The sequence below is a fragment of the Sorex araneus genome, chromosome 1, assembly GCF_027595985.1.
Source record: "Sorex araneus isolate mSorAra2 chromosome 1, mSorAra2.pri, whole genome shotgun sequence".
NCBI lineage: Eukaryota > Metazoa > Chordata > Mammalia > Eulipotyphla > Soricidae > Sorex > Sorex araneus.
This window is the reverse complement of record NC_073302.1, coordinates 238,358,007-238,429,903: the sequence shown is the minus strand read 5'-3', so window position 1 is coordinate 238,429,903 and position 71,897 is coordinate 238,358,007. Positions and strand designations below refer to the sequence as shown.

At 44.4% G+C, this 71,897-nt stretch overlaps 1 protein-coding gene and 1 pseudogene across 1 annotated transcript; one reads left to right on the top strand and one right to left on the bottom strand.

Annotated features, from left to right (window-relative positions):
* Positions 1-13,305: 13,305 nt before the first annotated feature.
* On the bottom strand, positions 13,306-13,430 carry LOC129401496 (U8 small nucleolar RNA; annotated as a pseudogene).
* Positions 13,431-51,723: 38,293 nt separating this feature from the next.
* On the top strand, positions 51,724-70,087 carry MEDAG (mesenteric estrogen dependent adipogenesis). Its single transcript, XM_004604544.2, has 5 exons — positions 51,724-52,423; positions 62,000-62,109; positions 64,809-64,921; positions 65,786-66,071; positions 68,890-70,087. Exons 1-5 carry the CDS (start codon positions 52,146-52,148, stop codon positions 69,012-69,014), a joined length of 912 nt encoding a protein of 303 aa, XP_004604601.1. The 5' UTR covers positions 51,724-52,145; the 3' UTR covers positions 69,015-70,087.
* The last annotated feature ends 1,810 nt before the right edge of the window (positions 70,088-71,897 follow it).

Sequence of the window (71,897 nt, the reverse complement as noted above, 5' to 3'; positions counted from 1 at the left end):
TAGTTTAAAACATAGAAAGGAAAAGAATTTTTGTTAACATATATTTCTATGTCCATTGTTTCCACAGCATGGCTTAGTTTTGTATGTGTATATAGGGTATGTGTGTGTGTGTGTGTGTGTGTGTGTGTGTATGTGTTTATGTGATGAAAGGCTAGTCTACCTCCAAATACTATTGGAGGCGAATTCATAAGTAAAATTACTTTAATTGTATGCATCCCTGAGCTTTCCAGTTTTTATCTCTACCTACAATCAAAAGTTTTTCTAATACTAAAAAAAAAATCTACTGGGCAAGAAGAAATGAGATCAGGTGACTTTTGAAGGTTTTGAGGAACGATGCCCCATGTCCATGCTAATGAGGTCTGGGTTAGAAGTAAATGCACTGGACCGGAGAGATAGTACAGTGAGTAGGGCAGTTGCCTTGTGGAAGACTGACCTGGCTGCAGTTCCCAGCACCCATGGGACACATAGTTGGGAGTAAGCCCTGAACACTGCTGGGTGTGGCTCCAAAACAAAATAAGTAAATAAATAAAAGCACTCGTGTTATTTTTGATACATATGGAAAATATGGAAAATATGATCCTAGATTTGTCAACTGTCTGCAACTCTGGAGGAAAGAGAGAAAGAGATCCTGCGTTTCTGGCGGATGCATTTCGAATGACCCTAGGCTCCATCTCCATTTTCCACTTGTAAAATGTGAGTCTTGGAAGGGTTGAGGTGAGGGAATTTGCTCAAAGTCACACCAGCAGTGAAAGGCCGCGCTGGGTCTGTCTGTTTTCTCCAATTTGTGTTTTCCAGGCCACTGGGCCTGTGTTTTCAGGGAAGCAGAGAGGCAAGAGACCCAGGGGTCCGGCAGAAGTGCAGACTAGAGTGTGAGCGGGCTCCAGAGTCATTTGCTGAAGGGCTCCCAGGAGCTTAGTGCCAGACGTGACTCCGTTCTCTGAACAAGCATTGGCTTCTCTACCAGCTGACATGGCTAATGAGCCATTTCTGGTCACTGTGTGGGCATTTCCAGTCTTTCTCTCTCAACAAAGTTAACCTTGCATGTATTCTGGCCAACTGGATTTGTCAGCCGACGCCCTCCAGAACGACCTGGTTGCATGTGCCCTAACCTGCTTAATATTTTATTATAAGTAAAGTATTTCCTTGCTTGTATTGTCTGTCTGTATTTAATTACTTACTTGTCACACTACTTTCTTTCTTTCTTTCTTTCTTTCTTTCTTTCTTTCTTTCTTTCTTTCTTTCTTTCTTTCTTTCTTTCTTTCTTTCTTTCTTTCTTCCTTCCTTCCTTCCTTCCTTCCTTCCTTCCTTCCTTCCTTCCTTCCTTTCTTTCTTTCTTTCTTTCTTTCTTTCTTTCTTTCTTTCTTTCTTTCTTTCTTTCTTTCTTTCTTTCTTTCTTTCTTTCTTTCTTTCTTTCTTTCTTTCTTTCTTTCGTGTTTTGGGGCCACATACAGCAATCTTCCTGGCTATGTACTCAGGGATGGCTCCTAGCAAAAGGCCCTCTACAGTGCTGAGGATCAAAACCAGGTTGGCTGCAAGGCCATTGGCTTGTCTGTTGTACCATCTCTCTGACCCCTTTTCATGTTTCTGTGTTGACACAGATCATGGGTTTGCCTTGCGTTCCGGTCAGTCCCAGGCACGCAGCTCAGAGCTTAGCACGTACAGGGATATGATCAGCATGTTGGGAGGAAATTACAGAGGGCGGGGGGGGATGCATCCTCTTGTGGGGGCTTCAAACAGCTCTCCAGCCTTCCTTCTGGGGAGTCTGCTAGAAGGATCCAATAATCCCATGACCTGAAGTCCTTAGAGATCTATGTCTTAGCTCTTAGCTGTCGGCTTAGCTACTGATGAATGCGTAAACAACTGACTGCCCAGGGTGAGTGAAGGGCTTTGCCTGGGGCCTCCCAGCCCTGGCCAGAACATCAATTATTGCTCCTGGGTGGTCTTCAGACAGGAAACCTGGGCTCACTGTGTGTCCCTTAGCGCCTGCTGTCGGAATCAATAAGTGAGGGGTGGGCTTGCAAAGCCCCCACTTACTGGCTGCAGAACGAGAGCAAGCTGCAGAAATTGAGCATTCCTTTCCCTGCAGGTCACCTCAGCAGGACACATGAAAGCTGCCATCAGGGGCAGAGTGAGCTGGACCAGGGAGGGAGGGGAGTGGAGTTGGAGTATTTGTCACAGGAATGTCAGGCTGTTACCCTGCATCCACTGCGGAACTCTCACGCTGACCAGGCGTGACATGTCAAATTATGATAGAGTGAAAGGAGCCCCAGCTTGGGAGTTCGTGGGGCTGCTCGGGCCCTTCAGCCTGCAGGCCTTAATTTTGATACTGGGGTAATCAGGCTTTCCTGGACCTTAGGCTAGAATGACCTTGGGCCTCCTGAGTTAGGCTGAGTTGGCACCAAATGAACTAAGGTGCTGGTCCAGAAGTTAGCAGGAAGGGGAGGGGTCCACCTTCTCCTTACTCCTAGTGTTCTGTTCTTAAAGGAGCTGTGAAGGAAACACAGGAGCCTCCCCACATCCTTGGCGATCAGCAGACCTCCTCTGCACCCCTGACCCCTATCATTTGGTATAATGGAACAAAGAAGGGCAGCTGACCAAGACTCGCAGTCTCTCTTAACTCAGGCCAGCGAGGCTGCCCTCAGCCCCTGGGAACTGGGGCAGGAGAGTGAGGTAGAGGGCAGGCAGTGGGGACCAGACAGCATCTGCATGAGAGATAAAAAGGTTATCTGCTCCAGATGAGCGCCTTTCAGCCTCGGCAGCGGAGCGCGCTGAGTCAGCACCTGCAAGTGGGGCGCAGTTTGACTTTGCTCTGAGTTCCCCTAGAGCTGAATTCCCAGCCAAGCAGTCAAATGAGAAAAGGTGCAATTAAGCAAATAGAAACAAAGGGAGGAAGCAATGACAGGCTGGCAGTGAGTTGCTGAGGGCTGCCTGCCTTCCAGAACATTTCTCCAGCTGAGTACACTGGGCATTCATTCATTCATTCATTCACTAACTCCCCCCATCACTCACTCATTCAGTACATACTTGTTGAGATCCTTCTGTGTTATCACCCCAGAGCTGGTGGTGGGATACACTGAGAAACAAAGGCTGACTGTGATCTTGTCCTCAAGAAGTTTACAGTCTAGGAGAGGAAACAGAAACCAATGGCAGACATGGGAAACTTAGAGCTATGGCTTCTGCCCTGGAGCCCCTCTAGCCTGGTTCTTCTGCACCTTATCACCTAGGCCCCTACCTGGGTGCCCTCTCTGTCTCTGTTTCTACACGTGGTGCAATCTCAGCAAGAATCTTGCTAGTTAACTGGTTCACTCAGAGAATCCCTCCACTCTTGGTAGCTGAGCCTCTGACTGGCTTTCAGCAAGAGTCCTGCTCAGTTGGGTAAGCCAGAATCCCCTTGCTCTGGATGGCTCCTCTTAGTAGGTTTTCATCCTCTGACACTTGCACTCTTCTTGTTGACTTTAAATTCCCTCTGATCTTCATATTGGGAGTTGAATCCTCTCTCCCCAAACTATTGCAATAATCCTCCGTACAATCTTCCTTACAGTTTCAGCAAGTTTCAGTGTTTACTTCTTTAACCTAGCTGCCTGAGGAGCCATTATTTTTGTTCTGTTTTGTTTTTGTTCAGGGGCCATACCCAGGGTTAACAGTGCTCAGGTCTTACTCCTGGCTCTTTCTTCAGGGATTACTCCTGTCAGGCTCAGGGGACCACATGGGGTACCAGGAATCTTACTGGGGTCAGCCATGTACAAGGCAATCACTGTGCTTGCTGAACTATTCCTCCAGCCTTGAAGCAGCCATTCTTGATTCCAGGGAAGCAAATGAACTCAAAAAAAGCTCTACTGAAGAAATGGTGCCGGAGCTGGTTAAGGCAAAAGGGAAGGTGGGTGTTTAAAGTTATCTAAAAGCTGGAGGGATTGTACAGGGGTTAAGACTCTTGCCGTGTACGTGACCAAGTCCAGTTTGATCGCTGGTACCATATATGGTCTCTGAAGCCACTCCAGGAGTGATACCTGAGCACAGCTAGATGTGCCCCCTAATAAATGAATTTTATCCCAAAACTTAGAAATAAAACAAAAGTATGATTACATGACCTTTTACTGTCACATTGAAATATTGATTGAAAAGGTGGGATTCTTCCCGACCTTAAGAGAGAATTAATCTAGTATGGGTTTTCAATGAGGATGTTAGCTGTGTGAAGTTAGATGTTCACCTGTGGACAACTAGAAAGTAGAAAATGATTTTTTGGCATAGTAGAGGTCCAAACATTGCTGTTAGGTTGTAATAATAAGCTAAAAGGTCATAGTGGTGCTTCCCTGTAGGATATTAACTTGATTTGTATCTAACTTAACAAACATTTTTCAACATTCCTTTCTTGAGAAAACATCAATATCTTCCACAAATGCTCCCAGAATTAGCTCTATCACTTTACTGATCTCATTAGTGAGTGAAATAACTTTTTATTTTGTTCTGTTTGGGGGGATTTGCAGCTACACCTGATGTTTTCTTGAGGTTTACTCCTGGTTCTGTGCTCAGGGTCACTCCTAGCAGTACTGAAGGGGGATGGGATGCATATATAGTGCTAGGGAGCAATCTGGGATTGACCTTGGGCAAGACAAGAGCATTAACCCCTGTACTTTCTCTGCAGTCCCTGAAGTGATTCTATAGTGGGCACCAAGCATATATTTGATTCAAAATCATGCTCCCAATTATTTGAAAGCTTAGTTGGACTGGAGTGGGTGGAAGATATCCAAGAAGCGTGGCTAGAATGGGGCTGGAGCCATGGAGCAAGCAGGTAGAGCACTTGCCTTGCATGCAGCCTATCCAGACTGGACTCCCAGCATCCCATAGTCCCCCGAGCACCATGAGGAGTAGTTGCTGAGTGCAGAGTCAAGAGTAACCCCTGAGCATTACTGGGTGTGTGAACAAAAAGGAAAACAGGAGTGTGAATGGGACTCACTTACTGGGGATCCAGCACCTGATCTTTGAAGGGATAAGAAAAGCTGAGAAATTCCAGGTGTGGAATTGCAGTCTCTGTGTTTGGGGGTGTTAGGACTCATGAGTCAAAGGCATGTTACTGAGCAGTCAGCTCAGAAAGATACCTCAAAGCTCGAGTCACACTGTTCCCCAGTTAGTGAGGGCTCCTGGCCTGCAGTGACACCAGTTTCCAGGTGCCCCCAACTCTCCTGCCTAATCCCACAATGCTTTGCTCTTCTTGTCCCTGAGGCATTTTTTCTCCAACCTCCAGGTTCAGAGCCTCCATAACCTTGGGCGGTCCTCCTCCCCTTCCTTGACTACCAAATCACTGAGTTCTGTCAATGTTTCCTCCATCCTGTAGCCGGATCTGTCTCTCTGTCTCTGTCCACTGGGGCCACCACCCACTCCCAGCACTGGGGTCCATGGGGCCTGTTATGAGATCCTTAGGCCTTTTCCAGTGTCAAGTTCTTCCTTGCAATCCGCTCCCTCATGTTACTGCCAAGCCATGTCTTCCTCATCAGAAGGCTGCCTCTGCTTGGCGCGCCTGGGAGAGAGCCGTAAGGTACCTGCAGATGTCACTGAGATTCACTTCCAGCCTGTCGGAAGCATGATGTGGGAAAAGGCAAGCGAGGTGCTGGCTGGTTGCATTTTTCTCCTTCTGGGATTCTCCTCAGGGCAACCCTGTCCTCCCCCCACCCTCTGCCTCTGCCACCCCACAACTCCCCAACCAGAGGGAGTTTGCCAACCCATGAGCACCACCAGCAAATGGATGCAACTGTGAATAGCACTGGGCCACCAGCGAGGTGGCCTGAGAGGAAGATGGGCTCAAAGGAACAGAGGAGGTTGGACAGAGGCCACTGGACCTATCTCAGCCTCCAGACAAGCAGAGGGAGCCTCAGCAAGGGGCTGGGCAGGCGTCTCCCGAGATGCAGAGCTGGAGTGGCGGCTGCAGGGAGAAGGTGGCAGCAGTAACAGGGCCGCCTGCCTCTTGTGTGATGATCTCTTGGCGGATTCTTCATGTCTTTTATTTTTCAGGTTTGACATGTTGAACTACTCACCCCTGAGGGCCCTTTCTTCCCCACCAGCTGAGAGGGCCTGTGAGAGACTCGCCAGGGCCATCCTTCTTGAAAGCAAAGCAGCCCATTCTGGGTGTCCACTGTCCCCAGCCCTCCTGTGGGCTTTCCCGACCAGCCCCCCTCCCTCCCTATTCTCGTCACCTCAGGGCCACACATCAGACCACGATGAACAGACTTTATGCTTCAGAGCCTGTTGAATTTATCCAGACATATCTATCCTAGACATGTTCATGCTAAGTCTGCTCACCTGCTTTGCTCATTTCTTCCCTGACAACCCCCACCCCCAAATTCCTTGCCTCTCCTTGTTCCTTCCTCCCGCTCCCTTCTGACCAACTCTGGTGCTTCCTGTGTGGCTCATGTGGTGAACCTCCTCACTGTATGGTGAAATCCCTAACTGATAGTGAACTCTCGAACCCCGCAATCTGGAATCCTCTTACTGTGTAGTGATCTCCCTAACTGCATGGTATCACTTGTATCATTTATATTCCCGTTGATCTTCGATCTACTCGAGCAGGGGCCAGTAATGTCTCCATTTGTCCCTGTCTCGTGCTAGTGTAGCCCAATGATACCTGCTCGCTCCAGGAACAGGAAGAGCCTCAAACCATTCATTCAGGGTTTTGATGAAGAAGTCTGACCATCTCGTTGGTGGGCGGCCACATGGTCTTTTGACATCCCGTGGAATTCAGTCTGTAACAGCTCTAGTCCAGTGGTCGTCTCTGAATCACATTACATGTCCGGCCCATCTGATTTTTGATGTCTTGGCAAATGAACTGCATGGTAAACCCCTAATTGTTGAATGAGCCCCTTTATGGTATGGTATGGCTCACTCACAATGTGGGAACTCCCTGACTGTAGAGAACCTCCCTCATGGTGTGCTGAACCGCTCATGATGTGGTGAATCATTTTCCCCCTCTTGGGAACTACGAGTGACTTCCTGTCTTTTCTACCACTATCATCTTTTATCACTTGGCCTGACTCTCTGTCACCTTTCCTGTCAATGATCAGTGTTTTCAAGCATTTAATCTCCTCCTGCCCTCCTGTCTCTGTGGATCTTGGATGGGTCACTGTCCCTACTATTCTCAGCGGTGAGAAAGGCCTTGGATGCCCCTTTCCTTCCCACATATGGCTCAGATTCAGCCTCTGCACTTGAGGTAAATCATGCCACTCTGTCCCTGGTCCAGGGATTGAAGATGTGACTTTTCTGGTCTTCTCCACCATCCCTCTCTCTTCCTGGGAGCTTGAACCACACAGGGCAGTTTCTTATCCCAAGTGTTTCTGTTTTCCAAGTTTCCTTCCAGAACAATCTCCCTTTCTTCTTCTGATGGAAAGTACTCTTCCTTGGAGTCTCAGCCTTCCTCTGAGGTGCCCACACAGTGGGCAGCACTCTGTGCTCTCCCTGGGGCTTTGCCTCCTCTCTTTTCGGGACTCAGCATTGGGTTTTGTGAGCTGACAGGAAGCATCTGATACCAAGTCCCTCTTCGACACATTCCTTTTCTTTCTTTCTTTTTTTTTTTTTTTTTGCTTTTTTTGGGTCACACCTGGCAATGCACAGGGATTACTCCTGGCTCTGCACTCAGGAATTACTCCTGGCAGTGCTTGGGGGACCATATGGGATGCTGGGAATCAAACTCGGGTTGGCCGTGTGCAAGGCAAACGCCCTACCCGCTGTGCTATTGCTCCAGCCCCAGTTGACACCTTCCTTCTTGAGTGGGCACAAAATCCTCAGATGTGGCAACAGCAGCAGGGTCTGACCAGGAAGGCAGCCAGCCTTGAGTCTTTGGATTCTCGAGATGAACTCTTTAGTGCCATGTCAAAAGAGAGGTGAGAGGAGAGAGAGGAGGCACGAGATGATAGCTGCAGAGCAGCATGTCCTGTGAGGAGGCCTGAGAGGAGACTGGGAAGTCAAACATTGCTTCACAGTTTTGGGCCCTCCAACTGACTTGTTTACAATAAAAACATTTGGTTTGACCTCCACTGCCTGCAACCCATGATGCTGAGGCGTTTGGGGCCACATTCTTTGCCGTCCCCAGAGAAACTCTTCTCACAGAGCATGCAGGGTGGAAAGAAGCAACGCCTTGGAATCATCCCCAGCCTGAGGCGTTGCGCTTCACGACCATGCAAATATCTCAGATGCTGAAATTCACTGCCCTAAATGTGCCTTGCAAAAGACGTCTCTGTGTCCGAGGAGAAAGACAGTGTCTCTTTAAATGTGCTTTCCGTTCCTCACACACATTGTAATCAGCAGATGGCCCTACCTCCCCCCACCGCTCCCCCTTGAAACAGACCCTTCTAATAGCTAATATCCTGCAGTGACCAAAGCCATTAGGAGGATGAGGCCATTACTATACTCTCCTGTCCAGCAAACACATAATGCTCACAGGGGATTGCTTCCCCCACCACCCACCCCTTTGCTTGTTGTTTTTGCGGATGAATCAGGGGCCAATGGTTGGTTAAAAAAAACAAATGAGGAGGGCTGAGGGTTGTGATCATTCTTTTCAAGGACACCTCCCAAACAGCTTTAGGATTTAAGATTCCTTTTGTCAGAATGACGGCAGATGTTAGCTTGGGGGCCAGAGCAAGCTCTGCAAGCATACAGACATTACGCAGGCCTCTGTCCCTCATCACCGTCCTATTTAATACTCCACTTCTAAGCGCGACAGCCAGTCTGCTTTTGCCCTGCTGCTTTGCACAGCCCTGTTTGTGCTGTAAAAGACAGCCCAGCCCAAAGCCATGGCTCCCAACGCCTTCCGGAATGTTCTGAAACACTGCCACCTAGTGGTGCTTCAGAGGCATCACAGCACACGCTGCTGGGTCGGAGAAGCCAGCTTCGTAGGCGAAAGAACCAAGAGAGGCAAGGGGAAGCTTGCCTAGAATCCTCCCTCTGGACTGGCTAAATGAAATAGGTGGCAGAGCCACAGAGAAAGTGGCTGGGATACAGAGAAGCTTAAAAGTGATGGCAGGGGACAGATGTGCAGGCTTTTTCTCAAGGGAAGAAACGCATATTTTTCTCTAGGGAGAATGTGAGTCCATGAAATCCTTTGGAGTCGGCCTCAATGTGGATGACTCAGACTGTCACATGTCTGAGTTTCCAGGAGACTTGAAATCTATGGACATTTCCAGATGTCAGTGTCTTCCCCTGAAGGGACTAAAAGAACCCCTTAGTCTCCATTTAGCCTTAAGCATAGGATGTGATTTGATCAGCCAAGTCACAGCAGGGACCAGAAGCTGTATGAGCTGAGGGCAATCCTGATTTCACTAGTATTTAACCGCCATGCACTGCGGGCAGAGCCACAAAAACACACCATTTCCACCTTCATGAGTCTTGAGGGCTGGACTAGGGCAGGAGGAGAGCCATGCAGGATGTGGGGGATTCCCAGGAAGAACCTAGGAGTGGAACTTCTTCATCAGCAGAGGACATCCCATTCCCATAAGGAAAGCTTCCAGCCCTTTCTATATGTGTGTGTGAGTGTGTGTGCATGAGTATGTGTATATCTGTGCATGCATGTGTGTGAATGCATGTATGTGCATGATTTGTATGTGCATGTATTGTGTGAAGGTGCACGCATGCATTTGTGTATGTGCATGGTTTTGTGTCACCATTGGGGCTGGGAGAGGGACAAGGAGGGAGGAGGCAGGAGGCTGTTCAAAGTGAAGCTGACCCAGACACATGGCGGTTCATCATTGATTAGACCCCCCCTTCACAGTCACTATTTCCATTTTTTTTTTATAAAGAAAACTTCTGTTAAAGGGCAAGTCGTTCTGTAGTAGAGATTAACTTCTGCTGCTTGAAATGTAAGTATCTGGATGGTTACGAGAGGAATCCATTCCAGGCTGCTCCAGGCTTATCTGATGGCTCCCAGCCTGCCCCTGCCGATGTCAGTACTTCTCGGAGAAAAGCATATGTGATCATGGTGTTACAGGCTGTTACCATCACTCTCAGGTCAAGGTCTGAGAGAAGGTTTGGTTTTAGGCTCCTCTCCAAACAGCCTGGGTTGTCCTTCCCCTCCGCATTTGGGGGTCTGAAGCTTCAGCTTATCTGAAGTGCTCACATTGCAAACAGGAGCAGCGGAACTGGGGATTTCAATTCTGCCTTGATGGGAATTTGCACTGGAATACTCTGCCCACCACCACTTTATAAGCCGAGAATCATCAAGCTTGCTACAAATACCTCGAGGGGTCCTTGCCGTTGCTCCACATAAATCAGCAAAATGACAGGCAATTGACTTTGAAGACAGCTCTCACATGGCTGAGTGGCTGGAGCTGCTGGAAGCAGATGAGGGCATTTTCCTGTAAACATGATTGTGATTAGCACCAGAGTAAACAGCCCATCAGGCCTATCTGTCAGGCCCCAGCCTGTCCGGCTTCTCAACACAGCAGAAAGCCACACGTGACTCTGCTGGCAAATCCAAGAAAATAAGCTGATGTTTCAGTACGTGGCACATTCTTCTGATTTCCCCAGAAGGTAAGCAAAAAGAGAACTGGATTCGGCTGTGCTTTTATGACAAAATAAAGAGAAGGTGGGAACCAGAACCTTGGATTGCCCAAGCAATCCGGTTTCTCGTTTGCATTCTGCAACTGACGCACCACGCTGATTCTGGCAAGGTGGAAGGGGGCACAGAGGAAGGTGGGTCTTACTCATCCCATCCGAGGTCACTGACCACATGCCCAGAGCAGCGAGGCAGACTGGAGGGCCTGAGGCCAAGTGGAATGCACAGGATCTATCCCAGGGGACAGACTGACCCAGGGCCAGTGCTTGCTGGCACCAACGGGGACAGAGAGCCAAGGTTGTCATGCCAACTGACTTTTCAAAAGAAGTCAGAAGGCATAATTTTCATGAAATACTCTGTGTGCCAGATCAAACAGGCTGACAAGCCAAAAGCAATGCTGATAGGGTGTGGTGGGGCTACCTTTGCAATGGATTTCTCTAGTCCTGTTCCTGCCTTCCTGGTTCTCCTTAGAGCTATTTGAGAGAGAGAGAGAGAGAGAGAGAGAGAGAGAGAGAGAGAGAGAGAGAGAGAGAGAGAAAGAGAGAGAGAGAGAGAGAGAGAGCCCCTAGCAAAGAAGTGCCAAGTTTACCAGCACCCCAATTTTTGGAAAGTTCTTGATTTTTCAGAGCCAAGATCCTCTCGTGCTGGAGCTCAATTGCCTCCTATTTTGTTCTTGATCAATAGAAATACAGAATAACCAACACCATTGCTGTTTAATCTCAACTCACATAAAACTTGGAAAGCCACTGGCATCTATGAGAAGGAGCCCCCAGAATAAAGGCCTGGAGCCCAGCCCCCTGAGAAAAAGAGTGGCCAAGAGCTTAGAGCCAGTCACAAGTTGCCTTGAACCTCAGTTTCCCCCCATGCCCAAAGGCTGATTTCTTCTTGGGGCACTGTCCTCCTTGGGAAGGTTGACTTCAGGAAGAGGTGTGTGTGTTCTTCTCTCTGAGTGTGAGGTCAGAGATGCTGCTGGTGTCACGGGGACCACTCTCCATCTCCTTTATGTCATCTCTTCTAGTTAGAGACCATCCTGAGTGTAGTGAGAAGCAAGCGCAGAGCTCAGAGGCCTCAGCAGAGGGCCTGGCCAGAGTCAGACCTGGAAGGTGCAGCTCAGTGAACATCCAGGTACAGCCTGAGTCTAGAGAAGAAGGAGACCAGGTGATTTCCAGTTCTAAGGAGGCTGTGCAGAGCAGCTCAGCAGGACCCTGGTGCCAGGGGAAGCAGGGCTTTGGGAGTCAGGGAACCTGCTTTGACTCATGACAGAGAATCTCATCTGCCTGAAATAACTGGACTCCCTGGAAGCTGCTCTGAGATGTGAACTCTTGACTGAAGATATTTTCTGTTGGTGCTAAACCAGGACGCTAGGACGAGCCTCTGGACACCGACCTACAAGCAGAAAGCAGAACCAAGGCCCCACTTTTACATTAAGTGGACAAGCTAAAACTTGTGAGTCCGATGATTTGGAGAAGTACAGCATGCTATCACACACACCCCCTGGTCATACATTATCTTGGCAGAACCAGGCAGCAGTTTCCCCCTCTCTTATACATCCTTAATCTGGTTTGATCTTCAAGTATCAGTATGAGCCTTCTCTTTGCCCTAACCAACTACAAGAATGCAGGGGATGTAATCTATTGAGCCTACATGTCCAACTCCATATCTTCCTCTGACGTTTTAATCATTACAACATAGCTCTGACAAGACAATGCATACCCTGATGTTCTTTTGATGAATGCTCATCCTAAAACTGTTCTTACTCATGTTAGTGATTTTTTCTCTGTGATGAAGTTATTAGGATGCAACTGATAAAAAATAGAATAAAAGGTGGCCTCTAGCAGTCTCTCTTTGCCTTGAGCCAGATTGATGCCTTGGCCGTCAGTGCTCTCTACATTCCTCTCGCGTGTCATGTTTCTGCGCCTCCGAAAGAATATTCATGCAACAAGTTTCAACAGTGTGCACAAGGCTGTGCGGGTTTCAGAGGAGCAGGGCTGAGCTCCCTGAAGCAGAGCAGTGGGGGTCAGGTGGCTCCATGTCTGTAGAGATGGAGCGGGAAGGGCTTTCTTGTGGGGTGAAGAAGACGCTGTCGAGCGCTCCCATCTCTCTCTGTGGGATTGTGGAGGGGAAGCCCTTTGGGGACAGGGACAGAGAGACAGCAGTGGTGTGGGGAACCTGCCAGGTTCAGTGTTCTGCAGTGTTGTGGGCTGCAGGGCTTCTGCAAGGTGGAGTCTAACTCATTGTGTTGTCACCAGCAGGTGTATGGTCCTGAGTCTGCCTGCTCATTCGAGCCTGTGATGGACATGGACACTACGGGCTGCCCACAGCATATGCCATGGACTGAGAAGGGTGCAGGGGGCAAGGGGACAGATGGAGTCTGAAGAAGGCAGAGAAGGCTGATCCTAGCAGAGGATAGGAGAGAGTCATAGGGAAGCAATGCTCTGGAGTCACCCAGGAGGCCAGTGTACATTCCTTTTTATTAACTTATTTAATTTTTTTAAAAAAAGTAAATTTACTTCTACTTTTTAATTTTTCATTTAAAACATTTCAATTAAAATATTTTTTTACTTAAATACTTTTCTATTAAGAATCAGATAGGAGGGGCTGGAGCAATAGCACAGTGGGTAGGGCATTTGCCTTGCATGCGGCCGACCCGGGTTGGATTCCCAGCATCCCATATGGTGCCCTGAACACCGCCAGGGGTAATTCCTGAGTGCAGAGCCAGGAGTGACCCCTGTGCATCGCCAGGTGTGATCCAAAAAGCCAAAAAAAAAAAAATCAGATAGGAGTGATTAGGGTGTCTCGAACCTTAATCACACAGAGACATTAGTCATGAATTGTACAGACTCCAATCATCTGCCCTCTGCATAGAGGGGCAGGTAAGGATAATTCTACCTGACGATTGCTGAGCATTTCTGCTGAAAGGGAAGGAGCATGTGGGTAGTGCTGCCAGCTACAGAGGGTCCCGGAGGGCCCAGGGGTATGTGCCCACTGCTGGGGGCTCACCCCTGCTCCGGGCAGGAGTAGCCCGTAGATATGGTGCTATCTCGGAGATCCAATGCACTTCGTGGGCTCTGCCCTGCCTGGCTCTGCCCAAGGGGACAGTGACAGGGGACAAGGCAAGGCATGCCTGTCCCTGAGACAGAGGGACCCAGGGTGGGCTTCAGAACCTGTCTCTGCCCTCTGCTTCCCAAGGCCCCCTATGCAACAGGTCATGGCTGTGGAGTCCCTGGGCCAAGAAGGCAGCGGCTGCCACACTGGACGGGTCAGCCTCAGCTTCTCTCCCCAGACCCAGAGCTCGGGGCGCTGCCGCCCCGTGTCTGCGCTGTTGCCAGTCTCCCTTTCTCTCCGTCAACTTGCTCGAGAACCACGTCAGCTCCAAGTTCCAGCGCGGAAAATATAGCAGCCTACAATATGTTGTTCTGGCAGAAAGTGACGGATTCTAGCCGGGAGTGTCTGTCACGGGCGCCCAGGCAATTAACTCACTTGTCGGGAAATCAGAATTACTAGTTGGGAGCAGCCACTGCAGCTTCTGCTCAGGCCTTTCTTCCTGATGGGCTTGTAGGGGATGGGGGGATATTGATTTGGGGATGAGCTGGGGTGGGGGTGGGGTACACATCTTGCCCTGATTCTGACCCTCTCCTGCTGGGAAGATGGGATGGTGATTTGCAGCCATGCTATAACGTCTTGTGGAGGAATCCCGGGGTGGGGGGGGGGGGGTCTCAGGCTTTGTTGGGGCTTGACTCAGCCTTGGCCAGACCTCCCCAGTCTTGCTCTCTCCCAGGGCTGCTACTGTGGCTGGCAGCAGGCTCGGGCCCCACAAACGGGTGGAGGGTTCCTGGGGTAAAGCCAGTTCTAGGAGCTGGGGTGTCTGTGCCCTGCACCCTGCAGCAGGCTGGGTATGGGCTTTGAGGCAGAGCAGGGGGGACCAGCATGCACGAGCCTTACTCAGCACCCCTTCTGCTGAGGCCCTGGAGATGGGGATGCGGAGTCATAGGGAGGGCACTGTCGGGGCTCTGTCTGTCCTGCACTTCTCAGGGGCTTTCCCTACTCGCACCGGGCCATTTCAGAGCCACCAGCAGATTCTATCTGGGCCCCCAGGACTCCTGTGGGGAGCTTCTTCCCTGGCTCTGTCTCCTCAGCCTGGCTAAGGAGATGGAACCCGAGGCCTCTCTACCCCCAAACGAAGGTCTTGGCTCCTGAGGCCCTCACTGCAGCAGTCACATAGGTGGATGGGGGCACGTGATGGGTTCCTGTGTTCTACCCTCTCTTTTTCTGCTGGCAAAGGAGCTCCTGGTCCCTCTTGGTGTCTTTGGGTGCTGGAGTGGAAACAGGTAAAAAAAAAACAAAAAACAAAAAACCAAGTAAAACACCTGGAGGGCACGTCCAGACTCCTGGGCTCTGCACCTCCCGTTTCTTTAATGAAAGATTCCCTGGGCTTTGCACCTCCTGCTTCTGCAATGAAAGATCCCCTTCCAAGGCGATGGTGACCCCTGGGCCTTTGTTCTCCTAAGTAAGTGCCCCCAATAAAAGGGGCGTGGAGGAATGGTGTCCCGCCTGCTTCACGCCGTCCCTCCAAGGCCCGGGCAAGGCTGCCTGGTGCTTGCTCCAGGGCTGCGGCCCCTGGCTTTTGTGGGCCCTGCTTCCACGGCAAAGCCTTCAGCAGCTCCTCTGAGTCATTCCTGGAACCTCTGGGAGTCTCCATGGTGACAGGCCTGAGGGGGCTGGAGCCACTTCCCAACATCCCTCTGTTCTCATCCCCCTTCGCCACGGAAGCTGGAGTTGGGAAGCTGTCACTGTTCTGTGTTTTTGTTTTTAAACAAATTGCAGAATGGAAACTCCCAGGGCTCCCTTTCTAGGTTTTCTAAAACAAAACCAGGCACCCCCCCAAAATATATATTCTAGTATTTGCCTGACTCTGCTGAAGCCAGGCAATACAAAAATGATTCTTTCTTTCTTCCTTTCTTTCTTTCTTTCTTTCTTTCTTCCTTTCTTTCTTTCTTTCTTTCTTTCTTTCTTTCTTTCTTTCTTTCTTTCTTTCTTTCTTTCTTTCTTTCTTTCTTTCTTTCTTTCTTTCTTTCTTTCTTTCTTCTCTTTCTCTCTCTTTCTTTCTTTCTTTCTTTCTTTCTTTCTTTCTTTCTTTCTTTCTTTCTTTCTTTCTTTCTTTCTTTCCTTCTTTTTCTTTCCTTCTTTCTTTTCTCTTTTTTTCTTGATCTCCCTCTTTTTTCATTTTCTTTCTCCCTCCCTTCCTTTCTCCCTTACTTCTTTAATTCCTTTCATTCTTTCTTTCTTTACTCCTTTTCTCACTTTCTTTTTTCTTTCTCTCTTCCTTCTATTTCTTTATTTCCCTCTTTTTTCTCATTTTGTTTCTCTCTCTTCCTCCTTCCTTCTCTTCTTCCTTCCTTTCATTATTTTTCTTTAGCTCCTTCTCTTTCTTTCTTTCTTTCTTTCTTTCTTTCTTTCTTTCTTTCTTTCTTTCTTTCTTTCTTTCTTTCTCTCTTTATTTTCCTCTTTTTCTCATTTTCCTCATTCTCTTTTTCTCCCTTCTTTTTCTCTTTCACTATTTCCCTCTTTTTCTCATTTTCCCTCCCTCTCTCTCCTTCCTTCCTTCCTTTCTCTCTTTATCTCCCTCTTCTCATTTTCTTTCTTCTTTTTTCTTTTTCTCTTTTTTCATTATTTCCCTCCCTCCCTCCCTCCCTCCCTCCCTCCCTCCCTCCCTCCCTCCCTCCCTCCCTCCCTCCCTCCCTCCCTTCCTTCCTTCCTTCCTTCCTTCCTTCCTTCCTTCCTTCCTTCCTTCCTTCCTTCCTTCCTTCCTTCCTTCCTTCCTTCCTTCCTTCCTTTCTTTTCACTTGAACATGGCTTGGAGTCCCCAGGTCAATGAGGCACTGCCTACTGCACTTGACAACTCAGTCTTAGCTTCTCTTCCCAGACTCAAAGCTCAGGACGCTGCTATCCTGTGCCTGTACCACCTGACACAGGGTCTGAAAATAGTGTGCTATCATATTCCTTGGAGCTGGCCGCTGGATCACCTGGCACTCTTCTTGTGCAGAGCAGGTCTTCACATGGAAGTGCGCTGCGTACAGCAGGCTTCTCTGGACCCATGTGGATGCAAGCGATTCCATTACTGTGCCAGTTACAGGAATCTCACCATGAATTTCAGGGAGTTTTTGCCAGCAGGATTAAGCATCCCAGTGTGTCACTACTGTAATGAGAAATGCAGTTACGGAATCTGGGGGATACAAATCCTCAGTTATAACAGCATGACACCCAAAGGTCACCTTGTCTGGGTGTTAGAAAAGAGTTTGCACGACATTAGAACTGATTTCTGCTGACTCCTAGATCTCTCCCTGCAAATCCCTGGGCATCTCCATGGTGCCTTTGCACAGTGTGGCAAACCTTTGCAGGCTGCTGGGCAGAGGAATGGAGTACCTGGCTTCTGTGTAAGCCTTTCCCCAGTAGCTCACAGTTTTCTCTGGGTTCCACTTCCCCAGGCTCCCTTGGGTGGACCCTGAAGGATGCCAGCAAATCAAACTCAAAAAGCCCCACATCTTCTGACTCAGAACACTTGCTTTGACAACTGGGTCTTGTCTAATGGCTGTGCTCACTGAGTCTTCAGACACAATTTTTGTTTTTGGGGAGGCCTCCAAGCAGTGGGGGGTGGGGAGTGCATGTCACTTCCTGGGAAATTGGGCTCAGCTATTTGGGACTGCAAGTTCAGTGCCCAGGCCACAGCAGTGTTGGGGGCGGGGAGCATGCACAGCAGTTCTTGGGGAAGGGAGTGCCATGCACTGGCAGGAAACAAACCCAGTCCTGGTCCATGTGGTTCCAGCCCATTGAGCCATCACCCAGGGCCCAGGAAACAGTTTCCTTACTTTGGAGTAGGGATCACAGAGTCTTTCGTAAAGGTGATAAGGCCCATGAGTCCTTTCTGAGAAAAGTGCCTACACATGGTTGCATTTCACAGATAAACTCAACAACAGGCTGTGGGACTTAGAAGCCACAGCCTGGGCCTCCGGTCAGGTCAGAATCCTGCATTTTCTCTCCTGTATGCTCTTAGTCCTGCTTTGGCCTCTGGTCTAATCTAGCTCACCAGGTGTGTGCACATGTTCAGGTCCGTCCAAGGCCCCATTGCAAGTGCAGCCCAGACTGGGGGGCCTCACACCAGGTATAAGGATTTTTGATCCTCTTCTTCCACATCTGCTGTGAACACATAAACACACTAAAGAACAAATCTCTTTTAGTTTAATGTAGTCCCATTTGTTAATAAACTAAAAAGCTTCTGCACCGCAAAAGAAACAGCGACCAGAATACAAAGACTATCTACAGAATGGGAAAGGATATTTACACAATACCCATCAGATAAGGGGTTGATATCAAGGGTATATAAAGCACTGGTTGAACTCTACAAGAAGAAAACATCCAACCCCATCAAAAAATGGGGCGAAGAAATGAACAGAAACTTTACCAAGGAAGAGATGCGAATGGCCAAAAGACACATGAAAAAGTGCTCTACATCACTAATCATCAGAGAGATGCAGATCAAAACAACCTTGAGATACCACCTCACACCACAGAGGCTAGCACACATCCAAACGAACAAAAGCAACCGCTGTTGGAGAGGATGTGGGGAGAAAGGGACTCTTCTACACTGCTGGTGGGAATGCCGACTAGTTCAGCCCTTTTGGAAAACAGTATGGACGATTCTCAAAAAACTTGAGGTTGAGCTCCCATTTGACCCAGCAATACCACTGCTGGGAATATATCCCAGAAAAGCCAAAAAGTATAGTTGAAGTGACATATGCACTTATATGTTCACCGCAGCACTGTTTACAATAGGCAGAATCTGGAAAAAAACCGAGTGCCCTAGAACAGATGACTGGTTGAAGAAACTCTGGTACATCTATACAATGGAATACTATGCAGCTGTTAGAAAAAATGAGGTCATGACGTTTGCATATAAGTGGATCAACATGGAAAGTATCATGCTAAGTGAAATGAGTCAGAAAGAGAGAGACAGACATAGAAAGATTGCACTCATCTGTGGAATATAGAATAATAGACTATAAGACGAACACCCAAGAATAGTAGAAATAAGTACCAGGAGGTTGTCACCATGGCTTGGAGGCTGTTCTCTCATTCTGGGCAACTCAGAGAAGGGAACAGCAAGTAAAATGTGGTTGTTGGTCATGTGGGGGAAAGATGATGCGGGCCAAATATAGACTAGAGACTGAACACAATGGCCACTCAACACCTTTATTGCAAACCACAACACCTGATCAGAGAGAGAGAACAAAAGGGAATACCCTGCCATAGTGGCAGTGTGGGGTGGGGGGAGACGGGACTGGGAAGGGGGGGTGGGATGTTGGGTTTACTGGTGGTGGAGAATGGGCACTGGTGAAGGGATGGGTTATCAAACTTTGTAAGGGAGAAACATGAGCACAAAAATGTATAAATCTGTAAATGTACCCTCACGTTGACTCACTAATTAAAAATAAACTATAAAAAAAAGAAGTAAACTTAATTGTTTAATATTTGCTAGTCACTAGACAAGGAGAAAAGCAGTATAGATATCCCTGAGAGACAGAATGTCTCCTTGAGTTAATCCCCCTAAGAGAATTGTCTCAGTCAAAATGCTTTACCTCTGTGAATGATCAATCATACCTACGTGCAGCCCTATACCTCAAACCCACTCAGATGTTCTATAAGTATGCTAACAGCTCTGCATTAAATGGGCCACTTTTTACTATCAAAAAAAAAAAAAAGAACAAATCTCCACACAGTCTGCTTCTCTGAACTCATCTGTGCTCAAAGAGGCCAGATGTCCCACACGTGCCACTGAGGGTTGGAGGGTCCAAAAGATATTGTTTTGTTTTGGTGCCACACTCTAGGGTCTCTCCAGAGGACCACATGAGCCTAAGCTCTTGAGCTATTTCTTCGGTCCTTGACTCAGATTGTTAATAGTCATAAATTAATCAAGTAATTTAATCAACTAATTACAGGTTTGGTATTTGAACCAAGAAGTACCAAGCAGGATTTTGTCCTGGCTCGGGGCTCAGGAGACCATTTATGGTACAGGGATTCAAACCAGGGTTGGCTACATGCAAAGCAAGTACCCTAACTCTGCTCCGTACCCTCTCCCCAGCCCCGAACTTGGACTTTTATTAATCATTTTAATTAATTATTTTCAAAAGTCACAATTGCAATTATGTTGTTCTATTTTTAAGTCTGCTGTTGTTCCTGTTGGGGCAAAGCCCCGTCTGTAGTTTGTGTAACCTTTGTCTGCGTGCATGTTGCCCTTAGACTTCTAAAGGTTGGGCTAGCCTCTGTGTTGGTTGCCCAGGGCTGTGAAAACAAACCACTACAAACTTGGAAACTTCAAACCACAGCCATTTATTTTCTGGCCATTCTAGAAACCAAACTTCTTAAATGAAGTTGTTGGCTGGGTTCAACTCTCTCTAAAGGCTTGAGGGTAGAATCTTTTCTGGCTTCTCTCAGCCTCTGGGAGTTCCAGATACTTCTTGGTTTGTGGCTACATCACTGACTCCAGCTGTCCCCACCATCTTCTCTTCCCCCCCCCTCTCTTTCTTTCTCTCTTGCTCTTGCTCTTTCTCTCTCTCATGCTCTCTTTCTCTGTTTTGGTTATTGGACCACATTCAGCTCTGATAAAGACTTACTCCTGGCTCTGCACTTAGGGATCTCTCCTGGTAAGGCTTGAATGATCACATAGGGTGCCAGGGATCAAACCTTGGTTGGCCAGGTGCAAGGCAAGTGCCTTACATGCTGTACTATTCCTCTGAACCTGTGTGTGTGTCTTTTTAAGACACTTATCATTGAGTTTATGGACCACCCAGCTAACACAGGATGATTTCTTTGAAAGAGCTTTAACATGATCATACCTGCAAAGACCCTTTTTTCCAAACACCATAGGTTCCAGGTATCGGATGAAGCCAAATGTTTTGGGGAGACACTATCTACCCCACCTCTGTTACCCCCAGATTCCAACAGTGACTGACAATCTCTCAGAGCTCATGCATTTGAGCATAAGGATTTGGAATTTAACCTCAGAGCTACATACTCTGTCTGCTCAGCTCTGAATAAAGGTGGTATGTGCTCGGAATTAGTCAGACATATTCACCATATTCACCAAGCATCACTTGGCTCTTGAAAACAGCTACCAGACTGCGTAAATTGTTTCTTGCTTTCCCTAGGGATTTCTGTTGAAGCATTTCATGACATTGTTTTAACTTACCACATTTTAAGTATGCAGAAATTATTTAAAAATTAAGCAAATATGTATGAAGGTCCTTTTTCTTCTTTAAAGGTCCTTTTCATCTTTTTGCAGATATTCAGCACCTGAGAATAAGTTGTATTATATTTGTGGGATAATCTCTAGTGTATATAGTTCATAATATTTTTTAGGATAAAAAGTTCACATTTATAAGAGCATGGCTAAATACTTATATATAAGTATTTGTGTATAAGTTATGTGATTTTCTGATACCTAATATCAACTTGCACTTGTTCATTTAGATGATGTTTTTAGGAGGGATGAGATCCTTTCTTCCTTCCTTCCTTCCTTCCTTCCTTCCTTCCTTCCTTCCTTCCTTCCTTCCTTCCTTCCTTCCTTCCTTCCTTCCTCCCTTCCTTCCTCCCTTCCTCCCTTCCTCTCTTCCTCTTTCTTTCTTTCTTTCTTTCTTTCTTTCTTTCTTTCTTTCTTTCTTTCTTTCTTTCTTTCTTTCTTTCTTTCTTTCTTTCTTTCTTTCTCTTTCTTTCTTTCTTTCTTTCTTTCTTTCTTTCTTTCTTTCTTTCTTTCTTTCTTTCTTTCTTTCTTTCCTTATCTCTCTCTTTCAGTCATTTTACTGTATTTAGATACAAATTGCTTACAAAGTTGGTCATAATACAGATGTTTTAAGCAGTCAATGTCTCAACACCAATCCCACCACCAGAGTCACCTTCTCTCCACCATTATTCCCAGTTTCCCACCACCCACCAAACCTGACCCTTTATCAGGTACAAAATAATTTATTTCATATTGCTTCTTACAACAAAATGGCTAAGAGAATTATTGAAAAATACTTCAGTAAAAGAACATTTGTGAAAAATTGTTATATCTCACTATGGGATCATTAAAGTCATTGTCTGAGGGTTTACTGAGCTGTTTGTTGCTAGTTCAGCCTTCTGTGTTTCTGTTTTAGTTTACTGAGTTTTGTTGGCTTCTATACTATTTTCCCATCTAATTTGGTGTGTTCCTACTGGGCTGTCAGTATTATGGAATTTGGAGGTATTGCATGGCCATGTTTGTGGCCACATGCTCCAGGAATTCCAGGAACTGAAGAACTGGGCCAATGAGGTTCAGCAGCTTGACTCGCATCTCTTCCAAGATGACAGGTGAAGCTGTGGAGCTGGGCTGTTGCTTACATGGCAGCAGCTTGAGACATGTTCTTTTCATTCGTAAGGAAAAAAAGCTGGTATTGGAGCTGTAGTGATAGTACAGTTAGTAGAGTGCTTGACTTCCACACAGCCAACCTGGGTGTAATCCCCAGCATCCCAGATGGTCTCCTGAGCACTTCTAGGAGTAATTACTGAGCACAGAACCAGGAGTAATCCCTGAACACTGCCAGATGTGGTTCAAAAATGAAAAAAAAAAAGCTGGTTCAATAGCCCTAATAGAGATATAACTGGTCTCCCTTTACTCTGGAGTGCGGATTTTATGTTTTTGTATTTAAATGCACCAATCTCACTTTCTGGATGGTTTTATTTGACAAGGTTAAAAGTGGCAACAAGAAGTCTGGCTTTGTCAGCAGGAACTTTCTAAAACAACCATAATGTGTATGTAATTCAAACGGTACATGCCTTGCAATTTCATGCTGCTAGTCATATTTTATTTATGAAATGTTTGGAAGCTGGAATCCAAAATTAGGGGAGGTCTAAATTCTTTGTTCCCTATTCATAGTGCAAATTAGTTCAAGTTGTTATATTTTCATTGCTTTTCTTTAAAAAAAAAATCACATTCTCTTACATATAAATCAGGGAAGGGTGCTTAGTCATACTGTTGTGTCTTTTTAAAATCATCATTGCCATTTTCAAATAAACAAGTGATAGAATTAGAAGAAATCCAGAGAAAAAGTGGGTTTCTTGTCTGCAAGGCTCAAAGCATGCCATGAGCACTGGGGAATGGCAGAAACATACAAGTGAGAGACCCAGGCAATCAAAATTCACCACCCAACACATGCTTATGTGGGAGTGTGGTGGTGAGACCTGAAGTTTAAGATGCGTTAACATCAGGTCTTTCAACTTCGGAGTAATAAAATCCAGCAGCAAGTCAACATCAATCAACTCCATGGGCCCACGGGAAGAGCCCTGTGGACAGATCCACCTCTAAGTGGAAAGGACAGTTAGAATTGCCTCCTCCTTGTCACGCTCTCAGTTCTGCGAACATTTTGCAATTGCCTTTCTTTCTTGCATGTCTTTCAATCCATTTACAAATGGGCTGCTGGCTGGTCTGCGGAGAAAGCTGCTGACGTATCTACCACAGAGCTAGTAAGTCTCATTGTTTCAAAGGACTTCGTGCTTGATTTCTAAACTCCCTGACAACCCTGTGTGTTTTTAATTAGCTTGTTTGAATTCAGACGTTTTAAACTCAAAGTGTTCCTGGATGAAGATTACTTTTATCGCTTTGTGTTAGTGTGTGTTTTAAGTCTGTGTTAAGCTTTTGTCTTACTCAATGCTGGCTGCAGAGAGCGGGGAAATCGTTATCTAAGGCTAACTTCTCTACATCACTTCGTGGTAGAGGCCGAACAAATCATTTTTTATACTGTTCATTGAAACCTAATTAGGTGGGGGATGTGTGTGAAAAGAAGGATATGCCCTTCAAAACCAACTGTGGTTTCAAGTACACACAAGAGTCAAAGGTGTTGTCGTCTCCATAGCTCTTAGCATTGCAAAGAGGCTTTGGAAAAACTGCCCTTTTGGCTAGAGAGATAGTGCAGGGCTAAGGCACTTTCCTTGCAAGTGGTAGATCTGGGTTCAATTTCTGGCACACCATATAGAACTCTGAGCCCTAATGGGAGTCATCTCTGAGCATGGAGCCAGGAATAAGCCCTGAGCACCATTGGCTGTGTGTCACCAAAACAATACGAAACCTCCACCACTTCTTAAGTACCTCTACCACATAAACATTGGGCCTTACAGATTCATCATGTACAGCTGACAATACAATCTTTTGATTGACCATCTAGAGGTCATAGAATTTATCATACTTGAGAGTTGGCAAGGGTGTTAATAGGATAGGATGGCAGGACCACAGGTGAAAACCAAGATGTCACAGAAAATAGACATAAAATTTCTTCCTAGACAGATGGAATTCTCTTTTGAAGCTCTATGTGTGCTGGGAAGAATTCTGAACTACAGTGCCAGGCATGGTTTCCTTTTGGCAGTGTTTCCTCCTTGGTCCAGTCTGTCTCCACACTCTCTCTGGACCCCTGGGCTCAGTAGGCATCAGTCCTTGCTCTGCCTACTAAGCTGCTATTGTCTTTCTGTCTTCGCCCATGAAGACCCTGCTGATGTTTCATGCCACTCTTGCCCACCTCTACTGTGGAGAGAGAGCAGGTGGGGAAGCTTTGGACACAAAAACTCCCACAGTGCTGCATGTAGAACCTTATGACTCACTTGTCTCTGTTTTGTAAGATTGCCTCCCCTGCACCACTCAACATCATGTTACTGCCCATGTCTCGGTGTAGTAGTACTCAGGCACAAGTACTCCAGTGTAGGATGACATTACTTTGTCCTCTCCCCACTTGCCATGAGTAGCTTGTCCCGGTTTTTCCCAGAGTTTAGGCTTACCCCAATCTCACCCATCAAGGTGTTCCCGAATCTCTTCCATCCCTTTGTTTAGCTGTAATCACTTCTCTATGCTCTCTTCCCCCAAAACAGTTAATCAGCTTCTCCCCCTAATCTGACTCTGCTAATTTATAAGTTCAGACCTTCCTAGAATACTGAACTTATATTATAAGTTAATATTACCTTTCTCCTCTCCTTATGCTTTTTGAATAATTTATTTTAAAGCAATGTCCTTTTTGTATAGACACAAGAAGACAATATTATGCTTTTGTAACTTGGGACTTAATTGGCTTCGAATATTATTCATTCCTGGGCATCTGCTTTCTCCACTTAAGCCTCAGTTGCCCTCAGTTCCTACACCCCAAAAGCAGGGTTCTGACGAGGTACAGGACAGATCCAGGGCAAGTGGTGAGTTATGTGCTACCCTGGCATCGAGATGGGCCTGGCCAAGGTGCCTAATTCTTAACTATAAGTTAAGAGCTTGATCATAGAAAAATGCTGTCATGATCCAAAAGTAATGATGAGACTAGGACCCTGCTAGGGATAGGAAAGACTGATCTGGCCTGAGCACTGTAGTCTGAGATCGAGATGGCCCCAGGAGAGCAATTCTATAAGCTTTGATGCATTTCTTATTGTGTCCATACAAAATGATTAATATTATTAATGCTTATATGTTTGCTGGGTGAGGAGAGGAGAAACACACTCATGGGACTCAGCCCTTGGTGGATCCTCCTGCTAAAAGAGAATCAGTCCTAGGAGAAGCATCCCCTAAGGGAAAGGAACCTCACCCCTATTGATGTTGACCACACCTATGTGTATGCCCCAACCCCCTCATGCTGTGGGGATTTAACTAGGCTGTAAGAGTGGGTTGGGGGGCCAGATCCAGAGATCCTGAGAGAGATCCAGAGCCGGGAGAGAAGCAGAGAGAGAGAGAATGAAATAAACTGATCGAGCAACCAATTTGGCCTTTTTCCTTCCATCGTCTGCCCTTGACCAACAGTCACACACAGCGGTTCCAGAGCACCGAACGCGGGCGGTATGACAGAGCCACCCGGAGAGTCCTCGAGTGCACACGCCCATCGGCGAGCCTTAGTTTTTCACACTCCAGTACCTATCAGTCCTCATTGAATGTGAGCTCTTTGTTTCAGCAATGTCCTCGAGCTTATATTAGTTCTGGTCTTTTGGGTGCATTCTTTTCCAAAATAGGGTAGGAGGCAAGTGCATTAGACTTGGAAGCCTTCTTATGTCTGAAAGGCCCATACTACAGCTGGAGTTGAATCTTATCTTCTCCAGTTAATTGCTGTGAGATCTTGTGCAAGTAACTTAACGCCCCTATATTTATAAAGTGGAAAGAACAATAGTCCCTACTTCTGAAGATCATGAGGACTGTGTCCTCACACTATAGAGCACAGCTATATTAAATGATCATGGTCAGTGCTTATGTCTTCCTTTAAATTCTAGTTCCTATTGCTGAACTTTTGTTAATATTTTTTAATTACATGACATTATGGCACATGTAATGCAGACAGGCCTGCACACCCAAATGTCAGGCATACAGGTAATGTCCTCTGGAGAACTCTTGCCTAGATGACTCAAGACACATGGGACATGCATGGGGATGAACTGATGAAGTGAGGATTGGTTACTGATAGAATCATGAAGTCCTCTTTTTCAATTTTATTTTTGCTTTTAGAGCCACACCAGGAAGTGCTCAGGGCTCTGTGCTCAGCTATCACTCTTAGTGGGGCTGGGGGACCATATGGGGTGTCAGCAATTGAACCTGGATTGACCAGGTGCAAAGCAAGCACCCTATCTTCTGTAATTTTGCTCTGGACCCACGAAGTCCTCTTACCCTTGACAAGCAGACAAAGACACCACACATCCTTCAAACCCAGGTCAGAGTCATGTTGGGGGACTTGCAGTTGTTCTCCTCTGTCAAGTATGAATTATATGCCCTCTCCCTCACAGCATTAGCATAAGATCATAGTTACAGATGGTAACATGTGACCAACATTCATGATACTATGGGGAGCATGCAACCTGGTTCTGACAGGGTGACTAGCCCTTGGCACAGAGCAGCAGTGTTGATGCTCCTGTCCTGGAACATGATGGGATGACCAAGAGAAGAGTGTTAGGCATCCTGGGAAAGCTGCTGCGTAGTTCCTTCAATAATGGGGAAACAGTGGCATGCATAGGAGATTCGGTCCTGCTAACAGCAAAGATGCCAGGTATCTTCCTTTCCTTAAAGAGGGGGCTTCTCACTGTTCACAATAGCCAAAATATGCAAACAGTCCAAGTGCCTGAGAACTGACGACTGGCTAAAGAAACTTTTGTACATCTACACAATGAAATACTATGCAGCTGTTAGGAGAGATGAAGTCATGAAATTGCTTATAAGTCGATAGACGTAGAGAGTATCATGCTATGTGAAATGAGTCAGAAAGAGAGACAGATATAGAAGGACCGCACTCACTTGTGGAGTATAAAATAACATAACATGAGACCGACATCCAAGGACAGTAGAAAAAAGGGTCAGGAAGATTGCTCCATAGTTGGAAGCCTGACTCATGAGCAGGCCAGGAAAGGAAAGATGGAATAGAGAAAGGATCACTAAGAAAATGATGGTTGGAGGAATCGGTCGGGATGGGAGATGTGTGCTGAAAGTAAAGGACCAAATGTGATAACTTCTCAGTATCTGCATTGCAAACCATAATGCCCAAAAGTAGAGAGAGTATGGGGAATATTGTCTGCTACGGAGGCAGTAGGAAGGTGGGAAAAGTGGGGTATACCTGGGGATATTGATGGTGGGGAATGTGCACTGGTGGAGGCATGGGTGTTTGATCATTGTGTGATTGTAACTCAAACATGAAAGCTTGTAACCATGGTGTAACCATTCTTACGGTGAATCAATAAAATTGTTTTAAAAAGAGGGAGCTTCTCCCCTCTCTTAGGGTGCTTAGAACAGGAAGGCCAACATCCACAGCTGAAACAAGCAGGTAGTTACCAACACCACAATGAACAGTAGCAACAGAAGTGGCATGAGTGAAGGTTACTACGTCACAGGCTGGGGAAAGACAAGGAATCCCTAGGACAAGAATTGTCCAATACTTATCCCTTCCCCCTCTCCTTTTTTTGACATGCCTGGCAATAATCAGGGTTTACTCCCATATGAAATGCTGAGAATTAAACTCAGGTTGGCTGAGTACAAGCACCCTACCCACCATACTATTGTTCTAGTCCTGCTTCTTGCTCTTGGATTTACATGCATGAGAAACCATTAGTAGCAGTGTTGTAAACCATAGACTATCAATCAGTAAAAAACAAAGAAAGAATCTTGCAGAAGAACAGCATCTACAGGAGAATAGCCAGGGGAAAGAAGGCTGGGAGCACCCACATTTCCTCTGGGTGAGGGGATCCTTGGAACCAGTGGGTTGGCCTTGGCATGACCATTGTATCCTGCACTTCTAGTCTGGCTCAGACTGGAGCCTCTCCTGGTAGCCTAGAGCTGCATCTCAAACAGCACAGAACCCTGCTTTGTGGGTAGAAGTTGACTCGTGTTCAGCACATCTGCCTGTCACCAGTTCATCTACATTGTGCCAAAACTCCTCCAGGAAGGGCAGGCACTCCATCCATTTTTCTTTCCACTTGATGCTAATTGTTAGCAATGTTTGTGTCTGTTTAAGTGCCAATTCCACCCTCAGCCCATGTGGGGAGAGACGGCCAAGGGGCTGCCTTCTTCCCAAGCCAGTGAGTCTCCGATTCTCCTCCAGCTCAGCTGCCTTCAGTTCATTTGCATTTAGTGATGAAACCCTCCGAGTTCATTTCCTCTTGGATTCTGCCTGTTCAAGGAGAACGAGGATGGTGTGACCTTTCAGCAGGCAAGGCTTGTGCTCCACCCTTTCCCCTGGGGTCTACTGAGCCCTGCAGCGGTTTCTGCAACATCCTTCTTTCCAGTCTCTTTTCCCAGCAAGGGGATGACTCATGTGGATCCCCCACATGACCATGAGCTTTGCACAACAAATGCTCATTTGTGCCATATTTTCAAAGAGTAGAAGCTGAGCTGTTCTTGCAACTTAGGGGGCTTTGAGCAACAAGTATTACTTCTCCTCCAGCCCCTAAAGGTGAGGTTGTAAATGAAAGGAAGTTCAGAAATGACCCGTCCCCATGATGAGCCTAGATTCCACTGTGGTCAGAAGTGGGCTGGCTTTATGATGGCTCTAGGTTCTGTGGAGGCCAGGGATGGCCTGGCTGCACGCTGAGTCCAGGCTCTGTGGGGGGGTTTGGGTCTGGAACATTCTGAGCAGGGGGAGGTGGTAGAAGGGGGATTTCAACAGACTTAGGCTAAACTATGGCTGCCACCCACGCTTTGGTTCGGGTAAAGTGACTTCAGTGTAGCGCAGGCAAGGACTGCTGTGGGAGATGCGGCCAGTAGGGAGAACTTTACCCTTGTCTTCCAAATATCTCAAAGCATGCTTTACTCCATGCTTGGGAAGCTTATGATCAAGTAGGAAGCTTTTCTCCCGCACTAAGCAGAGTTAGGCCTTAGGTGCTTGTCTTGGGAATGGGAACGAGCCCTTAGATTAGGCAAAATAGTGCAACCTTGGGAACGGGGCCCAGAGAAAACAGGGCCAGCTTGAATAGTGTGAATACCTAAGCCTTACAAATCCCCCTAGGGGCCAGAGAGAGAGCACAGTGGGCAGGGCATTTGCTTGCATATAGAGGACCCAGGTTCAGTCCCTGGCATCCAATACGGTCACCTGGAGCACAGGAGTAAATCTTGAGTGGAGAGTCTCCCCCATGGCTCCTTCTTGACCTGCTTCCACTCCCCACCCAGACACTCCCAAGGAAGGGGCAGGGATGTGGTCAATATCCTGGGTGTGCACCAGAGGGAGTGAGAAGGAGAAACCTCAGATGATCCCATCACTGTGAGGGATGGTGTTCACAAACCCACAAATACACAAGCCCAAGGACCCCTGTGTCTTCCCCCAGAGAAGAAGTCTCTTTAGACTGACTCCCGGTCAAATGGTGGACGTCAGGGCTAGAGGCAGCCAGGGGCAGGGAAAGAGAAGCCCAGCAGAACACAGCTCAGTGGGCAGGAGTGGAGCAGGCAAGAAAATCAGAGGGCAGGAAACTCTCGGAATGTCTATAGCATACAATGAATCTGAGAGAAACTGAGAGAAATAAAGACAACCTGAGAGAAATATTGGTGTTAGTTCTCAAGCCCTGTGCTTGGCTGTACTGACTCTGATTAGGGTCATGCTCGGCAAAGGCCACACCGGGAGCCAGGTGATGGGTTTGTTCCTGTCCACGAGGCCCTCAATGCCCAGGTAGACCTGGGGTGGGTGTTCCCTGGCCATTCAGTTGCAATCACATTAAAAAGAATAAATAGCTGAGGAGACCGTGGGATTAGGGGTGAATTTGCAATGGTGAGAAGTAGAGGCGGTGGTGTGGAGATGGCACTGGCTTCGCCATTAGCATGTTTTCTGTGAGTTTCATCATCTCCAGTCAGGGAAGCTGGCGTCTTGGTCCCCTGGCTGTCAGGGGGAGGGTTTGTGACTTGGGTGTCCCACAGCTGTCTGTTGTTAGCAACAAGAAATGGGCGGGGACAGGAAAATGCATACTACATTTAATGGTATTTTAAAAAAAATTTTTTTAACAACCAATTTTTGTTGCTGGCAACTTCTTCCTGGGAGAAGACATTGATTCACTATGGAACGAAAGCCTTGTGTCTGTCTTGGAGATTCTCCGTTGGTATCTGTTGAAAGGAGTGGATGGTTTCCACAAACGATTCCGAAAATGGCTGAGCGGGCTCAGAGCAAAAGAAGTTAATGTTTTCATGTCTGTCTCCTCCTTCCCACAGATGAGTTTGAAATCCTTGCTGCAGGCCATATGGAGTGGATATTCCAGAAGGAAATTATATCCTGTTCTCTGTTTCTACTCAACTGCTTTTCACTTTGTCAAGTGGATCCTTTGAAGCAGCCCTTTCCTTACCTCAGTTTCTGACATGAATAATTGTTTAATTGCCTCTCAGTCTACACCCGATAAGGAACCATGTCTCAAAATTGTATAATTCTCTGAACTAAACAATAGTGGAACCACCCAGAGCAGTTTTCAAAGGAAGAGAAGACTGCCTCCCATATGTTTAGCATTTTACTGTTTTCAAGTGCTTTGTTTGCTCTGTAGCATTTCATTAAATTGGATCATGCAGAGGAAACACTGTAAATTGGATCATGGAGCCCCAAAGTAAGATTTTACAACAACTATTGGTTTGATTTTCCAAACTAGAAAATGGGAATTCTGGAGAGAAGTTGCAGCACAAATCATAGCAGGTAGGTGGCATGTATTCCTATGTGGGTGGTGGTGCTTTGCTAAACCACATGGTGGTCTGTGTTTTGCTTGGCCCCACCAATGTCTGCTTCAGACCCCACCTCAATCCCTATGGCTCTGCTGAGCCCCCCAGCAGAGACCAGGGGCCACCTACTACCACATTAGAGGTATCTAAAAGAGATGGGGACAAAAGGTGTGTTTCCCAGTCTGGGTTACTGTGCATTGGCTGCAATGTCTCCCCTCAAAGATTGGAGGCAGAACGTGCCCTTTTTTTCTTGGTTCTGTCACTGCCAATCACTCCAGCTGAGTTTTTCTTATAGACCAGGCAGATGAGTGATTGTATTCCCTAAATGTAAAAATATATCTGTGGTTACTGTTTCTTGGTAAAAACCAACAATATTGCCTTTCAGAGAAGCTCACAACCCATTCCTCTCTGTACATTCTCCACTATTATCATATTCTGTGGGCAGGTTGTTGGCTAACATCAGGTGTGTTAGAAGATGGTCTGGACAATACTGCTGGGGGTGGGTGGGTGAGACCACAGAGGACTTACAGCTCCCACCATTCTCCCATCCCCAGCCTGGATGGAGCCTCCCCTGGGGGACACAGCTAAAGAAGTGCCTTCTACCACCTGCTAACTTGGGGAGGGGGGTTGTAGGAAGGGATGAAATTGGTGTAGACTGAAAGGGAAGGTTCTTTGTGTATCAAAGAACATAATATGCAGGGTATAAAGGCAATTCATAGAGTTGGGGAAAATAGTTATGTTATATGCTGTAGCAGGATAATTGTATGATATTATATTTAATAGATATATAATTAGATACAATATCAATTAGACAGTAATTATAATGGATTAATATTTAGAGTAATAAGTTTATAGGGCTGGAAAGATAGTACAGTAGGATGGGTGCTGGCCTTGCATGCAGCAGATGTGGGTTCAATCCCTGGTGCCATATGTGGCCCTGTGAGCAGGCCAGAAAAGGTCACTGAGCACAGAGTGAGGTGTAATCCCTGAGCAATACCGGGTATGACCCCCCCCAAAACAAACAAAAAGAATAGTACATTTTTTGTTTATTTATATTGGTTTATGGACTACTCCTGGCTGTGCTCAGGTCTTATTCAATGCTCTGTACCCAAGAATTACTTCTGGTGGTACTTAGGGGGACCATATGTGGTACAGGGGATTGCACCTAAGCCAACTATGTACAAGGCAAGCACTTTAACCTCTGTCCTGTCTCTCTGGCCCTATAGAACAATTGTTTTTAATCTCTAGTCCTTGGACCAGTCCCAGACCAATCTCTTTATTCATAGACATAAAGAGATTGAAACCCATTGATCTGGAATATACATTTTTTTAAAGTTTTTATTTTATTGAATCACCTTGAAAAAAGTACAAAGCTTTCAGGTTTAAGTCTCAGTTATATAATGATTGAACCCCCATCTCTTCACCAGTGCATATGTTCCACCACCAAGAACCCCAATATACCCCCCTCCCACCCAGCCCCCACCTAAGTAGCTAATGATCTTCACTTTATTCTCTCTGTACTTTGAATACACTCAATATTTCAATAGAGAATTCACTATTATTGTTTGGAATTTCCCCTCAACAATCAGGCCTGCTGATAAGGCATCATTTAATAATTTCTTTTCATTGCTGAGAATGAAGACCCTATGAGCTCGCACGGTTTTGGATTTCTGATATTTTAGTTCAGTTCACAGTCTAGATGCATTTCTGTAAGAAGCCGCTCTGGGTGCCAAAACAGGTTAGAAGACCTCTCAGATCATAGTCTTTAGGAGCAGAGGGTCCTTTTCGAGCTCGGCAGCTCCAGATCTTATCTGGGCCAAGGGCGTGCAGGTAATACCCCCTTCCCATGATCGCCTATGAGCCACAAAACTGCAAAATTCATACCTTTGGGTTGGGAGTCTTAGAAGGTGGCTCTTGCCATACGGATGTTGCCGCCGCCACCATTTTCCGTGCAGAAAAATGGGGTTGAAAGGAAAAATCCATTCCCGGGCAGCGTGGAGTTGTAGCACAGCTCACAGTCTAGATGCATTTCTATAAGAAGCCACTCTGGGTGCCAAAATGGGTTAGAAGACCTCTCTTTAGTCTTTAGGAGCAGAGGGTCCCTGGAATATACTTTTAAATATACTTTTAAATTCTTCAAAACTCACTAACAGTAAAACCAATAACTAAATTAAAAATGGGCAAAGAGGGGGTGAGGATGTGCTCGGTGGTAGAGCACATACCTTGCATATTTGAAATTATGGATTCCATTCCAGGCTCCACAGAACAAAAACATGAGCAAAGGATTTGAAGAGATGTTTCTCCAAAGAATACATAGAAATGGTCAATAGATACTTGAAAAAATGCTTAAGATCATTAACCATTAAGGAGCTGCAATTCAGTCTAGCTATTATAAAAATAAGTAAGAGCTTTCCTAAACAAGACAATGACAAGTGTTGGTAGCAATGTGGAAAAACTGGAACACTTGCATGTTGCTGGGGGGAATGTAAAATGAGGCAGTCATTATGGAAAACTATATGGCAGTTCCTCAAAAAATTAAACAGAATAATTACATGGTCTAGAAATTCTGCTTCTTAGTATATGCATAAAAATGTGAAAGCAAGAACTCAAACAAAAACTTACACCCTAGTGTTCAGAGCAATGCTATGCATAATAGCCAAAGATGTAGGCAAATTAAATGTTCATTGACAATGAATTAATAAAAATATGTTGCATGTATGATGATATTATATTATTCAGAAAAATGAGGAAATTCTGGCATAATGTTATAACATAAATTTATCTTGGAAACATATGCTAAGTGTAATGAGACAGAGTCAAAAGCCTGATGCGAGTGGGAAGGCAGTCAGTTCAGTTGTATGTGTTTTGGCTTCAATCTTCAAAAAGAAGGGTTCAAATAAAATCTTACATAGAAGTTAGGACATAAAAGAAATAACATAACTTCAGAAATAACTTGCTTCACTTTTGTTGAAGCAAGTCCAGAGACCCCAGAGTCTGTTCCCCTCCCTCTTCATAATGGCTCATGATAATGGGACAAAAAGCAACCAGCACTATAATTCTGTAGGCAGTGGAGTAAAAACCACTCACCAACTTTCAAATCATGATGGAGGGTCAGAACAGCACCATAAAATCCTGAGAACCTGTTCCGTCTGACAGTAAATGACTATTGTTTTGCCATGAGACTTCTTCTGGACCAGTTTTGAAAGTCTAGCTTTTGGTTGTGCAAGGAAGGATGTATAGCTAATTTGCAGAGAATTTTCTCTGAACTCAATAACTTATACCATTGTCACTTGTGTTTTGGATACCCATCTACTTCAGATTCTCCCTGATGACTTAGTAAAAGGTGGCATAGTACAGAAGATAATATGGTGGGCTTTAGTTATTCACTTACGTTGTCACAAATATTTATAACAAGCCATATATAATGGTTACAAGTCTTACACATGGAAGAGATGTTTAATATTTATGTGGAATTTTCCTGGTGGAGATATGACCGACATGCAAGAAGCACACGAGGTGAAATCTCCATCTGTTCATTCCATGGAGCTGAGAATGGTTGAAGGATTTTCTTAAATTGCTCTGCATAAGGAATTCTTTCAATTCCCTTTGGGCTTGGGGGCCACAGCTGGTGGTGCTCAGGGCTTACTCCTGACTCTGCACTCAGGAATCACCCTGGCAATGCTCAGGGAACCAACCATCTGGGGTGCCAGGGATCGAACTTGCATCAACAGAGTATAAAACAAAAGTCTTAACCCCTATGCTATGTCTATGAAAAACTTTGTATCACTGAAAAAACTTTGATTTGAATCTTATTTTCTTATGAGTATATCATTGTGTAAGACTAGCTAGGGATGTGAGCCAACTTTATCCAGGTGACTTATTCATAGGTAAAAGGAATTTTTATCTCTTTAAAGAAATAGGAAACATCATATATGACTACTGACTTGGAGAAGATAATTTAAACAAGGGTGGGGGACTTTTAATTTGTAAAGGTACCTATCATCAGACTATTGAATCCATTTTATTTTATTTTTTAAAAGATAAATCAAACTTTAGGGCTGAAATAACAGTACAGCGGGTAGGGCGTTTGCCTTGCACGTGGCCGACCTGGGTTCGATTCCCAGCATCTCATATGGTTCCCTGAGCACCACCAGGAGTAATTCCTGAGTGCAGAGCCAGAAGTAACCCCTGTGCATTGCCAGGTGTGACCCAAAAAGCAAAAAGAAGGTAAAGATAAATTGAACTTTATAAACATTTAAACATGCTGCTATCAAGAGTTATTGTTAAGAAGCTAAATTGTGGAAAATATAAACAGAAAACATAACAGGTAAAGGACTTAGAATTATAAAGAACGTATAGCTTAAAATGTAACAAATAACTAGAAGAATGGGGAGATTTGAATGGACACTTACCAAGGAAGTTTCAGTTGCAAACATAAAAGTATATTAAATATTATTAATATTGGGAAAATAAAAGAAAGCCATGCATTGCCATTTCATAAACACCACACTGACTAAAATTGAAAAAAAATGATGACCCTCAGTCATGGTAAGAATGCAGAGTAACTGAAGGCATTATCAAGAAAACTGAACACATTATGTCCATATTAAGACTTTGGTTTTCATAGAACCTTTATTCATAGTAATTTTAACTTGAGATAACCCGTGCTTTTTAATGAGTGAATGGGTAAGGAAATTAAGGTAGAAATATACCATACAGAATGTATGTGTGAATCCATTTAAATTTTTCCTGGTAATTTATATATGTATATATACACATAGATAAACACTACATGACCTTACCCAGATTATCAGTTATTCTGTTAATTGTCTTATTCTTAAAATACTTATGGTACAGAGATTGCCAATTTATGTCTTTAAATTGCCCAAGTATTGAGGATTTTCTAGCTTTGATAGAACTAAAAACTGGATTTTGGGCAATATTATGTATTAATTGACTTAAACACAGCTAATTGGGTAGTTTACTGGTTGTGTACTCCTCTTTCCCTTCTATCCTTATTCTCTTTATTAGGCAACCACTTTGTCCTGAGAAATTCACAAGATTCCAGGGAAGTAATCTTAACCCCAGCTCCCAGGTTGGGTTATGCCATCTAGACTAAACTAAACGGTGTCTTCTGTGCCACTGGATACAGTCATTGGTTGCCGAGTGAGCATGTGACACATGGGGGTGGCAATCAAAAAGAAACTAGGTACTTTCTTGGCTAGACTGGTCAGGAGACTCTCTCCCTGCTGGAGTCGAATGAGGAAGTACCAGCTGAGAGAGCTTCTGGAAGCCCCAGGGGACCTTACAATGAGGTGAGTCTTAGAATCTGATGCTAAAAAGAACAAAATGAAGAATTGGAAAGAGACTGGATTTTAGGTGACAATGTTGAGCTCCTGGATCAAGCCTTATCTGAAACTGTTTTATATTTTAGCATTTTCAGTTAATTGAACTATCAAATTGCTTTAATGATGTAAGCAATTTTGTGTGATGCTTTCTGTATTTGTGTCCTGATATTGCTTATCAATATCATATTATGATGCAGTTTAGTTCCTTATAAACCATACTTTTATACTTCATTTTCACAAAAATTTCCCTGCAATATTTATCAAAGCTGTCATTCATCCTAGATTATATGAATGAAGAGACTATAAAGACATTGCCATAGGTTAAACATATTGGTCACTAGAAAACTTATTATGTGAGGACAGAAATTATGAACATATTTTAGAATAGTATTTTCATCACTTTTGACTTAACTTGTCAACTATCCGTAATAAATGTTTGTTGAATGAACAATTAACTCGAAGGATAGAGCTGGAATAGTAAAAAGAGTAATAGATTTTATTATTTTAAATTTTATTTATTTTTTAATTTTTTTAGTGAGTCACAGTGAGGGTACAGTTACAGATTCACATCTTTTCGTGCTTGTTTTTTCCTCATGCAATGTTCGAGAGCCCATCCCTCCACCAGTGTCCATTCTCCACCACCAATGAACCCAGTATCCCTCCCACCCCCCTCCCATCCCCCCCACCCCACCCCGCCTCTGTGGCAGGGCATTCCAATTTGTTCTCTCTCTCACCTTTTGGGTGTTGTGGTTTGCAACAGGGGCATTGAGTGACCATTGTGTTCAGTCTCTAGTCTACTTTCAGCATTCAAGAGTAATAGATTTTAATTTTAGTGAATTGTCCAACATTTTTACCAAATTCTTACAAAGTACTGGGCATCAGATTTAAGTGTTGAAATTAAATTTTCTTTGTGCCTGTACTTCTACTGAAAAATAAAACAAATATAAAGAACACTGCTGATGACCTGATTTATTCTGCTTGCTTAAAAGTTTAAAACTGTTGATATTTCCTTTCTTTTCATTTTCTTTCATTTTTGTTGTAGTCACAGTACCCAGGGATTGTACCCTTGGTTGTGATGCTTGACATTCTTGGTTGTGATATGTTCACACCTGTGGTGCAGATCTCACTGATAGTGCCAAGGATCATATAGCATTGTGGAACAGTGTTGGGGACCAAACTCACTATTGCACACATGCAAGTCAAGTGCTATCCTACTGAGACATGTTTCCTCATACATGGGGTTATTTATGTCTAAAGTTCTGCAATGGTTGATAAAGAGGATACTTATGAATTACTCTTTATTTTCCTCCCTCCCTCACTCACTCCCATTCTACCCTCCCTCCCTCTCTTCTTCCTTCCTTCCTTCCTTCCTTCCTTCCTTCCTTCCTTCCTTCCTTCCTTCCTTCCTTCCTTCCTTCCTTCCTTCCTTCCTTCCTTCCTTCCTTCCTTCCTTTTGACTTTCTGACTTTCTTTCTCTCTTTTTCTTCTTCTTTCTCCTCTTCCTTCACTCTCCTCTTCCTTCTTTTCCTCTTCTTTGGGCTTATTCCTGCCATTCTGCTCAGGGATTACTCCTGGATGTGCTCTGGGGACTGTAAATGGTGCCAGAGTTGAACCCAGAGTGGCTGCATACAAAGCAAGCACTCCATCTGCTGTGCATCTCTCTAGCCTAAGATTTTCCTTTGTATCAAACATCTATGCTTCTGTCTTGTTTACCTTGAGAATAGATATTTCTCAGGTATGAAGCGACATTAGTCAGTGTACATAGTAAGTGCTCGATGTGGTCTGAGTACAATACAAATATTGAGCTATAAGCTTCTCCATGTCTAAGTGTCTCTCTGGAAACATATTAGGAGACCCACTGATTCAAATTTCTGGGTCACTATTAAGAAGGGATTTTTTTTATCTCAGCAAATATCATAGTAGATAAAAGAAAGCCATACCTCACAAGTGAGGGCAATACTTAGATTTATTACTCTAATATATAAGAATTTAGAGTAACAAGTAAGTAGACAGAGTCACTCTTGTGAGAATGAAATACTAGCCAAGTAGTTAGAAAGGAATCTGGGGAGCAGAGAGACAGTACAGCAGTTAAAGCTGTTGCTGAACATGACCAATCTGAGCTCAACCCCTAGCACCTAACACATAGCACTCAGTCCCTAACACCTAGCACTCAATCTCCCGACCCCCGCTGGAAGTGATCCTTTAGCACAGAGCCAGGAATAATCCCTGAACATTGCTGGGTGTGGCTCTAAAACAAAAGTTGAGAAGAAAAGGAAGGAAAGGAATCTGAACTGTAATTTCCCAGGGATAGAATGTACGACTGAAAGAGGACACAATTGAAAAATTAAAATCTTTACATCTAATAAAAATCTCAAAAGAATTAAATTCATAGAATTCATAGAATGAAGAATGGAAATTCTTTCAATATGTAAAACCTCAGCAAGATGCTGTTTGCTCTTTTCTTGTCTTGCATGAGAGCAGAGGGAAAAATGAGAAATGCATTTTGGATGAGTTTTGAAGGTCAAATTTGGGAAAATCAGTCACGAGGAATAGAATGAGCAAAAACTTGGATTCAGACTGAACAGAGTTCCAATCCCACCTCTGACAATTTCAGCAACTTACTTCATCTTACTGAGATTCATTTCCTCCCCTGGAAAACCGTGCTAATATTTACATCAATAGGAATTGCAGCAATTAGATATGTGTATATAAAGTGCCTGGCATATATCAGGCACGGAGGAGATGACAGCTGTTATTTTGTACTTTTTATGTAAGTAGGACAAACTTGGACTCATTAAAAAAGTGTTCTCACACTTGTTTTTTGCTTCTCTTACAAGAAAAAAAAAAAAGATGTTTCTTCCGAAAGTGGCCAATAGCACAGAAAGGAAATAGCAAACGAAGAACACATGGCACTTTTGAAAGAATCAAATTTTCTTACTCAAAATTCAGTGACAACGGCATAATGAGGCTGAAATATTGCTCTCTTGTATCTCTTATTGCTAAATGTACTCAGATTCATCTAAAAGAATGAGGGAGGCTTGAGTGAACATCCTTGAATGCCCTTTGCAATGTCTCACGCTGATGATGTTTGGCCGGACCTTGAGTAAAAGAGGGGAATGAGTGTGGATTGTTTTGCAGATTCTTGGAATTGCTTTAAAACTTAAAAATAAACCTGACAGTTTCTTAACTGTTTGTTCATAAACGTGATGCTGGGTCCCCTTGGGTAATGGCTCTCATTGTTAAGGTTGAGCTCTCAACATCTGTCAATGTTCATCATTTGGTCCTTCACTTAAACAAGCTTTATGATGTTAATAAACAAAAGAAGCGGAATGATGGGTCTGATGGGTGACTGTTACCTGCCAACATCACCTCCTCCAGCAGTGGATTAATTGTGTATCAAATCCCAGTGCCAGATTTTGGGTGTGGGTGGAGGTAGCCCAGAAAACATTGTAGTAGGAGATAAATAGCCTGGGCAACCACTTCTGACCTACTTCTTATCTACACTATTCTGGTTAGGGAAAATAACAAGGAGAAAGTTGGCAAGTTGTATATAAAGAATTATGGATTGCACAATACTAATAAATTCGGCACAAAGTCAATGGAGAATCAAAACAATTTAGAAACAGCAACTTTTTTCATCTGAAATACTTGATAATTTATTGCTTCCTTTTTTAGGATTATAGAAATTAAATTTAAAACATAGAACAGGACCTTCTAAAACATAAATATATGTGTGTATGTATATACATATTGTGTATATGTATGTGTGTGTATATATATATACACACATACACATATATATATACACACACACATACACATACACACATGTATGTGGTTTTAGGGGCACAACCAGCAGTATTCAGGGGCTACTTTCTGGCTCTGCACTTAGGGTCACTCTTGGCAGAGCTCAGCGGACCATATAGAATGCTGGGGATCAAACCCATTTGGCTAAGTGCAAGACAAGCACTCTTCTTGCCTTACTGTCTCTTGGTTCTAAAACATATTTTTAGTCAATATTATTTTGTTATAGTGTTGATATGAAAAAACTAACACCTAATGACACTGAGTGAAGGAATTTATTCACCAAGGTATTTTCATTGTATGTTGCCTTACTTAAAGACAGCTTCTAAGAACCTATCCAAGACTTAGAACCTATCTAAGATTGAGGACTTAGGATAAAAGTTAATTCTGTGATATTGCTAAAGGTATAAAGTCTTGTTATATATTTAACCATATTGGTTAAGTTGCCACATATATAAGTTAAAAAATGTCAATGGCAATGATTTGGGTGTTCTGGGTTATTATTTTTAAGCAGGGGTGTTGGGCCACACCCAGCAGTTCTCAGGGCTTTCCCGGGGATGCCAGAAATTGAACCTGGATAGATGTGTGCAAGGCAATTGCTCTACCTGCTGTACTCTCTCTCTCTCTCTGCTGCTGCTTTGTCTAACTATGGCAAAGATTTTTAGAACAACTTAAATATGGAATTATCTGCCTATGTTATAATTGACCTATAAAAAGAAAATCTGCCAAGTACAGGGATACTTTCATGCAACTTCATTACAGCAGAAAGCATATACATTAATTAATACACATATAGCACCATTTCTGTTCATTATTTGACATATAATTAGTCACAAATCAGGAAAACTGAGGTAGAAGGAAGGAACACCTATCTCAAGTCACACAAATGGCAAGGGCAGAGCTAGGGCTCAAATCCTTGCAAAATTATCACACACATGGTCTTCCTTCTTACACTGGTCCAGCTCTCCTCATGCCTATCTCTGCTAATTCTTTCATTATAAAACCACACAAAAACACATAATGTGTTGCCTTAAGAAAGAAAAAAGAAAGATATTTTTCTGAACATTCTGTGCCTATGATTTTTTTTCTCTCAAAGGAGTATCGCATGATTCTCAACATTCCAAAGGCCTGATGTTGGGCTCAAGCATGTGGGCCCCTCACGTGAGGCCCCTCTCTCCAGCACCCTGCCAATGTCCTGTTCTTTCTGCTAGCACTTTGTCACGACCCCAAAGGAACCTGGTATAGGAAAATTCTTCTTGTTTTTTCCTTTTTATCCTCTGACTCAAATTATTTTTGTTCTTGGAAGACCAAGGGGACTAAAAATAGTATAACTTTTCCTGGCATTAAGTTTTCAAAAAGTGATGATACACGAGGGTCAAGGAGGGGGTGTACTTCTAAAGTTTCATCAACTTGATTGGCCCAGAATAAAGCCTGGTTAGATTCTCCAAAACCAATAGTGATGACAACAGTTAATAATTCTTTAAGGGTTAGTTCTCTGCCTTGCCCTGTGAAACCCCCTTTGCACACAAGACTATTATATTTTAACCTAACAGAGATGGGCAGGATGTAAGAGCAACCCCTTTCCTTTCGGAATTTCATAGTTCAGGCAAGTTTCTGCATGCAGTCAGAACTCAGAAATACAAGCGCCAGGATCTGAACTCAGAGTCTTCCAAGTTCAATGGCTGTGTCTGCCTATCAAGTGGAGCTTTAAGACCAGAAGTAACTGTTGACTATTCTGTTTCCCACTCTCTCACCCTGGCAAGCGTATGGGCCAAGGGGCGGCACCAATGCTCTTGGCATGAATAAGCACCTGGGTGAACATATGAGCAGAACTACTGTTTATTTGGTGCAGAATAATTTTTTTAAAAAACGTAAGCAAAGTAAGAATTTTGTTTGTTTGTTGAGAGGGGAACTTGGGAGTACTGAGGGTCTGAGTGTTTTGGGGTGACTCTGATTCCCTCAGTCTGCAGTTTCTTACGTGGAAGGGAACTTGAAGCTCTGGGAAACCAGGGGGCAGAGTTTTGCTTAGAGACGAAAGCAGCAGTGGCGAGGAAGCTATTCTAGGGGCCAGTCCGGGCTCTTGGGCAGGCAGAGACATAGCTGCCTTAGGAAGGGACACATGGTCAGTGTTTCAAGCTTCAAGTGTGGACATCAATCCTGCTACTGAAGCACAAGAGCAGCCATTTCTTAGAAAATGTGTGAGGCTGGTTTCAGGCCAACTTTCCTTACAGGCAGTGAACTTATTTGTTTGTCTCTGACTCTTCTATCAGGTCCCCTCTATGACCCCCTCTCCCAAGGTAACCTTGACTCACTGTCCTCTGCTCTGCCTCTTTGTATTTATCTGTTTGTCAGTTATAGCCTGTATTTATGAGTGAAATTGCTCGATCATTCAGTTAGTGCAGACACCGAACTTTGAACTTCATGTAATTTTTTCTTGGGGGGGGGGCACAGCTGGCGGTGCTCAGGGCCTATTCCTGGCTCTGTGCTCAGGGATCATTCGTTGGGGGACTCAGGAATGCAAGCAAGCACCCTGCTGACTGTACTATTGCCCTAGGTTGAAAGCATGCAAGGCAAATCCCTACCTGCTGTACTGTCAACACAGCCCATTCTTCCACTCTTACTGAGGTGATATGATTAACGACACTATTAATTGTAGTTTCATGCACACAACGTTCTAATGCTACAACCCCTGCTAGAGCATCTGCTTCCTTCCACCAAAGCCCTATGAACCCCTCCCATCTCCCCCAGCTCTGCACCCAGCAGGAAAGTTTAGTTATGTAGACAAACTTTCAGGTTCTTTTGCTTTTGACCATTTTTGTTACTCCCTTATTATGTATCTATGTCACACATATGAGAGATCATTCTGTGTCTGTCCCTCTTTTTTTCTGATTGATTTTACTCAGCATGCTACCCTTGTTGTTCCATCCTTGTGGAAAATTGCATGATTTTGCCTTCTTACTGCTGAGTGATTTTTCATTGTGTGTATATAATAGCTGTTTTGTTGTGTGTATGTATTTTTTTTTAAATCTCATTTATGGCTGAACTGAAATGAACAGCAGACTGGTCCCATGGACTGGTATTTGCCCTTCCTGCTCTAGAGTGCTGGCCAGTGAAGAGTGAATCCTTCCATCCTGGACTCAGTGCCTGAGGCCAGAAAGGGTTAGGAAAATAGTGTTTTCTTTGCAACAGCTGTACAGTGTGGAGTGAGTCACTGGAGTTCTCAAGTGCCTCTATTTCTCCTTCCACAAAATGAGAGAAAGAATAGTCTGAGATCAGGGGAGTGCATAAAACAATGTTCTGAAGGCACTTAGAACAGTGTCTGGCCTAGAGAATGCTCACTAAGCACCGATCAGACCCTATGGCTATTGCATGGCCCCTGCTGCTATGAATGGGGGATGATGAGGAGGAGGGGAATGCAGGGAAGAAGGATGTGAGAGCCCAGCAACAGTGTGTTGTGCTTGTTCCTTCAAAACCAACATTGATTTTAAAGGCATTAAGGGGTTCGCAGGCCTATTGCCCCCTGAATCAGAGTCTGCTCATTTTAGATTAGCAAGAATTTTAGTCAGAAGGTCTCTCAGTCCCGACTGCCACTTCCCATCCAAGATGAAATTCTTACCTGCAGGGCCCATTAAGAGCCTTCAAAAGAGATTTCACTATAGCTCCGTAGCACTGTTGTCCCATTGTTCATCGATTGGCTCAATTGGGCACCAGTAACGTCTCCATTGTGAGACTTGTTGTTACTGGTTTTGGCATATGGGATACACCATGGGTAGCTTGCCAGGCTCTGCCCTGCGGGCGAGATACTCTCGGTAGCTTGCTGGGCTCTTTGAGAGGGACAGAGGAATCGAACCTAGATCGGCCGCGTGCAAGGCAAACGCTCTACCTGCTGTGCTATTGCTCCAATCCGAGATTTCACTATATCCCCTTCAATTGAGATTCCATTACTTCAAACTGTGCTAACTGTTCTGGAGGTAGGAGGCCACTGCCGGTGGTATGTAAGCAGCACTTCTGTTCCTGGGCTTTTGTCACCTGCCACATAACAGCGGCTTCATGTTTCTCTCTTTCTCTCTATGTCTATACTCCACTTCCTCCTCCCACAGTTCCTGGATACTTGTAGGCAGCTAGACTTGAGATAACCTGGAGGCAAGAAGTAAGTCTTGGGCATCTTTGTGACCCAAGCATCAGTACGAGCATCCACTCGCCTGTGTGGCACTGAGGCCAACCTTTGTTGCCATACTCAATTCTCATCAGTAGACTAGATGCTCTCCACACGCTTCAGGCTTCCAGCCACAGTTGTCTCACCCACATTTGCTTCAGTGCCCACCAGATTCTGAGCTCCACCAGGAATGGGAGAGGTTAAAAACTCAAAGGTCCAAAGAAGGTTCCCGGCCCAGTCACAGGGGCTCCCACTGAGAAGGAGTGTTTACTTGAGCTGACTGGAAGTGGTGAACTCAGAGAACAACACAGCCAGAGCCCAATGAGGTCAACACAGAAGGAAGTAAAATTTTCCATTTGAATTCAACCATGACTAAAGTTGTTAGAATCAGTGCAAAGACTAAACTTTTCAGTTGATTTTCCTAGGTAACTTTCTTTGCCTTTCTAGCCTCTTATTTTCCTATATGTTCCTATTTCAGCTCACACAAGCCTTCAACAGATGCAATTGCAGGGAAAAAATGATCCAAAGCACGCATTGTATATTTTCGTTCATTTATTTAATAAACACTCAATAGTGCATATTATGTATTAGGTACTGTTTAAAGAACTTTCTATATAACCATGATATTATGTTGCCTTTATTCATTCAATAAAAAGAAATTGAATCGCTCCTCTGAAACTACTTTGTGCTAAGCGTGAAAAGGCATAAAAAATAGCATTTTCCCTCTCCTGGGTATAGGGGGAGAGACAGACAAGTAAATCAACAACACGGATTCTGTAATAAGGGCACACAGCATATATCTTTAGTCCTCTGGGGCTAAGAGGAAGAACATGCAGCTTGGTCCCAGTCAGTTGATGTTTAAGTGTCTTCTAAGTGAGTGAGTGAGACTGGGGTTGGGTTGCCTGTATGTAGCATTGAGATCAAGATAGCCTGCACCTCAGGAAATGGTAGGCCTGAAGCCTGGAGCAGAGCTTGTATATGAAGAGAAAGAGGGTCTTAGTCTGCTCATGTTTCCTTAACATCTTTGCCTTGGAGCGGGCAAGTGAGACAGCAAACATGTCCTTTTCCCATAGCTCTGGAGACTGGGCATCAAAGTCAAGTGCCGACAGAGCTGCTTTCTCCTTCACTCTTCTGGCCTGGCTTGTGGGTGGCTGCTGGCTCGCAGGACCCTCACATCATCATGTCTTTGAGTCTCCCTCTTCTGATAGCCATGCCAGTTCTATTGCAATAAACTCACCCTCAAGGCTTCTTTCAACTGAATTACTTCTGTAAAGGTCCTGTTTCCAAGTACAACCTCTTCCTTTCTTCCACATTGGGAGGACATTTTGTTTTTAATCAAAGCTCTGTGATTTACAAAGTTATTTATACTTTTTAGACATACAATATTGCATGGTTCTCACCAGCCGTGTCAATTTCCTTCCACCAATGTTCCCAGGTTACCTCCCACATCTCATCCCCCTCTCCCAAGCCTTCCCTTTCTAAGTTTGATTGTTAAAATTTGGGTCTCTTGATTTCAGTGTTGTTGACTCTCGTTTGGATATTTGGCTCTATCAGTCCTTAACACCACCTTAACACCACCGGTCCCCATTGCTTCTCATCTATCTCTTCTCCCTCTCGCCTTCACTCTTTCTTTTCTTTTCCTCCCTAAACTCTGAAGCCAAGGTTTATCAGGGCACAGCCTTCCCCCCTTAAAACACTGCATTCCCTTATCCAGTTATTCTAAAACCACAAACATGTGATATCACCCTCCAATACAAACTTCTGTGATACTGGGGATTTATGACTTTAACAAATGACTTTGCAATGGGGGATACAACTCAGTCAGAAGTTATGAAGAGGGGGGCTGGAGGAGGGCAGAGCAGAAATGACAGCTGCTGAAAGAGTTGGGAATAAGGCTGACAGGATCTATGGCAATTGGGAACAGAGGGAAGGGGGAAGTAAAAGATTCCTTAGCTTTTTGGATGGAGGGAGGCGCAGGAGGAGGCAGCCAGTTGGCCAAGAGGACCGGGGTGGAGGGACAATGGAGGAGTGTGGGTGGAGGGGAAAAGGAGAGGCTGCAGTCTAGGATGACTGGAAAAATCTGGCTGCATGATGACGATGCTTGACTGGAATGAGGGACCGAGGAACAGAAACACATCTGGAGGTGGGAGGACGATGACTAGTGATGCCAGTGGAAAATCACTTGGGGAAGAGCAGCAGGAACTCCGGCTTGTTAATCTGAGAATTGGAAAAGAAGCCTGGCTTTGCATGAGAGATTCAGGAATTATCAATTTATTATAAAGGAATCGTTGGAGCTAAGGATTAAGACAAAGTCACCCAAGGGAAAGAAAGGGGGCCATGGACAGAACAGGAAAAGGAGAGGTCTGGGAAGTTGGAGGAAGATGGGGAGAATGCAGGGAGCTGGAACTGATTAAATGAGCATTGACTAACTTGCCAGTCACGTGGCTGGCGTATCATTTAACTCTTACAGGAGTTTCAGCTGTAAACACACAGCAAACATTCTTATCGCACTTAATCTATGCCAAGCAGTGCTTAAAGGACTTGGTAGTAACTCAATAAAGCCTCACAAAGCCCCACTATTTATGCATGAGGAGCATGTATAAATATAAACCACACACCAGGGAGATGAGCTGAAACTGCAGAGCTGAAACACTTGAATCTCAAAGCCAGCTGATAAGTCTTCGAAGCCTGACTCTTAACCAAGTTGTTGTTCCATCTCTCCCGGTGTTGTGTGAGGTTTAGAGATCAGAGACTCCAGATTCAGAGATCAGAGACCAGAGATTCAGAAATTTTGCCTTGGGGCTGAAGAGATAGAACAGGGCTAAGGAGCTTGCCTTGCATTCAGTAGAGGCCTTGTCAATCACCAGCAGCACATATAGTGCCCAAAGGCACTGCTGGGAACGACCCCTGAGCACAAAACCAGTAGGAAACCCTGAGTACCAGTGGGTGTGGTCCAAAACCAAACTAAAAAACAAAACAAAACAAAATAAAAACTAAAAAACTGAAAAACTAAAAACAGTAAAAGGAATAAAACAGTAAAAGGAATTTAGCTGAAAATTAGTAGTTTGCATAGTATCAGGTATTTAGATTCAGACCTTTGCAATTTTCACTACACTATGAAGCTTCCTCATAAGATAAGGGAGGGGATACTTATAAGGACAAGCACCCTTTCACGAGCTAGAGTAGAAAGTGTCCTTGGGAAGGGACTGGAGCAATAGTACAGTCCAGAGGGTGTTTGCCTTGCATGTGACTGACCAGGGTTCAATCCCTGGCAACCTCATATTGTTCCTCAAGTTCTGTTGGGAATGATCAGTAAGTCCCGAACACCGTCAGGAATGTTCCCCCCCCACACACACCATGAAAATATTTTAAAAAGAGAAAATATTTTAAAAGAGTAGTACCATGGGTAGAATACTTACCTTGCATGTGGCCAACTTGGGTTTGATCCTCAGCACCCCATATGGTATCTTGAGCACCACTAAGAGTGATTCCTGAGTGCAGAGCCAGGAGTTATCTCTGAGTATTACTGGGTGTGGACAAAACAAAAAAAATTTTCATAAGAAAGTTCATGTTGGAACCAGAGAGATAGCACAATAGGTAGGCAATTGCCTTGTACACAGCTGGCTTGGATTCCATCCCTGACACCTCATATGTTCCCCAAGCCTCACCACGAATGATCCTTAAGCTCAGAGCTGGGAGTAATCTCTGAGTATAAGCATACGTAACTAAATGTGGCTTCTCCCAAAAAACAAAAAAGAAGAAGAAGATTTAAAGAAAAAGAAGAAAGTACATGTGACATTTGGCCAACAGAAGTGCCTAGGCATAAGGTAAGGTTGTTTTATCAGTGTGACAGAGCAGAAGTCAGATCTAAAAGTCCTGAAGAATGATTCTTACAGGGAGCTTGACCATGGAGAGGAGAAGACGGGGAACAGCTTAAACATGAAGTGTCATATCAAAATGCTTGCAATTAATAAAAAAAATTGTGGACTGGGAGATATTTCAACTACCCGAGTGCAGGATGCGGAGGCCTGTGTCAATTTCTGGCACTGGATGGCACACCGCCCCACCCCCAACCCCCGCCGCACCAGTAGTGCTGGGCCAAGCACTGAGCCAGAAAACGCCCCCAAAATATGGATGGCTGTGATCCCAAGTCTCCACCTCACCCCCATTTCATTTTTCTTTAAGAGGGAGAAGAATCTATAAAAATTTTATATTAACAGGAAATCCAAAAGTGGGGGTGAGGGTGGAAAATTACTTTGTCAGTCTATTGTAAGTTGGGTTAATATATAAGCCTGGGTGTCTGATGCTGGCCGACTGGGAGACATCAAGCTGAGAAACTGGGCCTATCCTTTGCTTCAGTCACAGAGCCTCTAGTGCAGGCACATGGGGACTGCAAGACTTGATCTTTTCCTGTTTTAACTGCAATTGCTACAAATTTACAGCACTGTAGCACTGTCATCTCATTGTTCATCGATTTGCTTGAGTGGGCACCAGTAACGTCTCCATTGTGAGACTTGTTACTGTTTTTGTTTTTGGCATATCGAATATGCCACATGTAGCCTGCCAGGCTCTGTCATGTAGGCAGGATACTCTCGGTACCTTGCGGGGCTCTCCGAGAGGGATGGAGGAATCGAACCCAGGTCGGCCACATGCAAGGCAAACGCCCTACCTGCTGTGCTATTGCTCCAGTCCACAAATCCACAGAAAGATCATTTTTAATTTATTTTTGTTCTCCTAGAAACAGTCCTAAATTTAAATCTGAATGGTAACATCAAAGCTAATTGAATTCTTATGTTTGTAATCTATGGATTATCAACAGCCAATGAGGTACCATACCTCTAGTACCAATGATTTAAATCCATGAGAATTTGTTATAATGAGATGACAATTTGGTGAAATTCTTTTGGAAAGCAGTGGTATATTGTCAAAAATTTTAACTGATGTGGTGTTGCTTGTCTTAATTCAATTTCCAAGAGTTTAGATGCAGAATAAAATTAATGTGCAAAGATGTTCATTGCAGTATTGTTTACATACATGAGATAATACATCAAGAATAAAGAAACTGTACATGTGCTTGATGGAAAATAACAGTAGCTTAAAATATCATTTTTTGGAAATTTGATATGTGTGTATATAGAATTAAGTAAGAAATGCAGAATGACATGAAATGCCTTTGAAATATGAATAGAACTGTATAAATACGCCAACAATGTTTTTAAAAAGACTGAAAATATCTCCACTACTGGTGATTATGTTTGCTGGTTGGTACTTTGGTAATGAAAAAGGAACTAAACATGAACCAATCTCTATAGCTCTCCACTGATTAGCAATGGTTAACATTACAGTGAATTGTGTTCTTTCCATTCACTTTTCCACATCTTTCTCTGGTATCTTGTTGGTACATAAATTATCTATAAAAAAATGCAGGTGTTTTACTGGAAATGCATCAAATGAAACCTCTAGATAGCATCCCAAGAATTCATCTTTAAAACATTTTTATGATTCTTGACATCATCTTTCTATGCAAAAGAAAACACACTTATTTGGAAGCTACAGAAAAATGGTAAGATCAGAGAACTATGGAGAAGCAAAAAAAAATCTTATTCATCTATACAGATAATAAATGTTGCTATTGTGCTGTCAAGGAAACAAAGTCTGTTTCCTTAACAGAAAGGAGAAACTACTACATTTATCTTTATTGATTGTATAAAAATTCTCTGAGCGTTTTGGGGGGAGGGGGTGGACACTGGGATTACACTCCTTGATGCTCAGGGCTTGCTTTTTTTTTTTTTTTTTACTTTTTGGGTCACACCCAGTGATGCACAGGTGTTACTCCTGGCTCTGCACTCAGGGGACCATATGGAATGCTGAGAATCGAACCCGGGTCAGCCACGTGCAAGGCAAACGCCCTGCTCTCTGTGCTATTGCTCCAGCCGTCTTGGGGCTTGCTTTTGGCTCTGTGTTAGGGATCACTCCTGGGGGTGCTTGGGGAATCATAAGCTGTGCAAGCAACTGAACCAGGGTCTGCCAAGTGCAAAGCAAGCTCCTTATCTGCTGCACTCTCTCTGGCCCTCAAAATTCTCTTATTTTACATTCCATCCTTCAAAGATCCAAGGTATACGTAGGCTGCAGAGTTTCAAGGACTATCCACACACAAACTGAGCTTGATCTGTAGGGAGCTGGATGAAGAATTGTGTTGGGTTCTATTTGTGGCAGGGAAGGGCATAGCCTGCAGTACTTGGGATCTACGTCCCACATGATCTCTCCCAGAAGAACTTAGGGAGTCATGAGGCGCTCAGGGAACCAACCATGTGGTGCTGGGCATTGCACCAGGACCCTTAGAGCAGTCCCTCTGACTCCGAGAAGATCCACATTAGCCCTGCTCTTCTTGAACTTTCTCAGTGTGAAAAGAACTTTTATGCTTGTTAAGAGCATGTCCTATCGGTAGATCAAAGATATGCTATAGACAAAATAGAACTAGATTCCAAGAACAAGTCTGGCCATGGTGCCAGGCAACTGTACCCACCTTATATCTCAGGGGCCACTGCTTGAGGACAGGATCATCGGTATTGACCACTGAATCTCTAGCAACTTGGCTCTGAATAATTGCAGGTGTGTAATACAACATTTGCAGAAATAAAAGAAAGGCTCATGTTCAACTTCCTGCCCTTTCACATATTAGCAAGATCTTCTCATCTACTCCTGTGTTTGAGCTAAGGACTAGCAAATCTCAATTATTAGCCCTGTGTTTGCTCCAAGTACTTCAACCCAGCTAAGTGCTTTCTTTGGATTTATCAGGGATCAGTGCAGACTGCATAGATTTGATTTGTTCAGAGAGACTCAGCAATGGGCATGGATCCTGGGGCAAAGGGCCCCATGTGGGGTGTGTGTGTGTGTGTGTGTGTGTGTGTGTGTGTGTGTGTGTGTGTATGTGTGTGTTGGGAGGGCGGGGGGTAGTCAGGGATAGGATTTGTAAATGGAACTTATTTATAGCCTGTGATTTAAAAGTGAAATGCCAGCATTCTTTAAGACCTGGATAGATCTATCTAAGCCCTGGGTGCATGGTGGAAACATAATCACAAATGAAACATATTCTCTAATTTATAATCTTCTTTCAGGCCAAAATTAGGGTTCAACTAAAGTCCATAATCACAACATTCCAGGAGTCTCTGCCTGGACTTTAAACCTGGCAGCATTCTCCCCTAAAGCCGGGTTGGTCTGTTGGAGTTTTATCTTTGAGTACCTCGTAGCTGTTGCAATGCTAGCAGACCCTCCGCTTCCCAGAATCCAACCTGTCTGCTCGATGGGAAACATCTACCATTGCAGTAGAAGGAAACGGTCCTTTCAAATCGCAGGGGTGTACTCCTCTGATGCACACATGGCAGAACAAACACACTCTGGGGCCTGGGGACGCTCACCTATTAGGGAGCAGGGGAAGAGGAGGCCTTCGAGGGCTTTTGGTCCCCACTGCTCTGAACGCTGGGGCCTGTGCTCTCTGCAGAAGCAATGGGAGGGACCCACGGGATGCACGCACGGTTCTTGGAAATGGAAATACATGTTCGTGTGGAAGGGAGTCCAGAACAAATTCTGAGGGGAGGGAAAGGCAGGGTATATTCTGGAACTGAGAAACAAAACGGGTGAGGCACAGGGGTGGGGAAAGGGCTCCAGCTTAGTTGGAGATCTCAGAGGCTCCTGAATCCCAGGTAGACGACGGACGAAGGGCAAGAGAAAGGCGCTTCTCGGCAACGGGTGACGGGTCTGCGGTGGGTTCCCCGCGAAGCCTCGGGGTGCTGTACCCAGACCCTGCCCCCTGGGGCGGACTCTCTTCTCCGCCCCGGCAGTGCGGTCCAGGCAGAGGCGGGCGGGCCGGGGTGGAGGACGGTCCCGAGGGGGGTGAGTAACCCTTGGCGGCTGCGTGCCGGCGCCGCCGGGCTGAGCGTGCCAAGTGCGCGGAGCCGAGGCTCGTCCGGCCCCGGGGTCGTGCCCGCGGGCCAGGAGGGGGCGCGGCGGGCGCCGCTCCGAGGGCGCATAAAAGGGCAGCGCGGCGCGGGGCCCCTTTTCTCCGCGCCGAGCCTGCAGCAGCACCGCGCGCCGAGCCGGCCTGGCACGCGCGGGACCATGGCCACGACGGCGAGCGCGCCGCCCGCCCGGCCGAGCCTCACCTCCATCTCGTCGGGGGAGCTGCGCAGCCTGTGGACCTGCGACTGCGAGCTGGGGCTCCTGCCGCTGGCGCAGCTGCTGCGCCTGCAGCCCGGCGCCTTCCAGCTGCGGGGCGACCAGCTCGTGGTGCCGGGCCTCCGGGAGCCCACGGCGGCCAGCGGGGGCTTCAACGTCTTCAGCGACGGCCTCGTGCGCCTCGACGGCCAGACCTACCGCCTCAGCAGCTACATCAAGAGGTGGGTGGCCCCTCCGCGCGCCCCTAGCCCCAGCCGCCAGTCCCCCCCACCCCCGCACCTCCCGAGGCTGGCCCCTAGCTGCTGTCCCCGGGAGAGTGCGGGCTTTCTCTGCGCCCTTTACTCTTTGCTAATCACGCCCAGAGCTGCAGAACTCCCTCCCAGAGCTGCGCAGGCGGCGTGCACCTCGCTGGACCGTGCATTTCCCTTTATGTCTCCATGGAATCAGATGAGTACAAGTTGAGGACACTCTCTTCTGGGGGTGTTTACTGAGTCGCACAGCTCGGCTTTAGATAAAATGCGAGGTGCTATAGCGGGGAGCGCACTTGCTTTGCACACGGCTGACCTGGGTTCGATCCCCAGCATCCCATATTGGTCCCCCCCCTCCAGCCCTGCCCTGAGCAGAGTGTGCCCCCTCAAACGAAAGAGAGAGACAGACAGAGACAGAGAAACAGAGAGAGAGAGAGAGACAGAGAGACAGACAGAGACAGAGACAGAGAGAGCTAGCTCAAAGACGAAGCTCAGATCGCCAGCCCTGCCCTTCCCTGACACCCTCCTGGAAAGTCAGGTTCTGGGAAACCCAGGGCCACAAATGGAGCTTTCAGCACCTGAAGAGCCTGGGACGGAGTTTGGACCAAACTAGATTTGATGGAGGATGCCTGATATTTAACTGCTGTGGCTGGATGACCTGACTGTTAAAAGCTCTCATCCTTAGGGTAAAGAAGAGGGGACTTCAAGCCTGTGCATCCCACTCCCACCTCTCTGTTTCTAGCTTGCTTGCCTGTGTGTGGGGGGAACCTGTCTCCTCAAGGGGGTTGTCCTATGATTGTGTTGAGTTCCAGGAAGTAGGCAAGTGCCATTTGATCCAAGAACTGGCAGGTAATTACAATCTAAAACCTGTGCAACTGGAGGGGGCAGCCAGGCCAAGGCACCCTGTGAGTGGGATAGGGTCAAGAGGAGCAAGGGAACAAAATGAAATATTTGAAATGCCTTTTTCATAGTTGTTGGGGAAAATCTTGCTTTTGCTCATCTATGAAGGCCTGAAAAACCATCCCCTAGTCCCAAGCCTTCTTTTTGTATTGAAATGAAGGTTCCTACCCTTACCTAGAGGATGTTGGGAGGAACTGAGTTAAGACTTCAGACTGGCAAAGTTAAAAACATGATAACCATTGTCTTTGAGAACAGAGAATGAAAAATAAAGTCAGCATTACCTGAAACTCTAGGTTAGACTTTTCTGTGCTCTGCCCCAGCCTTTGCAAACAGTGCGGAAACATTTAAACGTGGGGGGTTGGGAGAGTGAATTTCAAGTCGAGTTATTAAATTCTTGCTTTGAACATTTATGTGGACGACAGTTAAGCAGCAGTGATCTCCTGATAGTTTAGTGTTCAAAGCAATGAGCAGGCACAGACCAGGGTGCTAGTAGGAATCAACTCGTGCCAGTTTCTTAGGGTCTAAACAACTGAGTGAGGGTTTTGCTTCCCAGAGAAACGGCACAGAGGCTCTCAGAAACACATCAGTGATGGAAGGAATGATTAATCTTCCTTTCAGGGGGAAGTACTGTGGTGGGGAAGGGAGACTTTTATAACTGCATGTAGAGTCCTTGCTGACAACTGAGAGAGACGTGGTCTGAATGGAGAGAGCCTTCTCCAAGAGCTGCGTTCTGGGTAGCAGTGAGAGGTTTTGCCCTCAAGGGTCAGAGAGTAGGTATCATGGTTGGAATTCAGTCCTCTGATATTGCTGCTTTGCAGATTGGCTGATGTCTCCAGTTGCCTCTGGCATTCTACTTTCACTCTCAAATGATGCTCTAAAAACAGTGATTCCACACTTCTTTCTGCTTGGATCCAGTTTAGGAATCTTGGTTATGTTAATTAATGAGGCTTTTTATTCAGCAGATATTTGGGGTGGGAGATAAGTCCAGCGTGGGAGTACAGTTTCTTTTTTGGCCTCAGAGGTATTTGCTGGAACTTTCGCAAAGTCCTTTCCCAAAGGAACCTAAAGAGCTATGGAGCTATGAACTCTGATAGTCACATGATTTACATACTTGGAGACTTGTAGGACAACTCAGTGACTCAATTTACTCTACTTTGTATTTTGCTCCTGAACACTTTGACAAATGCTTATTACTAAATGAATTTCGCATGGGGAGATGGTTGTGTGATGGCTACTATGTACTTAAAAATGCCCACAAAAGTCCGTTTTAGAATGATTTTTCCTACATTAGCAGATTTATGACAAGATTGTTATTATTTTTCTTTCAAGGTAAGAATTTTTATCTATGTTAAAAGCAAAATCTACTAAGGTCCCTAAGTATAAATCACTAATACTAATTGTCTCTGTCTCTCTGTCTCTCTCTGATGCACACACACATACACAGACAGACAGACAGACACACACACACACACACACATACACCCTTCCTCTATAATGCATCCCATTAGTGAAACGTCATGAGCAAAGAGGAGCTCCAAACTTTCTTTTCAGTGGTCCTAGAGAAAGAAGGAAAAAGATCTAGTATCTCAAATAAATGCACAGTAATAATGGTGGTTACTAATGTTTCCTTGAGTCCCAGGACAGTGGGAAGTATTTCATCCCTCTTATCTCATAAGATGGTACATGTTGACACTGTTGTTGTTTCCTCCTTTTCAGCTGGGAAAATTAGGACTCAGGTGAGTGATTCACATGACCATGGTGCTATTGAGGAGTGGCCAGGGACTCTGGGTAGCTTCTACTCAGGAGCACTGTCTTATGAGGAACCTATGCCTTCAGCAAAACTTCTCAAGCTGGAAATCATTCCAGCTGACTGAGACTCTGAAATTTTCTCAGAAATGTCTCAAATCTACAAATAAATAGCTGAAACAACATGAGCCAGCATGCATCTCCTAAGAAAGAAGGTCAATCCAGTGGTTTGGATTGGCTTCCTTAAGGAAGCCACTAGAAGCTGAGAGCTGAGACCCTGACTCTATGCCCACTCAGCTATGAGATGGTCACAGTCTTACCTACATCCTGGGACAAGAGTTGGGGGGAGAAGGGAGCAAGAAGACTTGGGGAAAAGTGAGGACTAGTGAGGTTTGAACTGGGAGGTTCTCACCTTCCTCCTGCAGCAGGCAGTGTCTGGGTTCAGTCTGTCCCTGAGCCCCAGCCCCTCAGAGGAGACCTTGATAGAGGTAGAGAGGTTGATCTTCTTGTTGTTTCATACGCAGTGCGTAATGCTGTCGTCACTGCTGCTGCCATCTCCTCAGGCTCCCGTCCAAGTGATGGGCCCACCACTCTGGTTCCCAGATCTGAGTCTTAGATTTGGTAACTTTGCCAGGACAGCAGCCCCTTAGCAAGACACACGGGAGTCCTGACAAAGTTGCTTCTCCTGCATCGGTCTGTGATCTTTGTGGGATCCCATCTAGAGTAAGTGTGAACCAGCCTGACAACCAATAGCAGAATCCCTTGATTTGAATCTGACTTCTGTATCTCAGTAACTTGGACAGTGGCTTCCTATTCATCGCCTCCACTGTCAAATGGGAATGACCAAATAGCAGCCACTTTACGGGGCTGTTGCTAGGATGAAAGCATGCAAAGCCCCAGCGTCCAGTGAGCACTTCTCATGTCAGCTTGTTATTATTAAGCCACCCACATAAGCCAAGTGTTTCACATCCAGTATTTTATCTTTCAGTCACCTCACACGGCAACTTCTGTTAGATTTTACAGATGTAGGAATGAATTTTAACATGACTTAGAAAAATTGATGAGCTCACAGGGATAAAAATCAGAGCCAGACCTGAAGATTTTGAGGTCCTAAGTCTACCTTCCCCAGGACTTCCGCGCACATCTGCTCCACCCCTCCTCTTAACTCACTTTCCCAGTGCCCCACTTTTAAGGCTGTGACTTTCTCTGGAGTCTCCAGAGCCCCTCTGTTTTTGTCCAGCTCTTGACAATCTGTTGGCCCAACAAAATAATCTCTCTGGTAATTGTCTCAGCCCAGTAAATGGTTGTATTTTACCATTTCAAGTGAAAAATTGGGGTTCAGGGACAGACAACAAACACTTCCCGCTGCAGGAGGAAAGTGAGTTCCCCAACCCCTCACTTTGCTCTTTTTATTTAAATGACTAGGACTTGGAACTGGACATGAGTGCAGACAGATATGCTTTCTTCTGGCATGTCTGCGTTTGCATGGTTAACTAATATGTAGACCTCTGAAGAGACTATGCTTTAGACCCGTGCTTCTCAAACTTTAAATAAGCTTGCAAGTCTCTTGATGGACTTGTTAAAATTCAGATTTGCATAAAGAATAAAGCTGCAAAGAGGCCTTAGATCCTATCAGATCCTGCAGTTTTACAAGCTTCTTGACGATATCAATGGGGATAAGTCTAAAGATCACACTTTAAAAAACCAGTTTTATTCCTTCTTCATTTCCTATTTAAACGGTGCATTTTCTTCTCTATTTCTCCAATAGACTCTGTTTCTTGAAAGAAATACTATTTCCTTTTTCATGTTTGTGTTCCCAATGATCAACACATAGTAGGTGCTTATAAGACTTCCTTCCAGGAATGAATGAATGGTGAATGAATGAAGTATTCTTTGAGTACTCACATTGTTTCTCGTATGCTGAGCATTACTAATTGTTAAGAATGAATGTGTGCAGCTCTGATTGGGGTCCCAGATATTAGAATGATAAACCTGTGAACTTTGCTTAATTTGGAGTGGAACAGGAGGGAAGGTAGTGAAAGAGAAGAAACTGCATGAGAAATTAGGACAAACTTTGCTTAAATTGGGCAAGAGCAGGAAGGAAAGTGGTGAAAGAGAAAGAACTGCTTGAGAAATTCAGATGAGGTTCTACAGAAACCTCAATTCCCAGCAAGCACAATCATCTTGCTTGCTCCAAAGGACAGAATGACTGTCTCTGCAAGCTCTTGCTTAGTGTCAAAGCAAAGGATTATGAAGAAAGAAAGAAATTTCTGAGACTTCTGCCTAAGAATTTTTCCAACATTACATTGCTCTTTTTCTTGGTGACACTTTCCCACATTAAAAAAAAATTTTAAACACAGACTCAGCCTCAAATGAAAGGCGGCATCTATTTGACTTCTTATTTGTCTTTGAGCCTCAAGTTATCAGAGCTAAGGGGAGTTTGGGGTGGCCAGAAATGATGTAAATGTTAAGGAATTTCTGGAGAACTGTATGTACTCTTTTAGGTCTTGCTCATTTGTTTTTCAGATATGAATGTCCTTGTTATCTGGTAATTCAAATAGACACAGCTCTGGGGTGTTTCATAAACTTCTAGAACTTCTCCTCATGGCTAGCAGAGTTGGCCAGGATTACAGATACTAATAATGCTTGTCAAGTGTCTCTTCTGTACCATGTGTGTATATGTCTTGTCCCATGGCCTGGATGGGCACATTACATGGGAAATAGGCTTGTGTTGTTCCTTTTAAAGATGAATGAGCAGGTTCAGGTGCTTTAACTAATTCCCTCAGAGTCATGGTGAGTTGTGGTGCTAGACCGAGTTCACATGTCCAGTCAGTTAGAACATGAACCAGATCTTCTCATTTTGAATTACTCTGCTTTACACCCCACATTGTTCTGCCTTTCAGTTTGTTTTTTTTTTCCGGTTGAAGCCAGATGTATGTAGATAGTCTTATCCTAAAAGCATTATTTTTGGCCAAGGCAAAAGCAATGAAGAAATGAGTTGATTTTATTATATCTTTGGTTTATTTTGTGGGAGGGGGGGGAGAGCACACCTGGCAATGCTCAAGGTTTAGTCCTGGCTCTATGCTCAGGGGTCACTCCTGGTGCAACTCACAGGACCATATGTGGTATTGGGATCCAACCCTGGTCAGCTGCATGCAAATACCCTACTTGCTGTACTATGTCTCCAGCCCCTGAAATTAGAGCTTAACAAACTATCTTTAACTATTTGCTTTTTATCCCTAATGATACCCTCAGCAAATGTAATAAATATCCAGCACACAGAGGCAATATTTGTAGTAGTAATTCAGAAATAGGCATGATTGAAGAGGAAATAACTAGACCTGCATGTAACCTCAGTAAGGCTCATTTTGAAAGGAAGCCGTGATGGAATGTCAAGTGCTGAAATAAATACCTGTGATTTAACAGGCAAGTACGCAGTCTTTTTGTGTCTTAGTGACTTACTTTTCCAAATTTAGTAATACTAAATTCGAAAGGGATGCTTATGCTTATTTTTTCACTGGCATTTTGAATTGTTAAACACGTAGCTCAGAACTAGTCAGCTGGGAATGGATGGGTAAAGGTTGCATTTCTTGTGACCTGGCTGAAGTGGAACACTTAGTCAGGAGGGATCTTTGCCTCACTCTTGTGTCTGAGTTCTCTATCAAAACTCTCATATAGGCCACACCCCATCTGTCAGCAGAACAGTAGTGACAAGGAGGCACTGTCACGAGCTTTTCAGACTGGTTAATATCCTAAAAGTGCCTCTAAATCATCAAAGGAAGATTAAATTTCAATCATTCAATTATGCTGTGCATCGTTTATTATTCAGAGCATCCTAGTAATTCAGGTTCTAAAATAGATGACACAGCTCTGCATGTGAATATCCAGAACTCCCTCTCACAACACAAGCACACACACACACACACACACACACATATTTGCCTTCTTGATCATGCCAAATAACAGCATTTTTTGAGCACTTTAATATTCAACAAAATCTTGCATAGAATTCTGGGGTGGGGGAGACTGATTATTTTTCCAACCAGTAATCATTTTGTAAACATCTTTTTTCCCCTATAAGCTCTAGATTCACTGGAACAAGAAAATCTCCCAATTGCATATCAATTGATTTTGCAGGGAAGTATTGTAGTGCCGTTTGTGTCATCAGAAAAGTAATCAAACTGGGATTTTCTGGGTGCCATGTATATATTCCCAGAAGAATGACAATTAGGCTGTGGGTACTGAGAGACCAGGGGAAAATACTAAATACTCATGTAACTGCAGATTAGCACCATGGTAAAGCAGGTAGGAGAATATAAAACCCCACCTCATATAGAAACAGGTAGCAGCCCAGTCCTGCCCTGGCATCCTGCATGCATCTGTCTTTTATTTTATTTTATTGGTTTTGGGGTCACACGGCAATTCTCAGGGTTTACTCCTGGTTCTGCACTCAGAGATCCCTGGTAGGTTCAGGGACCATATGGGATGCCGGGAATTGATCACTTGTTGGCTGAGTGCAAAGCAAGCGCCTTCCTGTTGTACAACCACTCATCTATCTTTTGTAATGCTTACCTCAGTCGACCTTCCCTTTTCCTCTTCTGTGGAGGCAAGGGCTCCCACCCCTTCTCTCTGTGCATCTTCCTGTCCCCAGGCCCTTAGGACCTATAATATCTCTCGCCTCTCTTCACCTTATCCCCAGGCTACCTTTTCGTTTGCTCTTGGGCCACTGAGCTCCACTGAGCACCTGGTGCTCAGGGCTTACTTCTGACTCAGTGCTCAGGGACCACTTCTGGCAGGGCTTGGAGGATCATATAGTGTGCCAGGAATTGAACCCAGGTGGACAGTGGGCAAGGCAAGTGCTATATCCATTGTACTCTATCCAGCCCTCCTCAGGCCACTTTGTCTGTCTGTACCAGGTCCTCAGCAGAGCAAAAGGTCTGGGAAAGCACAGGGTTCTTTATCGTGTCCCCCTTCTATCCTATTCTCATTGTGTCAGTACCAAGCTCCTCAGATAGGATAAAGCACAGTGAATGTCTGCCTGGGGCTGTTGGCACACATCAATGGGGGTGAATGAATGGATGCATGAAAGGGCATGACCCCAGCACACTGTGGTTTCCCTTCTGCTTGGCTTCCTTCTTCCAGGGCCCTTCTCCAGCAGTTAGTCCAAGAAGAACCAAAATTCCATCTGCTAATATGAAACACAAGTCTCTCTCCTACAGTTCCTCCCGTCCCAAGCACCCCTCCTCCCTTGTGTCATTCTCATTCCATTCTGTCCTGCTCAGTGAGAGAATCCCCATCTGCACACTCAGCCCCATGCCTGTGACACCCCCAGGCCCTCTCCATCTTCCTCTGCCCTGCTCCTGTCCTTCCTGCCTATACTCCTGAACATCATGCCTGCTGCACCCCTTTTCCTTCCCAGGAAGGAGCCAGCCCAGAGCCTCCACCCCTCCGCCCCTGCTTCTGCAGTCATCACCACGTGTCCCAAGCTTACGAGGTTAAGAGACTACATTAAAAGGCAGATGAAGTAGAAGGCAAGAAACATATTAAAGATGTCACCAGGGGTCAGGTTTTAAAAGCTCTCCAAATCAGGTCTGACAAACCCAAAAGGAAAGAAAAAGATAATGACATGGATTACTAAGAAACCAGGCTGAGAGAAAGAGGAGCAGAAGCTGTGTGTTTCTGACCTGGGCGATGGACTCCGAATCAACTGTGGCGTATGCAGGCACCTCGGAGAGGGTTGTGGGTAATGAGGGGTGGAGGGACAGAGTGATGGGCATGAAGCAGACTTTGCGACCCCAGCTGGCCTGTGCAGCTCTCTCAGGCTGTGATTTTTATGTCAAACACCAGAAGGACAATAAGCAGGAAAAAAAACAACATGGAGTTTCTGTTGTTCCTGATTAGATGCAAGAAGCAAAAACCTGGCAGTGTAGCCAAAGCAGCTCGGGCGATCCACTAGGCCAGCCTAGTCACCTTTGCGTACACTGTGTCTTTTCAAGGGGAACCAGCTAGAACTGATGAGGGATGGTGGCAGGTGAATCCTTCCATCTTCTGGGGCCTTTCAGCTGACCTAACAGTGGGTCCTAGTGGCCTCAGAACTTGAGTTTGGGTATGGAATTGAGTATCGTCAAGGAAGCCAATTTGCTCAAGGCTCTGTCTTTTCATGATCTACACGGGGAAAGCCAATAGCATGACTGCTTGAAAAATTTGTAAAGTAGGGAGACAAAGCTAACATGTTGGATGACAAAGTTAGAAAGGAAAATAGAGCTTCCCCACCTGGAATCATCACTAAGCCCACTGTGACTAAACTTAATAAGGCCATGAGCAGTATTAGGGGTGTTCCTGTGTATATGTTATCTATGTGTGTGTGTGTGTGTGTGGGTGTGGGTGCATTTAAATCTCACTAGATCTAGATCGATGAGATATGAATTAGTGAGCATTCATGTGATAGTGGTTGTGTGATCTAAGGAGGGAGGGACTAGGAAGGGAAACAAAGAGAGAAGGAAGGGAAAATGTTCAACCTGCTCATTTAGGATATGTCATGGAGGAGACCCGTTAATTTCTAGTGTTGAGTGTATTCTATTGATAAGTCACAGAGGCTTTATAGTTTCAAATGGACTCGTGTATCCCCAAAGATAAATGGTGTTGATCATCATCTGAAAAAGCTACTTCTAAGAGGTGCATGTTAGCCCCAAGGATCTTGACTGTTTCTCTAGCTTACATGCTGATCTCTTGGCTGGTCTGGGAGAAGGATCTGTATATTGTATAAAATGAGGATGACTCCATAAAAGCCGTTAGGGATTTCCCTCAAGGGACCTTCCTATGAAAGGCACCGTTATATCCATTTCCTGACTTGGAAGATGGAAGGGTACATTCTATTTGCCATTATCTCTGCTATTTTTATAGATATGTGGAACTGACCAACTACTGCGATTATAAAGACTACAGAGAAACTATATTGAGCAAACCTATGCTGTTCTTCATTAATGTTCAGACCAAAAAAGACAGCACAAAAGGTAGGTCTATAAATGCTTTTGTTTCTGGTACTGCCTTACCAGGATTTATGGCATACTGATGAGGTGGAAGTTAGGCCTAGAGAAATCAGGGTGTCAGCTTGTGACAAGCTGAGAGGGAGAAACCTGGCATGTGGGCTTGTGTAGCATGAGCCCCCAAAACAACCTCTGACTGAGCCTCAGGCAGAAGCTGTCTGTCTGAGTTTTCTTTTATACTTCCTGTCTAGACAGGAAGTGATCTGATGTTTTCAGCCTGCAGGAGTTGCCAAAATAACTGGAGTTATTAAGATATTATTTAATATTATCTACCACATATTAAGCACTTCCACATGTGAGGCATACACTCATGTCATTCACTAGCACAACAGCCCTTATTGTAAGATTTATCATACAAACAGGTTTACTTCTGAGTATAAAAGTAGGTATGTTAATCATACAGTGACTGAGTGTATAAACTAGGATGCATGGTCCTTTACCTCTGTGTACTTCCACTGTTCTCATTTTGTAGACAAGGATACAATGATAGAGGAAATAAATAGTTGCTGTACATGCTTTTATATTTCAGGCTATGAACATCAAATAGAAACTTCAGGCACATCTTTTCATTATTTTTTCTAAGAAATCTGTCTAACAATAGCTATACTAGCTCATATTCCAGTGTCAAAATAATCTCATTTTTCCTTTTTCTTGCTTGGAGGTTTATATGGGGAAAATCCTGGACCTAAGGTTTTGTGAATTTTCTTAATCTTTATTGATTGAGGTACCTCAATTCTTTTAATGATGGTTTCATGGGCACATAATTCCAACACCACACCTATCACCAGAGCACCCACTTCCCTTTTCCAAGGCCGGTAAGGGCCCTCCCTCTCAATTCTTGCCAGCAAAAACAAATTCTTAAACTCCTAAATAATGCTTTTAAAATGAGTCCAGGATCCTAAGAAATATCTTCAGATTCCTAAGAGATGTCCTGAAATAGTCACCTTCATTTTACTTTTCTGGTCATTTCATTGGGAATCATTCGGATCCTCTGCTCACCTCTGATGTGGAGTCCAAGTGCTCCAGGGAGGTCCCGGCAGGAGGCTCGGTAATAAGCCATGCTCATTACTGCCACACCCTGATTTGACTGGATGATGCCAGGTAGCCTGAAACTTCTCTTGGAATGCAATTCATAGAGATATTCAGTACAGCCTCAGCTTCCATCTCTTTGAAAGAATTTAAGAAAGACTAAGAGGCCTCTCCATGTTAACACTTTAATGAAAGAGCAGAAATGATACAAAAAGGTATTTGTACCTGACTACAAAAGGCACACATTTTATGACAAATAATGTGGAAGGAGGTGGCAGAAACCCAGGACTGTTGTTTGAGGAAAGCATTGAAATGATAAGACTCTGTAATACAGAAATTTAAGACAGTCAAGTTTAAATTCTGAAAATTCTGATGAAGGCAACATGGATAACGTTATTTTAAACTGGACTTCTGTGTAAATTTGAAAAAAAACAAATTTACCACTAACTCATAATCATTCATTATGTCTTCCCAGTAATTAATCACAATAACGAGACAAAGATACTGTCTATAAGAGTGATGAAATGCAGGGTTGGGGGAGGGGATCTCTTAGTTGTGCAGTGCACAATCTCCCCAACAGTACAAGTATGGAGTGCAGTGGTCTGGCCTCTAAGGACTTGGTTTGTGTGAAAGTTCATTCAGGTTATCAAGTTGAGATATAAACACTTGCTACCTGGCTTTATTTATCTATGTCAAAGAGAATATAGAAAGCTTATATCTAATGTGCATCCTCACCCCAAATCAATAATTTGGGATAAAGGAAACAAGAATAAGAAAAAGAAGATGATAAGACTTAGTCCACAAATTCATTGAAAATGCACTCCTGAAGGGCATAGCACTTGTCGAATTACCTCCTCGCACATGGTGGACTATAGGTTTGACACTTACAGCCAACACAAAAGGTCCAGTCTTCAAAGATCACATGTCTGTCTGGGCCATGCCCTTTATATTGAGGGTGACAAGCTATGTGATACTTGAGTGATTAGAGCTGTTGGTCTGAGAACTGGCTGTGTTGGGGGCAGAAAGGGAAAAGATCATTTTCAAATTGCCTTGAGGTCTAGACTGGCCTGTTAGCAAGAAAAAAAGCTAGGTCACTGGGGGACAAGGCAGCAAACTCTGGTGAGGAAAAGAAGACAGGGAATGAGGACACGTTGGTGGGTGCCAAGTTGCTGTTTAAATATTCAGCGAGGCAATACATGAAACGCAGCCAACTGAGTTTCCACTTTAGCTGGATGCGCACCCTGAGGCCCAGGTCTCATCTGCAATCATTATCCCAATGGAATTTTGATTTCTGAGAGGGCAGCGACAAACCCCACTCCCAGGACAGTTGATTTCTTCACCTGCTCTTACCACTCCAGAGTCTACAACCATTTTAGAAATCTTGCCTGACTTTTGCTCTTTAGAAATCTTGCCTTTTCAGGGCTAAGAAACCAAGGAGGTGAGTTTCAGATGAATAAATTAACAGATGAATGTATAAACTATGGCATCTCAATCAATGGCATAAACAAAGAAAATAAAAGAGTTACAGAGGAATGGAATGTCCAAACCAGGTGGGGTCACAGCTTGATCAAATGCTGAGATGCATGTTTATGTCACATATACACTCATCTCTATGGATTCTGCTTCCTAATTTCTAGAAAGGACATACGCGTTTCTTGTGAATACAAGGCACCCCAAGATAAGAAGACAGATAGAGCAGGGGATGGACATGGTCATTTCCTCTGTGATCGGAGAAAGCTACCGGCTCCAGGTAAGCCTTAGCTTGTCTGAATTCAGGGCTATTCACATCATTCTGAGACCCGGACTTAATGATTACTTAACTATTCCTAGACATGTTGACTTTCTATGGCTTCATTAGCACTAGCTGTAGAAAAAGATGTTCCTAGCAATTAGAAATTGCTTTCTAGGATTGGGGCTAAGAATAAATTTGACTTTGACCAAGTAGCTCAAGATCATGTTATATATATGTAACATGTTATATATGTGTAACATATGTTTGGTTTGGGGTCCACACCTGGTGGTGCTCAGGGCTTAGTCCTGACTCTAAACTCAGAGATAACTCTTAACAGGGGACCATTTGTAGTGCCAGGGATTGAACTGGGGTCAATTGCATGCAAGGCAAGTACCTTAACCCCCTGTAATTACTATCTCTCTGGCCTCAAGATATTTAGGTTAGCACTGTTGCACTGTTGTCCTTTTGTTCATCGATTTGCTCGAGCAGTCACCAGTAACATCTCCATTGTGAGACTTGTTACTGTTTTTGACATATCGAATACACCACAGGTAGCTTGCCAGGCTCTGCCATGTGGGTGGAATACTCTCGGTAGCTTGCTGGGCTCTCCAAGAGGAACAGAGGAATCGAACCTGGGTTGGCTGCAAGCAAGGCAAGCGCCCTACCCACTGTGCTATCACTCCAGTCCAAGATATTTAGGTAGAGATGCAAATAAAAATTCTGTCTATAAAACTCAAGGCAATTGTTAAAAGATGTCACAATGAAATATAAGAGAGATTTGATATTTTGAATATTTGGGTAGTTCATAGCAATACATGATTTTAAAAGAAAAGGTTATAGTTTTATTCATGAAATTAATTAATTAATGCTTCTCTCTTTCAGTTTGATTTTCAAGAGGTAGTAAAGAATTTTTTCCCTTCAGGACATGAGGTGGTTAATGGAGAAAATTTAAGCTTTGCCTACGAGTTCAAAGCTGATGCCTTATTTGATTTCTTCTATTGGTTTGGGCTCAGCAATTCCACTGTCAAAGTGAACGGAAAGGTTTTGAACTTGTCAAGTACAAGTCCAGAAAAGAAGGAGACAATTAAATTATTTCTGGACAAAATGAGTGAACCACTAATCCGAAGGAGCAGTTTCTCGGGCCGGAAATTCAGTGTGACTTCCAGAGGTAGGTCACTATACCTAGCTGCCTGAGCTTGCCAATTACATAAAAGGACCGAAGAACACATGGGAGGAAGAGGGAATCCATGGAACAGTCAAGCTCTCTTGATAAACAGCGCAGAATTCAGAAAAGTCAGAAAGGAAAAATGTCGAGCACTGACAAAAACTTAGGGCTTTTCCTTTTAGGCTCCTTAAAGTTTTCTGGTACTGTAACATTTAGGGCAACACATCCAGAAAGGAAATCTGAAATGCATAATCTAAATACATATTGGTGCTCATTGAAATCTTATTTTCAGTGCTTTAACTATTATGAATAAATGAATGCTTCTTTCCTAAGGTGCATCTTCAGTTTTAGTAACACAGAATGTTGACTAAAGGTTCAGTTCAAGGAATCTGTGTGCTATCTCTCTTGCAAAATATTTGACAGGGTTCCACAGTTTATAGGGCCACAAAAGAATTTTTTTTGTTGGTTTGTTTTGGGGAGCCACACCCAGTGATGCTCAGGAACTATTCGTGGCTTCTCACTCAGGAATCCCCTTGGCCATGCTCAGGAAATCATATGGGATACTGGGGATTGAACCTGGGTCAGCCAAAAGGAACTCAAGCACCCTACCCACTGTACTGTCATTCTGGCCCATAAAAGAGAATTTTTAAAAATATCTATTTTATTTAATTAAAGAAATGTGATTTACAAAGTTACTGGTAGTTGGGGTTTAGATATACAATATTTTGACATTATTCCTACCAGCGCTGTCAACTTCCTTCCACCATTGTTCCCATACTCCTTGACTCCTCCTCCTCTGCCCCCGCCTCACCACCTGCCACCTTTTGACAAGCACATTTCAAAGTTTTGTGGTTGTAGTTCATATCTCATGTTTTCAGTGTTATTGAGTCCAGGCCTTGGATATGTAGCTATTGCCCTCTCCCACATCACCTGGACACTAGGGCTCCTGACCCTTGCTCCCCCATTACTTCCCTTTCTCTTTTTCTTCCTCCCCTTCTTGATTTCTTTCCTTCTTTGTCCTTCTCCTCCCTTTACATTGGGATGAAGGCTGATTTATGCATCCTCCCTTTTACTACACTACATCTCCTCATCCAGTTATTTTATATAACACAGATCAGTGATATCATCCTGTGTTTGTACTTCTTCTTTTGGCTTACTCCACACAACATGATATTTTCCAGTTCCAACCAGGTTGTAGCAAATTGCATGATTTCATTTTCCCTTGAAGCTGCATAGCATTCCATTGCAAATATATGTGTATATACATATCATGCTTAATCCATTCATCTGCTGTTGGGCACCTAGGTCAATTCAAGATTTTAGTTGCTGCACTAAGTGCTACAATGCATACGGGTGTGCAGATGTTCTTTTGAGTGAATGGTTTTTTGAGAAGAATTCACTTCATTGCAACTTATAGGTGGTTAGTTCTGGGTCTTAATATCCAGTGCCTCTCCCCAGGAGTTGGCCTGAATTTTCAGTCTGGTGTGCAGATGGCATCTATCAACACTTGCCTGCATTTGTTTTTTGCTGAGTCTACTCTCTGGCCCACAACTAGTCTGGGCTGGTTGATTTACTTCTCCTAACTGCTCACTGTAAAACAAAAATCAGGCAATAAAACCACAAAACAACAGTTTATGGACCTGCAGTTTTTAAAAAAATCACTCGCAAAATTATCTTCATTACTTGCATTTTATTAAAATTACTTCCAATGTTTGTAACAAAACAGTGTTTAGTCCTAGATATTTCCTAACCTGAATGTGATCAGAGGTGCCCTCTTTCCCCTTTGCCATCTTTCTCCTTCTTTTCTTTCCTTCTTGATTTTGGGGGAGAGTAATGGCTCAGAGTGGGGAAACAGGGGTTCTGGCAGTTTGAACCTGTCAGGTGCATAGGTAGTTTGGTGGCTCACTGGTTTGGTGCTATGGGTTATAGTGCTTCATGCTGCAGTTTGAGTGCCAATGCCATATGGTGCTGGGGATGAGACTGGGCCTCCACACGTAGAACATGTATTTCAAACTATGAACCATCTCCTACCCCCATCTTCTTCTTTCACTCTCTTTCCTTCTCCAAGTTATTATTACTATTACTTTTTGGTTTGGGACCACACCTAGAAGTGCTCAGGGTTTATTCCTGGCTCTGTGCTCAAAGATGACTGCAAAAGGGGGATTAGGGGACTCTATACAGTGCCAAGGATTGAACCCCTGTTGGTTGCATTCAAGACAACTCCCTCCCTGATGTACTATCTCTCCAGCCTCTACTCTTCTAAATTATTTTAGCTTTCCCTACTTGCCTTTCCACATGATGCTCTTCTGAAAGTAGATCCTGGGAACAAGATTGATTTCCCCTGTATTGGTTCTACCCTGGATGTCTAGATCCTTCCTCTGACATCTGCTCTGATCAGGCAGAGCAGGACCCATTTACCATAACTGATCTCTGCCATGTAGGGTCCCCAGTAGGAGGTTCCAGGCTGAGCTCTTCTGGCTCTGCGCTGCTGAACCAGTTAGCCTACTTCATCCCCTCCTCACATACTGACCTTTGTTCTAGGCATCTGTTCCACAAGTATGGACCTTTTGCCACCCAGTGTGAAAGGGTATACACACACACACACACACACACACACACACACACACACGGCATAGCTACCCCGCCCACCGGGAAGCACAAGTCCATTGTCCCATGGAACACAGCAGTGGCTTTCTGCTTAGCTTTGTGGATTTTTCTAATCACTTTAATTCGTTATTAAAATGGTTATGTTATACCTGTTCCAAAGGCTTTGCTTTTTCATCCATGGCTCTGATGCATGCCCCTATTTGCTCTTTTTCAGGTTCAATAGATGACGTTTTCAACTGCAATCTGTCACCCAGATCATCTCTGACAGAGCCTCTCTTGGCAGAGTTTCCATTTCCAAGTGTTCTGGAATCGGATGAGACACCCAACCAATTTGTCTGATCTAATGGAACATTTTGCAGTGACTCCTACACCCCAGACCTGTGCCCAAACTGGAAGTTGACAGGACAAGGAGGTGGAAGAAAGACCCTTTTCTCCACCTGCCAAGCCCACTGGCCCTCCTTGACTCCTATGAAGGCCTCCTCTCCTCCACTTCTGTGGGCAATGCTGCTGCAGGCCTACTGATGAGCTGACATTAGAATGGGGACTTGGTCCTATGTCCTGGGAGGTTATTCTCTTTTTAACACTTCTCCAAAGAGGCAGAGGGAGCAGATTTTTGCCACTGTGAACACTTTGCTTATTAGCCTGGAAACCCAGAAGTGCCCTGGCAATGTTTGGGGAACAGTCAGACTTGAGACTCATAAATAAGGGTTTGGTCCTCTGCTGGGAATATCCTTACTTGAATCCATCATGTCAAGATAAGGTTAGCACTGCTGTTCTCTTGAAAACCTGAATGGAGAGAAGACATAGGGCATCTTTCGCTGGAAGTCGAGAATGATTTTCATTTTTCCACAGAAGGAACATTTGGAGTAAGGTTTCTTGAGGGTTGATAGGACCTCAGTTCTGTCATCCAGCCACTGCCTGAAACTCATATCCCTTGGCGTCCTTAACAACGTGGCCTGTGTAGAAAGAGGCCAGGTGATGTGGTATCAAATAGCGACAGGATAATGTATGCAGAAATCTTCCTTTTATTGAAAGCACATATGTCAGTTGGGTATCTTAAGTAAGCTGTTAGGAAACCTAAAGCTAAAAGCAAAATAGGAGAAAGCTATAACATTACCATAACACATTGTTAGCCCCATACATTTTCATCTAACAACTACAGTGCAATTTTTCAAAAAGAAAAAAAAAGCATCTTATCTTCATGTAAAAATCTGTATGAATGAATTGCTACATAGTTATATAATGAGGATGATTTATGGGTCCTGGGTATAGTTTTTCTGTCCTTTTTATAAAATTAAGTGGTCTTGTATTATACCTTTTGATAGCACTACTGATAGTCTTTTCATTTATTTTTGAAATATCATGCTACATTTGTACAATTAAAATTTTTCTAAAGATTCAAGATAATTGATTAAATTTGGAACTGTGTGTGTATGTGTGTGTGTGACCTGTCTATCGTAATTTTCGAGCAGTGGTTGCCTTGTAACTTATTCAATTATAGGAATAATTGTGATTTTTCACAGTCACTTTTTAAAGAGAAACTGAAAAGCAAATTTCTAACATATTTGGAGAACAGAAACAATTTCATAATGACCTTTCAAAAGGGAAGGGGTGGTTTTTAATAACAGAAGAAGATGAACACATTTTATACAACTCAATGAAAAATGAGCCTATTAACAATAAAGTTCTACCACTAACAAAACTTAAGATAATATACAATATTAAATTCTTCCCCAAGGAAATAAAAAAAATCTGCACATAAAAATTGACAGATATTTTTAGAAAGTGGCTAACTTGAGAAAAATCATCAATAATCACTCCAGGAATGGACTGAGTAGTTGTAATATTTCTTTTACTGTTAAAAACTTCTTTTCAGGGCCCAGAGGAATAGCTCAATGATGGTGAGCACCTGCTTTTCAAGCATAATATCATGAGCTCGAATCTCCCATGTTCCTCATGGCCGAGCTTCATCCTGGCAGCTATGCTGTCTTCTACAATCTCCAGCATTGACAAGTGATTCCCAGGAGTTCTATAGCCAGCGGTGTGTGTGACTGTGTGACTGTGTGTCTGTGTGTATATGTGAACCCCACAACTGAAAAAGATACAGAAGTGTCATAGCATGGAAGTCCAGCTCTTGTGGGTCATGTGGGTGAGCACAGCTAAAGGAGTGCAAATCCCTGTAAACACCAAGGCTGAGTGTGCAAACTTGGTGATCTAGTGTTCCACTCTGGTGAGAACAACAGCTACATGTGTTACCAGTACATCCCAGCATGTGTGTACACATCAAAATAGCAGCAGTGAGGGAATTCAAAATAAAATATGAAACATTTTCAGTTAACTCTGAACCAAATGCACTCACTCATTCAATATCATACAGCAACATTTTATCAAGTGTCTATTAGGATGTAGTCACTATGCTCGTGTATTTTGTCTATTTATTTTGGTTTGGGGCCACACCTGGTGATGCTCAGGGCTTATTCTTCGTTCTGTGCTCAGGAATCACTCCTGGAAGGACTCAAAGGAATGGATTCGGGATGCCAGGAATAAAATCTGGGTCAGCTGCAAGGCAAGCATCCTATCTGCTGTTTTATTTTTTTAATTTTTAATTTTTTAATGAATCACAGTGAGGTACAGTTACATACTTACAAACTTTCATGCTTACGTTTCAGTCATACAATGATCAAGTACCCATCCCTCCACCAGTGCCCATTCTCCACTAACAATGTTCCCAGTATCCCACCACCACTCCCGTTCCTCCCACCTCTGTGGCAGGCAGATTCCCTTTTATTCTCTCTCTCCTTTAGGATGTTTTGGTCTGCAATGCAGGTATTAAGTGGTCATCATGTTGGGTCTACAGTCTACTTCTGTCACACATCTCCCATCCAGAGCAGATCCTCCAAGCATCTTTTACTTGGCGGCCCCTTCTTTAACACCCAAGGATAATAGAGATAAGGACCAGGAGGATTGCTCCATAGCTTGGAAGCCGGCCTCTGCTATTTATTGCTCCAACATTGCTGCTGCATTTTATTAGCAAATATATTGGATGCGATATTGGGAAAACTTTAAAATTGATTGTAATCGGGGCTGGAGTGATAGCACAGTGAGTAGGGTGTTTGCCTTGCATGCGGCCGACCCGGGTTCGATTCCCAGCATCCCATATGGTCCCCCTAGCACTGCCAGGAGTAATTCCTGAGTGCAGAGCCAGAAGCAACCCTTGTGCAT

Coding starts and splice junctions, on each gene's coding strand:
- MEDAG (XM_004604544.2), top strand. CDS start 52,146: ATGGCCACGACGGCGAGCGCGCCGCCCGCCCGGCCGAGCCTCACCTCC. Junction 64,922..65,785: donor GAGAAAGCTACCGGCTCCAG/GTAAGCCTTAGC, acceptor TCTCTCTTTCAG/TTTGATTTTCAAGAGGTAGT. Junction 66,072..68,889: donor ATTCAGTGTGACTTCCAGAG/GTAGGTCACTAT, acceptor GCTCTTTTTCAG/GTTCAATAGATGACGTTTTC.